The sequence below is a fragment of the Populus nigra genome, chromosome 2 (assembly GCF_951802175.1).
Source record: "Populus nigra chromosome 2, ddPopNigr1.1, whole genome shotgun sequence".
Lineage (NCBI taxonomy): Eukaryota > Viridiplantae > Streptophyta > Magnoliopsida > Malpighiales > Salicaceae > Populus > Populus nigra.
In genome coordinates, this window is record NC_084853.1 from 198,586 (window position 1) to 270,674 (window position 72,089).

Sequence of the window (72,089 nt, forward strand, 5' to 3'; positions counted from 1 at the left end):
CTCACTTACTATCAGATAGGGCACAATCATGGTGGGATACAGTGCGATCTAGGAGGCCTGCGGGGTCTTAGACATGGACTGAATTTAGAGTTTATTTTGAGAACCAGTTTTACTCATCATATCATCGGAAGATGAAGGAGCAGGAGTTTCTAGCTTTGAGGCAGGAGGGTATGACAGTACTTGAGTATGAAAGGAGATTTCATATTCTTTCCATGTTTGCTCCACAGTTTGTTCCCACCGAACAATACATGATTGACAGACTATGGGATGGATTGCGCTAGGATTTAAGACAAGGCTTAATAGCACTTAGACTTGGGACAACCAGAGAACTTATAGAGGCAGCACAAGCTCTCGAGGCATGTATAGTTGAAGGGCAGCAAAGTCAGACAGAGGTGGGTAAAAGGAAGGATATCGACTTTTCCTCAAGTAGAACATGCTCAAGTTAGGGAATTTAATGATACTTTAAGTGTAATATGATGATATAAAACCTTAATGAAAATACACTTTTAAGTACTAATCAGCTGAGAAGGGGCTCCTCACCCAAGTTGCTTGGGTTGGGCAGGGGCGCAAACCCAAATTACTTGGGTCTTGTAGCCCTATCTGACCTATGGCTCTAGGGTCCGTGTCCGGACCCAAGGTTGTTGTGTCCAGTGTCTAGACCCATTGGTAATGTATCCGCCCATATATGGTTTTAAAAGAAATTAAAAATATAAGAACTTGGGCAAACAAGTTAAATATTATTATTATTAATGTTGTAACCCAATTTTGGATCCACCAAGATTTTCTCGAATGTTATTTTATTTCTATTATTATTTATAAAAATCCAAAAAAAATTAAGAAAAAGTTTAAAAATTCAAAAATATACTTTTCTCAAGTCAACCGCATCTTTCCATCAAAACCGAGTCCACCGGGTCAATACGGGTCAAACCATGTCGACCAGGGTAAAAAATGAGTTTCGGACCGTTTCGGGTCAAAACCGTCATTTTTGGTCAAAACCGAGTCCACCGGGTCAATACGGGTCAAACCATGTCGACCAGGGTAAAAAATGAGTTTCGGGCCGTTTCGGGTCAAAACCGTCATTTTTTACCAAAACCGAGTCCACCGGGTCCATACGGGTCAAACCATGTCGACCACGGTAAAAAATGAGTTTCGGGTCGTTTCGGGTCAAAACCGTCATTTTTGACCAAAACCGAGTTCACCGGGTCAATACGGGTCAAACTATGTCGACCGGGGTAAAAAATGAGTTTCGGGTCATTTTGGGTCAAAACTATTATTTTCGGTTATTAAAATTAATTTTTAGCGGTTGAAATGAGGTTTTTCTAATACTGATTTGAGTTTTTAATTTTATCTATATAAATATATATATTATTATATATAATAAAACAAAATTAATAATTCAGAATTGTCATATTAGGCGGGGCAGTTATATTTATTGTAGGCGGAGCAGTTGGATGAAATACAATATTTTTATTTAAAGGAGATGCTTCTTGTCTCCTGTCATTGGCTATAAATAGCCATAGGAGAAGTAGCCACAGGAGAAGGAAAGAAAAGAAAAAAACAAAGAAAAGAAAGAAAGAAAAAAAATCTTTACTATTCACGTTTTTTCACTATTTTTTCATGCGAGTAGGATATTGATTTTCAAAAAAAACAATTTGAAAAATACCAAATATATCCTAACTGTTAGATCTATAGTGTTTAGATCTGAACCGTTGATTTAATAGGGTACAATAGGGCTTACCACACCCAATTAAAACCCAAATCAATCTCAGCCCTTAAAACAATTCTCCCTTAGATCCGGTGGCGCCACGTCACACGGTGTACCGAGCTTTCGGTGCACCGCGCCACACCAGATCAAGGCTCCTCTCATCCGGACCGTCCGATCAACTTGCAGATCCATCCAATCGCAGCCGCAGGATCAGTTCAACGACGATCCAACGGTTCACAGCCTTTAGATGCACCGGTGAACCATGCGCGCGTTCACACCATAGCACAGCTCAGAGTCTCTCTCTCCTCTCGCCGGCGACTCTCTCTCTCTCCCCCGATCTCCCATCTCCGGCCGTCTCCAGCCTCCGCACCACCACAGAAAGGTTTCTCCCCTGATGTAAAGAAAAACCCCGGTGGTTTTCATTGATTTCGCCGCCTCATTTGGCCCGGAAAAGGGCCGCGATTGTCGGCGGCCACCGAAGCTTCAAGTCGTCGATTCTCCTTCGTCAGCCATCAACGGCCGACGATACCACCTCCATCAGAATCCTCGTTCTCAGATCTACCAGGATCGACCGTCGGTTGGACAGAAATCTCGCCGGGAAATCTCGCCGCCGCCCACAGTAACCGCGCGTGTGCCACACGCGCCGCCAGTGGCATTTTCGTAATTTTTCGAGAAATCCGAGGGTATTTCAGTCTTTTACCTATACATTGACACTCAGGTAATTTTTTGGGTTTCAACTGGTATTTTTGATATTTTTTATATATAAATGCTTGTAAATTTTCTTGCATGTTGTAAAAAAAATACAAAAACCAAAGTTGACAAGTCTCCTAATTTTTAGGGACCGATGTCATTTTTAACGCGTCTTCTATTTTTAGGGACCGACGTTAACCATTTTAAAAAAAAACAAGTTACCAATAAACCCAAAATATAATGGATTATATCCATTATTTCTTTTGGTAATCCAGACGTAATTCTCCTTTTTAGGGACAAGCGTCAATATTTTAGACGAGTCTCCTAATTTTTAGGGACTGATGTCATTTTTAATGTGTCTCCTATTTTTAGGGACCGACATTAATCATTAAAAAAATTTACAAATCAGCCCAAAATATAATCGCATTTGAATCAAATAGAAAACACACAAGTAAGGGTAACCTTTCTATTGAAAGGATGTTTTAAGGGTGGTGTCTACCTTCCCTTAATCATAACTAACCCCATACCCGAATTTCTGGGACCAGTGTCTAATTTGGGATTTCTAGTTCCCTCAAATTACTAGATGGCGACTCCAATAAAATCTTTGTTTCCCCCAATCGAGAAAAAAACCCCTTTTTGTTAAATAAACAAAAAAAGCGGGAGCCGTCGCCCGACGTCGTGTATCGACAGAATGGCGACTCCGCTGGGGACTTAGGGTTGAGCCAACTGCTTGTGTTTGCTTTTCATTTACTTTTTTATTGCTATTTATTTTTGGGCATTTATTTTATTTGCATTATTTATTTTATGCAATATCTACTGTGATTCTTGTCCATTTTCCGTATTGCCACATGCATGCATGTTTATTTATTTGTGTCTTCACACACTTCACTGTGAACCCATAAAAGCTCTGGACCTGAGCTCGCCCTTTTTAAGATTAGAAAAGAAAGATTCAGGTGGCAAGTGTGACTTATGTCCACTGATGCTCATTTGGACTTTCGCTTGGATTGTAACTCACCCTATGCAACTAGTATTGTGGAGTTTTTCTCCCCTACTCATGTTGTATAAGGTTAAGAGGCCGATTACTTCACGAGTAATTCGGTCAATCTAAGAACCAAAAAATATCTTTAAGGATAGACTAAACTGAGTCAAACCTTATGAGCTAGATCCTATCAAGTAGGATATACCCATTAGGACACGAACAAATGTCAATGCATGAACATACATGTTCATATACATTTCATATGCTCATTAAATCTCCACCGATCCTTACAGGAAGTGTGAGATGGAAAAACCCATTACTATTGAGGAATTTTTGACCAGATCAGAATTGAGCCAACATGATGAAGGGGATTGTTTGCCATCAGAATTTGAGTCTCAATTACCAGCACATGTTAAATTAGATGACAGACCACTTGGTACAGGACAACTGCTAGACTGCTGGGAAAAGTTATCCTCTCATGATCAAATCACTTTCCAGAAACAATATGGGGATTTGTCACAATTACTGAAAATTAGGGTCCAACATGCTTGTTTTGAGGCCATGATAGGGTTTTGGGATCCAGAATATCGGTGCTTCACATTTGATACTGTGGATATGACTCCTACTATCGAGGAGTATGAATCCCTGCTAAATTGTCCCAAGTCAGAAAAGGTGTACTTTTACACACCTATAGAGCATGCACTTTCTAACTTTACTTGGATTACCCAGACAGACTATCAACTAGCAAAATCACATGCAACTAAACGAGGAAATAGCCAGGGTTGGTTTTGGAATGAACTAGAGGCCATATTCAAGAGGAGATTACATGATGAAAGCAATGAAATCCGATTGAGAATTTTGGCCTTAGGCATATATGGTTTGGTTCTTTTCCCATCTGCCGAAGGAATGATCGATTTTGAGGCTGTTAATGTATTCAAAAATGTGGCGACCCTTAAAATTAACCCGGCTACAGCAATATTGGCAGAAACTTTCTCATCCTTGAATTATTGTAGAAAAGTCGGAAGGGATCGTTTAAGATGTTGCTTGCAGTTGTTGTTTGTCTGGACTGTGAGTCATATGATTGAGGGGAAGATTTCAGGTTTGGTTGGTACCCCATGATATCTTTATTCTAAGCTGGAGAATTTTGCTGAAAAACATTTGCATGAAGTAGGAAGAACCACATGGGAATCAATGTTCCTGAGTCTAAGTAAATCTCAATTTCATTGGAGAAGTCGATACTCTTATTTCAAATCTTATCTGGCATACTGTGGTGAGTACCCATGGGTCCCGTTGATAGGAGCCCGCTGCTGTATTAGTTACTGTCCCAACATGGTCTTACGACAGTTTGGATTTGAGCAGTTTATTCCAAGGACTACCAAACTGGGAACATTTTATGAAGATTTCAAGACCTCGAAGAAATTATTGGAGTCAGTGAAGAAGGCATGGAAACATCCTGGTAGGGTTACTTCTGCCAAGAGAGTAGAAGGAAAAACAACTGAAGGATATCCAATATGGCAAAAGAAGAGAGGGAAAGGGTACAAAGTTCCTCCTTTTGAAGGGCCACCCAGGTCTTTGATTCAGTCTGCTAAAGACATACACGAAGAAGTCCGCGCCCAGCAAGAATCTTATAACCTAAGTTTGAATGCTGAAGTAGAAGAGTTATGGGCTAAAAAAAGAAAGTTAGAATCTAATCTAGCCACTCGAGAGACAACTTTGGCTATCATAAAACAAGAAAAGGATGACTTGTCAGCTCAGCTACAACATCAACAACTTCAGTTCCAGCAATTACAAGGAAAATATGTACTTTTGTCAGAAGATAAGAGGAAGCAAGATGTCAACTTGAAGAGATGGGTTAGAAGAGCATCAAAAGCTGAGAAAATGGTATTAAAATTGGAAGAGAAAAATGAATCACTTCAAGAGCAACATCAAAATCAAGATTTAGTCATTGCCAATTTAGATGAGCATGTCGACCATTTGCTTTCTGTTGAGCAAACCTTATCATTAGAAAAAGAAAATGCAGAAAGAGAAGCAGAACGTTGGGCTTCTGAAGCTATGCGCTATCATGTACAAGCAGATGATGCCAAGAATTATGCTTTAGGATTACGAGGCCTAGCCCAACAAGTAGCAGATGGTGAGCCAATGACCAGAAATGAATTCCATCAGTTTTTTGGGTTGATCAGAGATGGAATTAATGAGATCTCAGCATATGACGGTCCAAGGCTTTGGAAAGATTGACTTATTGTACTTTTAATATTATCAATTAATAAAAGGCAATTTCATCATCTTTTTGTTATGAGAAATGTTTATTTTGATTCTGATTTATGGCATCAAATTTCTCCCCCAAATCAGTTCAAGTTCCTGTAGGTTTGGAGTCCTCAGTGAGAACTTTCTTAAGAGAATCTGATCTGGTCTATTCCTCGTCATAAGGAAACCTTGAAACAAATAACAAGCATGCATAAAACATATGGCATTTTACATTCATTTGTGCATTTCATTCATTTATCAAGCATGCATACGGTTGAAACATACGTTCCCCTACCTGAGGTCTAATGGACTAATAAAGATGGAAAATCAAGACAGGGTTTAGCTAGAGGCTCGTTATCAAAAGGAAGTTGAGAGTAGTAAAGGTGAAGTAGCTCAACTCATAAATCTGTTTGAATAGGGGTTGAGCTTCAAGAATGGAAAGGGAACGTTTGCACAGTCTCTTGCTGGGAACACTACTTGCCCACGTTCCATTGAAGTTGCACCTCTCCTTTTTGTCATGAACAATGACAGCAATGCCTTCAGTCATCAATTAATGACCAAAACCCTTGTTCTCGTTCAACTGCACTGATAGTCGCTCAAAGCCTTCACATATTCCAAGAGCACATAATAGCTGCTAGCTTTCTGTTCCTGGTGCATTGGCCTTCTTTCCAGACATCTCTATTGTAAACACCATTCCGGTCCAGCAGCATCGGATGTTGATCTGAGAAAAACAAGAGCAAACATTGCAACTTTAACAAAGCAGAATTCCTACTATAGGTGTTTGTTTGATGTACTGCCAGTGAGGAATCGAAGAGGAGACAAAATGGTTTCAGATTCATCATTTTCTCTTCTAGTTGAGACAACGCGTGATTCCACACGTCGGTAGTGGTGGTGCTGCATGTTTCTATGCGTTACTAAGATCACTGGCTGTTGGAAAGTTTCTACCAATCCACAAATAACCACAATAACATGGGAAGATTGACATGATGTTGTGAGGATTGTCGAAAGAATTGAACAAGCTATGAAGAGGGGAATGATTGAAGATTCTACCAAGAATTCTAGAACAATAATGAGAGATGAATCAAAGGATAACCCTGACGATGGGAAGCCTTAATTATATGGTTCAACCAGGTCTCACTGTAGCATCAATTGCTCAAATGTCTTTGCCAAGATTGACATACCTCGACCACTCGAGTTTGTCTACCAGTATCTGTTAAACTCTGGACTTATTGCCCTGACTCCACCAATTTACCTCCTTTTGAGTGCGCCTTTGAGCCCTCACCTCTATTTTTGGGTGCGCCTTTGAGCCCTCATCCCTTAGGTAGTGCGTTTTCTAACCCTACCTCCTTTTGAGTGCGCCTTTGAGCCCTCACCTCTATTTTCGAGTGCGCCTTTGAGCCCTCATCCCTTTGGTAGTGCGTTTTCTAACCCTACCTCCTTTTGAGTGCGTCTGTGAGCCCTCAACTCCTTTTGAGTGCGCCTTTGAGCCCTCACCCCTTAGTAAAAGATACATGAATATCATTGGGGGATTTTGTGTCATTCAGTTGAACAGTTGCAAGAATTTAAAGAATTGAGTTGAGTTTGTGAAAAATGACATCATCGGCCATATTGTCACCTCAACATCCTCAGAATGACAAGTGATCGAAATGCTTGGCAAAACACAGATATCGCCAGAAAAGCTTATCCAAGAAGAGTGTTAAACTGTCGATCCTTTTTGTTATGAGTTTTGTCATTCTGCATTTTATTTTGGGATCACATCTCATCTTTTAACGAAACATGTCTTTTCTTTGTCCCTTTGTTGTTCTGAACGCATGAGATGTTTCTTTCAAAAGGTTATTTACAAAATATTTTGATCAAGCTCCAACATGCGTTTAAGATTAGTCAATCCTGAAGATTAAAATTATTTTGCTTGAATGACTCGATGTTTGTTGAATGACATGAGGTGACCAAGAAACTTTTGAGCTCACACATGAATTGAACCATACACCATGTAGCTAAGTTTTAGCAGTATGCATAATGACATATAGTGGATTCAGTAGTTATGGACTCATGAATTATGATTCGTACAAGTCTAAACCATTACATTGGATGAGGTCAAAATTTATCGGTTCTAACCGACCTTGCTTGAAATGAGAAAAGGCCATTTTTGTTTCATCCTTTCACAATTCTTGAAATATATATCCCTTGCAGTCCCATTTTGAGCTGATAGAATATTTCTTTCATAAAAAATCCTGACTAGGATCACACCCCACACTGGGGGCAATGAGAGTCTTTTCCTAGAAAAGACGAAGACAATGTTAGAGTCGATGGATAAAGGGAAGGCTTAGAACAAAAGTCCAATAATTGAGAAAGGGCTAGAAGAAGAAAGCCAAAGATTGATAAAGACACAACAAATACCAAAAGTTAACACGAAAAATCAAGCATTATGTCTTTCGGTGTGTCTATGGTAAAGCCTCTATAATCCTCAAAAGTTTAGATTGGCTATTCATCAAAGAAAAGTTGGATTTGTGTTATGACCTATGTTAAACAAATGTTGATTTTTGAGATTAACAAGGTTATATGTCACTATCTCTACAAAGACAACGTGAGGAAAAGAGATTGATGAGTAATTAATGGTGATCCTAGGTTCTTGAAACCCTCAAACACCTTTTGAGATTGTGAAATTCCTTTCTTTCATAGCCAGGAACCATAGCCTACATTACGTGCTTTAGAAAGTCCTTTTTAATCAAGTAAGCAATCTGAACCGATAAATGGCGATCTCAAAGCTTGAAGAGTTGTTTCATACAGGTCGTGACTTCATGAATCAAGCTACTGATTATTATGCATGCTCATAAAATTGGTGCTAAGAAAAAGAAACAATCTTTCTTGATTAAGCCTCAAGTTTTGACTCGGGTACCTTGTTTTTCTTGAAATTCATAAAAGGTCACCTCATCACAAATAATCAAAAGATATACCCAAAATTAGAGTTTAAAATGGATACAAAGAACCATGGAAAAAGCCATTTTAATCTTACAACGAGTCAATTTCTTTTCTCTAAAAAAATACAAGACAATCAAAGGACTACATTGAATAACGTGTGTTGGATCTTTGACCAACAAAGCTTGATTTCCAAAAGTACTTTCAAAAATTGACATCTCTCTGATTTCATTTCAACAATCAGACTTGAATTGACATGATCTTTGAAATGTGAGATTTGATTCCAAAATAAGAAAGATTTTCAAATAGGAGAAACATCGACCGAGTTCTTAGATTCCTGACAGAAATGACATCAATTCTCCTCGACACTCCTGGGGGCAATACAATGGACCTTCGAGAAGGAAAACAAACAGTATTTAAATTAGCTGGGGGGTAAAGATGATCAAATGATGAATCAATGAACTGAGGACAATATGGTTCAAAGAAAGATAATCAGTGAATGAGCACATTCAGATCAATTACGGGCAATAATGTTCAAGAACAGTTTATGATCCAGTAAACCCCGACAACAATTGAGAACAAGGATGTACCTGAAAGAAATCTTCATATCTTCGTCTTGGTTTATCGTCTCCAATATGGCTATGACTATTGAAAGATATTATCACATGATTGCCTTTGAATGAATGTTGGAAGGATGCACCACACCTGCCTAGACTGATTGTGGGACCATCTGATTTGAAGCTCAAATGCGCATTGCACCATATGAGTATGGGTGATAAAAGCAATATCATTGATGAGGCCGAGACACTTATTTTCACAATCTGGTTAGATCAGTTGAGAAGAACTTATTATGTTTCAACTGGAGGTGAGTTCATAGCTGATTGACAATCTTGATGGGTGTTGGCACGATGCGCACAATCAATCAGAGAACAATTCTTGAAAGAATCCAGGAGATGAACGATTTGTTAAGCTTCTTAATGATAAATCAAGCAACACCACACTTGGGGGCATTGTCAAGCTTGATAAACAGCGAGAGCAGTAATCATCACGGACAACCCAAGATGGGCACTGCATTTACAACTGAGCGGATGGCTAGCACATGAATGAGCCAATGCATCGAAAAACAAATAAGGTTTTGGAATGCAAACAAAGCCACCCTATGACGATGAAGCATCAAAGATGGGGAACCTATATTTCAAAAACAGGTAAGATGCATTGCATATCATCTAACTTCACGAGCATTGCATATTTGTTTTGCAGATATTTCACGAAACAAAATTCCCACTGGGATCCAACGAGACTCACATGAATTTAAGTTCTTGTAAATCACATCAAATATGGCAATTCCACAAAAGCAAAATTCATAAATGAAGACAAGAAAGATGGATTTTTATTCATGGAAAAGGGGTTTACAAGTACAAATGCTAAACAGTGCGAGGACGATCAGGGATATTTTCATCTTGATGGTTAATCATGCCTCGGAATTCCTCAAATTGTTTATGCATACGCTCCATCTCTTCCTCGAACTCAAAGTGTCGTGTGTTAACATAGTCCCGCCAAAAGTCAACACGTGTATTCAGCTCTTGGTTTCTCCTCTCCAAGTTGTTTCTGTGACGTCTCTCATCACGGAGTCTATTCCTTAAATTCTCAATCTGATGATGGAGATCAAGAACCTGAGTATTCAACTCAAGTCTTCTGGCATGAAGACGCTCTGCAACGTTCACCAAAGACGAAGTAGCTCTGATACTGAGAGCAAGTGACTGATTCACTGCTTCAATATCAGTCCTGGCAGCTAGCATTATTTCATCACGAGGAAGGATCATGTCTCTAGCCACGGCTACAGCAATATCTTCATTGTCCATTACAATATCCTCTATTGTAACCGGACGACCATTCATTTCAAAGGTAGTACGCCAAACTGCGGGCTCTACTGCAGGAACAGGGTTTGGGTTAGCATTGGAAGAAGAGGAAGACATGATTAAAGCTTCAAAAGTTAAGAACTTTGAGAGTATTGAAAATGCAAGAAGTTGATAATGTCTTTTGCCAAATACTGCGTGATTTATAAGGAATTTACTCCTACCATCGTTTTGAACGGCAGCTCAAATCTCAACTGTACATACAGTACTTCCTTGAGAAGCTTTCCTCATTTTTAGGATCCACAAATTGAATCTCAACCATACATAGATGACTTCCTTGAGAAGCTTTCCTCATTTTTGGGATCCACTAATCGAATCCCAACCATACATACATGACTTCCTTGAAAAGCTTTCCTTATTTTTGGGATCCATAAATCAAATCTCAACCATACATACATGACTTCCTTGAGAAGCTTTCCTCATTTTTGGGATCCACAAATCGAATCCCAACCGTACATACAAGACTTTCTTGAGAAGCTTTCCTCATCATTGGGATCCAATTACAAATCAAATCCCAACCGTACATACAAGACTTTCTTGAGAAGATTTCATCATCTCTGAGATCGATTTACAAATCAGATTTCAACCATACAGGTATGACTTCTTTTAGAATTTTTCATCAACCCTGAAGCTCATTGCTGAAATCACTTTCATGTATTTCACAAAATTATATTGAAATCACTTTCAAGTATTTTCAATTAGACCACTTGCGAGTTTCCTCGCATTTTCACCATCGGGCAGGTCGTCTGGAACAATTAGACCACTTGCGAGTTTCTTCGCATTTTATCATCGGGCAGGTCGCCTGGAACAATTAGACCACTTGCGAGTTTCTTCGCATTTTATCATTGGGCAGGTCGCCTAGAACAATTAGACCACTTGTGAGTTCCCTTGCATTTTACTATCGGGCAGGTCGCCTAGAACAATTAGACCACTTGCGAGTTCCCTTGCATTTTACTATCGGGCAGGTCGCCTGGAACAATTAGACCACTTGCGAGTTTCCTCGCATTTTACTATCGGGCAGGTCGCCTGGAACAATTAGACCACTTGCGAGTTTCCTCGCATTTTACTATCGGGCAGGTCGCCTGGAACAATTAGACCACTTGCGAGTTTCCTCGCATTTTATCATCAGGGTGGTCACCTGGAAAATAGGACCAATGTTGAAATCACTTTCATGTATTTCACAAAAAAATCAATTTTTGAAATCACTTTCATGTATTTCACAAGACTAAGGTTGAAATCACTTTCATGTATTTCACAAAAAAAAAAATCAATCAATTTTGAAATCACTTTCATGTATTTCACAACATTAATCTGAAATCACTTTCATGTATTTCACAAGATCAATATTGAAAACACTTTCATGTTTTTCACTTGGGCAGGTCGCCCATAAGAATTAGACCAACTGAAAATCTGTGCATTTTTCAACACTTCCATCATTTTTCTTTACAAAACTTACTATGCAAAGTCAAAAGAAAATGAATTTTCCAATGCCTTTGCACCGTAAACATTGTAAAGAGGGGGCAACAGTTGTAACCCAATTTTGGATCCACCAAGATTTTCTCGAATGTTATTTTATTTCTATTATTATTTATAAAAATCCAAAAAAAATTAAGAAAAATTTTAAAAATTCAAAAATATACTTTTCTCAAGTCAACCGCATCTTTCCATCAAAACCGAGTCCACCGGGTCAATACGGGTCAAACCATGTCGACCAGGGTAAAAAATGAGTTTCGGACCGTTTCGGGTCAAAACCGTCATTTTTGGTCAAAACCGAGTCCACCGGGTCAATACGGGTCAAACCATGTAGACCAGGGTAAAAAATGAGTTTCGGACCGTTTCGGGTCAAAACCGTCATTTTTTGTCAAAACCGAGTCCACCGGGTCAATACGGGTCAAACCATGTCGACCAGGGTAAAAAATGAGTTTCGGGCCGTTTCGGGTCAAAACCGTCATTTTTGACCAAAACCGAGTCCACCGAGTTAATACGGGTCAAACCATGTCGACCAGGGTAAAAAATGAGTTTCGGGCCGTTTCGGGTCAAAACCGTCATTTTTGACCAAAACCGAGTCCACCGGGTCCATACGGGTCAAACCATGTCGACCACGGTAAAAAATGAGTTTCGGGTCGTTTCGGGTCAAAACCGTCATTTTTGACCAAAACCGAGTTCACCGGGTCAATACGGGTCAAACTATGTCGACCGGGGTAAAAAATGAGTTTCGGGTCATTTTGGGTCAAAACTATTATTTTCAGTCATTAAAATTAATTTTTAGCGGTTGAAACGAGGTTTTTCTAATACTGATTTGAGTTTTTAATTTTATCTATATAAATATATATATTATTATATATAATAAAACAAAATTAATAATTCAGAATTGTCATATTAGGCGGGGCAGTTATATTTATTGTAGGCGGAGCAGTTGGATGAAATACAATATTTTTATTTAAAGGAGATGTCATTGGCTATAAATAGCCATAGGAGAAGTAGCCATAGGAGAAAAGAAAAAAAAAAGAAAAGAAAGAAAGAAAAAAAATCTTTACTATTCACGTTTTTTCACTATTTCTTCATGCGAGTTAGATATTGATTTTAAAAAAAAACAATTTGAAAAATACCAAATATATCCTAACCGTTAGATCTATAGTGTTTAGATCTGAACCGTTGATTTAATAGGGTACAATAGGGCTTACCACACCCAATTAAAACCCAAATCAATCTCAGCCCTTAAAACAATTCTCCCTTAGATCCGGTGGCGCCACGTCACACGGTGTACCGAGCTTTCGGTGCACCGCGCCACACCAGATCAAGGCTCCTCTCATCCGGACCGTCCGATCAACTTGCAGATCCATCCAATCGCAGCCGCAGGATCAGTTCAACGACGATCCAACGGTTCACAGCCTTTAGATGCACCGGTGAACCATGCGCGCGTTCACACCATAGCACAGCTCAGAGTCTCTCTCTCCTCTCGCCGGCGACTCTCTCTCTCTCCCCCGATCTCCCATCTCCGGCCGTCTCCAGCCTCCGCACCACCACAGAAAGGTTTCTCCCCTGATGTAAAGAAAAACCCCGGTGGTTTTCATTGATTTCGCCGCCTCATTTGGCCCGGAAAAGGGCCGCGATTGTCGGCGGCCACCGAAGCTTCAAGTCGTCGATTCTCCTTCGTCAGCCATCAACGGCCGACGATACCACCTCCATCAGAATCCTCGTTCTCAGATCTACCAGGATCGACCGTCGGTTGGACAGAAATCTCGCCGGGAAATCTCGCCGCCGCCCACAGTAACCGCGCGTGTGCCACACGCGCCGCCAGTGGCATTTTCGTAATTTTTCGAGAAATCCGAGGGTATTTCAGTCTTTTACCTATACATTGACACTCAGGTAATTTTTTGGGTTTCAACTGGTATTTTTGATATTTTTTATATATAAATGCTTGTAAATTTTCTTGCATGTTGTAAAAAAAATACAAAAACCAAAGTTGACAAGTCTCCTAATTTTTAGGGACCGATGTCATTTTTAACGCGTCTCCTATTTTTAGGGACCGACGTTAACCATTTAAAAAAAAAACAAGTTACCAATAAACCCAAAATATAATGGATTATATCCATTATTTCTTTTGGTAATCCAGACGTAATTCTCCTTTTTAGGGACAAGCGTCAATATTTTAGACGAGTCTCCTAATTTTTAGGGACTGATGTCATTTTTAATGTGTCTCCTATTTTTAGGGACCGACATTAATCATTAAAAAAATTTACAAATCAGCCCAAAATATAATCGCATTTGAATCAAATAGAAAACACACAAGTAAGGGTAACCTTTCTATTGAAAGGATGTTTTAAGGGTGGTGTCTACCTTCCCTTAATCATAACTAACCCCGTACCCGAATCTCTGGGACCAGTGTCTAATTTGGGATTTCTAGTTCCCTCAAATTACTAGATGGCGACTCCAATAAAATCTTTGTTTCCCCCAATCGAGAAAAAAACCCCTTTTTGTTAAATAAACAAAAAAAGCGGGAGCCGTCGCCCGACGTCGTGTATCGACAATTAATATTGTAAATATTATTCAATTCATTAATATTATTAAAATTAAAATAAACATTATTAATATTGAAAAAAACATAGATTTGATTTTAAGGGTAAAATCAATTATTATTGTTATTATTATTATTAACTTGGGTCACGCATCTCCTTCCAAACCCAAGAAACTGAGGGCTGGAAAGGGGCACCTAACTCAAGTTGCTTGGATCTGGCAGAGGCATAGACCCAAATCACTTGGGTCTCGCACCCCTTTCTAAACCAAGGCTCTAGGGTCCGTGTTCAGACCCAAGGTTGTTGTGTTCGGCCTCCGGATCCATTGGTAATTTATCCATATTTGGACCTAAGGCTAATAGGTCTCATGTCATAATCCAATTCTCTTTTTTCTAGCGTCAGGACCCAATTATCTTGGGTATGGTGTCAGAACCCAAGGGTAATAAGTCAAGTGTCAGGACCAAATTCTGTTCGGTCTAGTGTTAGGAGCCAAGTGTAATGGGTCCTGTTCTGTTGTCCCTTCAATGCATATTCATTTAGGCTTAGTTAAAGGTCTACTCATCGTAAGGAAATAGGTGAGATTAGTTTTTTAGTCCCTCCACAAAAACATAACCTACACTAAATTTCTTTTTTATTCTTAAGAGATCAATTATCTCTTCATTTCTTTTTTATCTCTTCATAAAAAATCTTGAACTTTTAACAGAGTAGTACAAATGTTCTCTTGGGTCCTTCGTAAGGACCCAAATCTCTTGGGTCGTCCGTTAGGACCTAATTCTCTTGGGTCCGGCGTCAGGTCCTAATACTAATGGGTTTTGCATCAGAATGCAACTCTTTTGGGATCTGCATTAGGACCCAAGTCTCTTCGGTCCGGCTTCAGAACCTTAGGTTAATGGGTATTGCGTCAGGACCCAACTCTCTTGGGGATGACATCAGAACCAAAGGGTAATTGATCCTGCTTCAGGACCCAATTCTCTTGGGACCTGCGTCAAGACCCAATTCTCTCTTGGGTCCGATGTCAGGTCCCAATTATAAATATTGCTATTTTTAATATAATTAAAAATATTAATATTTGTGTTATAAATTTTATTATTTTTATTATAATTAATATTAACGAAGATCAGTCATTTCTTTAGAGATATATGCTCTAGCAAGTTGAATGTTGATCACATTTAGAGGCTTGAAACGAATATCGTAGAGACAATATGCAAACTTGAGATGATATTCCCTCCATCATTTTTTGACTCAATGGAGCATCTACCCATACATTTACCGTTTGAGGTAAAAGTTAGAGGACCGGTCCAGTACAAATGGATGTATCCATTCGATAGGTTAGATATTACAGTTGCTATGTAATTCATAATTAAATGTATTTTTTATTTATAATTTTTGATTAATTCTATATATATATGTGTGCATGTACTTGTTCAATCTAAATAAAAAAGGTTAAGAACAAGGCGCATGTTGAGGCGTCAATATGTGAGGCCTATATTGTTTAGGATATCTCAACATTTATCTCATACTATTTCAAACCTCATTAGAGAACGAGGATCAACCGTGTTCCACGGCATGATGATGGTTGTGAAGTGCCTTCAAGTGGGAACTTGTCAATATTATTTAATCCTGGACGACCCACACCTAAAAATGCTATGAGGGGAAGATATTTGTCTGAAATAGAATTCATACAAGCACACAATTATATCCTATTTAACTGTGATGAGCTGAGACCTTTTATTAAGTAAGTAGATGTTCGACATAAACTTTGTCAAGAGTGTATTATTTATGTTTTGTGATACCATAAACTCATATAATTTGAAACAACCTTGCAGGCAACATCGACGATACTTACTGTCCAATAACTCACAGCTGACCGAATCCCAGATCTTTCAATTACAAGATGAACAATTTGCCACATGGTTTAGAACACATGTAAGTCCTATCACAAACTCATAATCTCTTGCAATGTAATTCACTGTACGTAAATATATATTACATAATATCTATTTATTGATTATTGTTGTATTTATTATACAAGGTTTATCAAATGGGAGTTAGTGCTACTATTTCACTGTCTTTACTAAGCCTGGGCCCTGAAAGAAAAGTCAAGTGCTATAACGGGTATTTTGTCAGTGGATATATCTTTCATACTGAAGAATATAGGCATGGAAGAAAGACATACAACAACGGTGTTTGTATTAAGGGATCAACTTTTAGTGAGTTTGAAGTTGACTACTATGGTAACTTGGAAGAGGTCATGGAATTGCAATATCATAGTGAGCAGAATAGAGTGTTTTTATTCAAATGTTATTGGTATGACACAACTGACAGAGGAATCAGAGTAGATCCTCACTATGGTCTCATTGAAATCAACTCAAAAGCTAGACACCGCAACGTAAACGACGTCTTTGTTTTCGCAAAGTAATGCCAACAAGTTTATTACACATACACCCTTTCCTTTAGAAGGGACCGATCAAGAGTTGATTGGTTATCCGTTTTAAAAACAAAACCCAGGGGTCGTGTCGAGGTTGATCAGGATGAGAACGAAGACACAAGTGTGATAGATGAAGTCTTTCAAGTTAGTGAGTTGGTTGAACCATACCGAGTTGCTCCTTCGATTGACTTAGAAGAAAATTTGAATTTTTGTGTTTTTGATGATAGTCTTGTTGATGTTGATGGAGAGGAGATGAATGTCGTTTTGAGCTCTACTAGTGCAGTACAAAATGTTGATGAAGAAGATGATAACCACATTGAAGAGCGTGATGAAGCGGATGATAACAATTCAATTGAGGATGAAGATGAAAATTCTGACTAAACATGTTGTAAAACCTTATTTTTATAACGTAATATTTTGGAACATGAAATATTTATTCTTTTTTAATTGTCAGCTCCTGTTATTGTGCTGTGTGTGATCTAAGTGTGCAGGAGGATAGAAGAAAATTCATGTAGAAGCCGCATAAATATTTACTATTTTACTGACGGTAACACCGATGGAATAGTGCTGTCGGTATTTCGCAGAGAGTTGGAAAAAAATTACGGGCTTGTGCCATAATTTCCGATGGAATCACCGACGGACCTATTCCGTCGGTATTTCACAGAGAGTTGGAAAAAAATTATGGGCTTGTGCCACATTTACTGACAGAATCATCGACGAAATGGTGACAGAAATCACACGTCCCAAAGTGCATGCTTGTCAGAGGCGCTATTACCAACGGAATGGTAGGCCGTCGGTAATTCCCGATGGAATTACCGACGGATAAAAACAAAAGGCGGCAGTTTACTGACGGATAAAAACAAAAGGCGGCAGTTTTGAAAATTTTGGTGCGCATTTCAATTTATTTCCCATCAGAATTACTGACGGAAATAAATGCCACCGACAACAATTAATGTTCCGTCGGTAATTCCGATGGAAATATTGGCATATAAAAACCCCCCTCCCCCCTATTTGGTTCATTTTTTCTCTTGGCTCTCATCTCTATTTCTTCTCCTCTCAGTTTTTAGTTTAAGTTTTGGAAGAGATTTGATTGTTTTGGTGGTACTTTTCAACATATTAAAAGGTATGTAAATCTCTCTTGTTTTGTTTTTTGACAAGTGCAGTGTAATGAGGTTGATGAACAGATGGGCCTGGATTAGAACAAAGAAGTTTCTTTTGGATTAGCTTGCAAAAAGATGAATGCTCTCAGTTTACTGTAGCAGGCTGAAATTTGAATTTCTCGGTGTACTGTAGTTTCCCCCCTTCTTCCTTGTTGGCCTTCATGGCTAAAAACAAGAAGAAAACTGCATCTTCATGCCGATCTCCTGTGCGGACTAGGCAGTATATTCAGGCCGATCTCCCTGAAAATTCTGCTCTTGCACTAGCAGCTGTACCTGCTTGTCTTAGCTCCCCAGCCCATCCTTCTCCTCTAAAAACACTAGCGGATGGGTCCAGCCCTGACAAGTATCTGATATGTGCTGAGAATGCGTTGGTTGCTACAGAGAAAGCAATCTCCCCCTCCACCGCTGACCATGTTCGGGTTAAGGACTGTTCTGACATCGATGCCTTTGAAGAAGATGAGGTTGACTACTCTATTTCTGAGTATGCATCTGGAAGAAGTTCTAAGTTTTTCTGCTCCCCCTCTCCACTCCCTGCTTTAGGGAAGCTGGACTTGCCCTCTGGCGGTGAGCCGGTGGCCCCTCCTCCGCCATTTGGTGATTCTGGGAAATTGGCTTCCACTGCCGCTCCCCTTGTTCAACACACCTCTTCTCCAGGTAACTCTCCTGCGATTGCCCCTAGTACATGGTGTGATTTATTTGCACCTAATCCTAACCCAGGTGTCTGCCCTAAACTGTTTCATTTTTCTGAGATTAGCACTATCAAAACTTGTACGCTTCTAAATGATGACTTGACTAGTCACTCTGATATTTGGAATTTGTGCATTGTGGGCTATGTTGATGGTAAATCTCCTGGTTATAAAGCTTTGAGCAATGTTATCTCAGATACTTGGCACTGCAAAGCCAAGTTAACTATCCATGAATCTGGTTGTATGGTCGTCCTCTTATTTTGAAACCCATGACAGAATAATTTGATTTTTCTGCTGAACCTATGACCAAAGTGCCTGTATGGGTGAAATTTCCAAACCTTCCACTGAAATGCTGGTCAGTTCAGGGTCTCTCCAAGATAGCTAGTTTCCTTGGAAAGCCATTACAGAGTGACAAGTTTACAGCCACTATGGAGCGGCTATCTTTTGCTAGAGTCTTGATTGAACTTGATTTACTGGATGAACTGCCTAGTTCTATCCCTATTTGTCTTCCTAATGGCACTACTCTACATCAATCTGTTGTATATGAAAGTTTGCCGAGATTTTGCAAACATTGCCGGGTTCTTGGTCACTCTATTGGAGCATGTACTAAATCCTCTACACTTGTTGATCCTGATAAAGAGGGCTCCGAAGATATGGTTGCCCCTCTTTTTGGCCCTCCTCAGGTGCAGCGAGTTACTGCTTTTTAGCGTTTGGGGAAAACTGTGCACACTCATAAGGGGCACGCCAAGGGACAAACAGAGGCTGCACACTCCAACAAGGGGAATGACAAGGGCAAACAGAGGTTGTACACAATAATAAGGAGAATAATAAAGGAAAAACGGTTGTTGAGGATACCTGTTTGGACCCCATGCATGTGGAAGCAGATGAATGGGAGGTTATGAGAGGCAAGCACATCAAAAAACTTCAAACCCCCAAAGGCAACAATGTGCATGTTGTGGAGTTACATGCAGGGATTTCTGCCGAAGCCTCTACTAGAAGTGGAGGACGTAAGCATGCCAATAAAGCCCAAGGAAGTGGTAGGGGTCCACCTGCCACTCCTGCCAAAGGATGATTATCCATTGCTGGAATATTAGAGGGCTCAATAGCCCTCTGAAGCAGCATGAGGTTGTTAGCCTCATGAAAAGAAAGAAGATTGATGTTTGTTGCCTTTTAGAGACCAAGCTATCCTCTTCTAGAGTTGGTCTCATGCATAGATTTAGACTGAAGTCCTGGAAGTGTATCAGTAACAGTGAGGTGGCCTCCACTGCCCGAATTGTTCTTTTTTGAAACCCCAGCTCTGTAAATGTTGTTTTGTTTAACTTTTCTGCTCAAGTACTTCATGTTCTTATTACTTGTTTGGAAAGTCATTACAGTTTCACAGCTTCTTTTGTTTATGGTTTCAACACTATCTCTCTTTGGAGATCCCTATGCGATGACCTGCGGAGGTGGAGTCCTAACTCTCCATGGCTGGTCCTTGGTGATTTTAATTCGGTGCTTTCTCAGGAGGATAAACACAATGGAGCTCCTATTTTCAAATATGAGGTTACAGACTTTAGGGATTGTTGCTCAGACCTGGGGCTTGCAGATTTAAACTCGACTGGCTGCCTATTCACCTGGTCAAATGGACATGTCTGGAGCAGAATTGATAAAGTTATGGTAAGCACTCATTGGTCCACTTTGCAGAAGCAGGCTCACGTGCATTTTGATACCCCTGGGGCCTTCTCGGACCACTCCCCTTCCTATGTTCAGCTGGGTCCACGGCAGCCTTGCAGGAACAGGAACTTCAAATTTTTTAACATGTGGGCTGATCACTCTCAATTCTTGGATTTGACTGCGCAATGCTGGAATACTCCTGTTTATGGTTCATATATGTTCACTTTGTGTCGAAAGCTGAAACTGTTGAAAAGGCCTTTGAAGAATCTCAACAAACTTCATTATAGTCACATCTCTCAACGAGTTACCAGGGCAGAGGAAGAACTAGCTAGCCTTCAATCCCTTTTGCACCAAGATCGTGATAACATCCATCTTCTATCTCAGGACAAGCATCTCAGATCACAACTTTTGCACCTTAAGTCGGCAGAGCAGAGTTACTATGGGCAGAAACTCAAATTTACTTTCTTAAAGGAAGCGGACAAAGGCACTCGTTTCTTCCACGCATTGCTGAGCCAAAAGCATAGGAGAAATCATATTCCACCAATCCAGGTTCCCTCTGGCATGTATACTTCTTCGGTTGATGAGGTGGGGCATGAGTTCTTCCGATACTATAGAAGTCTCCTCGGCTCTACAAAACAAACTATCCCCATCAATGAGGATGTCATCCATTGTGGCCCCTACCTTGATGCTGCTTCTCATGATTTTCTTTTGGGACCAGTAACAGATGACCTCATCCAGCAAACACTTTTCAGCATTGGCAACGAGAAGGCCCCAGGGCCAGATGGATACTTATCCCTGTTCTTCAAGAAAGCATGGAGTATAGTTGGCGGTGAATTCTGTGCTGCAGTCAAGGATTTCTTTACTTCTGGAGAGTTGCTTAAGCAGGTCAACCATTCGATCATTGCCCTTGTTCCAAAATCATCCAATGCCAACTTGGCTGCTGATTTTCGGCCGATCTCTTGTTGCAATGTTATTTATAAGGTTATTTCCAAGATTCTTGCGGGGAGAATGGCACATGTTCTTCAGGATCTCATCAGCCCTGCCCAGAATACTTTTATAGGAGGAAGGAATATGGCTGACAATATCCACCTCATGCAGGAGCTTCTACGTCATTATGGGAGGAAGAGGGCATCCCCTAGATGTATTATCAAGATTGATTTCAGGAAAGCTTTTGACTCTATTCAGTGGTCTTTTCTGCGACAAGTCTTGCTATCCTTGGGTTTCCCTCCTCTATTTGTCCGGCTCATTATGGAATGTGTTGAGACTGCTTCTTTTTCTGTTGCTGTTAATGGGAATTTATATGGTTTCTTCAAAGGGCAATGCGGAGTTCGTCAAGGAGATCCCCTTTCCCCTTATCTTTTTCTTGCTTGTATGGAATACTTTTCTAGAATGCTTAACCAGAGTGCACAGCACACTGATTTCAATTTCCACCCCAAGTGTAGTGCTCTAGGGGTCAGCTGCTTAGCTTTTGCAGATGATGTCCTTTTACTCTATCGGTGTGATATGTAGTCAGTTAGCATTTTAAACCAGCAGCTTCTTGCTTTTGGACGAGTGTCCGGTCTTGATATTAATGCTACGAAGTCCTCTATATACTTTGATGGAGTGGGGGAAAGTGTTAAGCTTGCCATCTTGCGCCTCACTGGTTTTTTAGAAGGGAGTTTTCCTTTCCGTTATCTAGGAGTCCCTCTAAGTCCTCACAGATTATTGGCTACTCAATTCTCCCCTCTCCTTCAGAAATTGGAATCTTCTATTCAGAGCTGGATGGGGAAACTCCTCTCCTATGCTGGTCGCCTTGAGCTCATTAGATCAGTACTGCATGGCATGGTTCAATTCTGGCTCAATATTTTTCCGATTCCAGGTATAGTTATTACCAAGATCAATAGCATTTGTCGTAGCTTTCTCTGGTCTGGGAACTCTTGTTTGCCTCACTCTGCTCTTGTCTCCTGGCAAAAGGCTTGTCTTCCCAAACAGGAAGGAGGCTTGGCTCTCCTAGATATCAGGGCTCGTAACAAAGGTTTTTTGGTCAAACAGCTATGGATCTTTCACCTTAAAACAGACTCTTTGTGGATTCATTGGGTGGCGCATTATTACCTTTCTCATACCACAATCTGGGATGTGGGTGTAAGGAGCGTTTCATCACCTCTATGGAAGTCCATTTGCACTATAAAAAACTAGCTGGTAGAACAATGCGGAGGCGTTCCTGCTACAATCAACACTCTTCAAAGTTAGGATACTGGTTCGGGGACATTTCTTACTAATGCTCATGAGTTCTTTAGGTCTAAATGTGAGAGTGTCCAGTGGACTAGGGTTGTTTGGGAGGAATGGTCTCTGCCTCAGACTAAATTCATTCTTTGGCTCGCAGCCCTCGGTAGACTCCGAGCAAGGGACCGACTCAGCTACCTCTCCAGAGAAACTCTTTGTTCTTTATGCAATAGTGATGACGAGACACATGCCCATCTTTTTTTCATTTGCAGCTGGACTTCTTTACTATGGAATCGTGCTAAGAGCTGGTTAAGAATTAACCAGCCTATGTCTACACTTTCTAGTGCCATAAGCGGTCTCAATGGTAGGAGAAAAGAGCTGACGCAAAGAATGAGACGTGCGTCCCTTGCCCTGCTTGTGTATTTGATTTGGGATGAATGAAACAACCGCATCTTTGCACACAAGTCATCCTCTGTAGATGCCACATTCTGAAGATTCCAAATTCTTTTCTACACAATTTTGCATTTCCATGAAAAAGACCACTCTCTTTACCACGTTGTTGCATGAGCAAGGCCAATCGATTCCCTTCCCCTACGTGACTGCATGAGGAAGTGCGATGCTTGCTCTTGTGGTATGTTCCTCACATCAGGTTCACCTCTCTGGGTCCTCCAGGCTTTGTCTTCGGGTGGCTGTGCGCTCACATATTTTTGGGTGTTGGAATTTTGAAGATAGTACTCTCAGTTATGGTTTTTCCATAGAGAAATGCTGCTTCGTGTATGCATGGTTCATGCAGATTGGCTACACGTGCATTTTTTTGCTGTCGAGTCCACCTGCTTTTGTTCGTGGTCTCTATCCATGGCTTTTGGAATTTTGGATAGATGTAGTTAAGCATTTTTGTCTTGATGGCTTGTGGTTTTCTGTTTCCCTCGGTTATTCTTGGCACCTACATCTTTGGGTTCTTGGCACCTGTAGTAAGGTTACCTTCTCTCTATGTATGAGAAGTTTTGTTTATCTGGGTTTTATATTTTGTTTGCACTTGTTGGGAGCCTGTTTTCACTAGCTTGTTCTGTACATATGTATTTTTGGCATTCTGGTTTTCCAGCTAATATTGCTTTTTGATCTATAAAATTCTAACATTTGATAAAAAAAAAGGTATGTAATGGTTTTTCTTTATCTTTGTATTTTTTTTATTTTAATTATCATTATTTTTTTGTGTTCTTTGTTTTGTGTATTTTTACAGATAAAATCTAAAAATCAACACTATTAAGGTAAGCATTTTTTATTCCAAAATTTATTTTGAATTAATGTATTGTTTTTTTTAGTTTTGTGTATTGTTTGTTTTGTATTTAGGATGTTTTGTTTAGTGTTATTGAAATATAGAATTAAATTTAATTAGTTTATATTAATTTTAGGATATTATTGTTTTTATTTGAATAATTGTTATTTTTTAATTTATGTTATAAATGTGAATTGAAATATAGAATTAAATTTAATTAGTTTATATTAATTTTAGGATATAATTGTTTGTATTGGAATAATTGTTATTGTTGAATTTATGTTATAAATGTGAATTGAAATATAGAATTAAATTTAATTAGTTTATATTAATTTTAGGATATTATTGTTTGTATTGGAATAATTGTTATTGTTGAATTTATGTTATAAATGTGAATTGAAATATAGAATTAAATTTAATTAGTTTATATTAATTTTAGGATATGATTGTTTGTATTGGAATAATTGATATTGTTGAATTTATGTTATAAATGTGAATTGAAATATAGAATTAAATTTAATTAGTTTATATTAATTTTAGGATATGATTGTTTGTATTGGAATAATTGTTATTGTTGAATTTATGTTATAAATGTGAATTGAAATATAGAATTAAATTTAATTAGTTTATATTAATTTTAGGATATTATTGTTTGTATTGGAATAATTGTTATTGTGAATTGGTATAGATATTAGGTTGTATATATGATGTTGATGGAGATTATATGGATTGTGGTTATTGTAAAGATTGCAGGTTTGAAAACTGTGGGTAGTCTCCAATATAGGAGAGGTGTTGCCGAATTTTTATTAATGATTGAATTCCTAATGATATTAGGTTGTATATATGATGTTGATGGAGATTATATGGATTGTGGTTATTGTAAATATTGCAGGTTTGAAAACTGTGGGTAGTCTCTAGTATAAAGGAGGTGCTGCTGAATTTTTTAAAAAATAATTAAAGTTAATTTATATAATAATTCATATACATTTGTGTAGATGCATCAAATGAAATCTATAGTACATCGTCAGCAGAAGGTTGCACATAGTTCTTCTAGCAGCGAGGACATCTCCTTAGGTGCTGATCACGGCGATGCATCTGCACCACCGTGTGATGCTTCCTCTTCTACCGCAGTTTCACAGCGCAGAAGCGGCATGTCTTCATAGCGGGGTCAATTCAACCGCAAGTACCAGACACAATGGAAGGATGACCTCTCAATGTAAGTTTGTTTAGGTTTTAGTTTTTTTAATACTTATAACATAATTTATGAACAAATAATTAATTTTTTATTATTTAATTTGAGGTTCACAAACATTGAGGCTGCCAGGACAATTACATTGGCGATGAAATCGTCGATGGAGATTCCATTGTTTCAATGGAGTCAGGTCTCCAGACATCCGAGTGGAGACCTAATATTAATCAATGCCTGGTTTCGGAGATTTTAGGTAGGTGTTAATTTTTAATTTTTAGTTTATTTTTAATAAATAATTTTTTAAATTTTATATCTTGTACTCTTTTTATTTTCAATGAATTATTTATATATACAGAATAAATTTGAGTGGGATAGCGCGAACAACAATGTTGTTAGGAGAGTATGGGAGAATCACACGGCAATTAGGTAACATCAAAAATAATATTTATTTTTGATTTATAATTTTATGTTCTAAATTCTAATTAGTTACTATGGATGTAGGTTGCGTGATTTTTGGTATGACACTCAAAAAAAGGTGAAAAGATATGCGAGGGACAACGGTCTTGAAGGCTGGAATGAGGTGGCAGTTTGGCGGGAATTTAAACCGCCATTCATCTCGGGAGATATATGGGTGGCATGTATTGAGCACGCGACGTCTAAACAGTTCTCACGGCGCTCACAATCCGGAGACGCCAACCGGAACCGGGAAATTCATGGTTCGGTGACCACGCACACCGGCGGCTCTGTCCCGTTCAGCACACATGCGAAGCGGATGGTAAGATTATTTTAAATGAAATATATCGTTCATTAATTTGTTGTTGCTTATAAATATATTTCACTTGCAATCTTTTTTTTCCTTACAAGCTACATCTCTTGGACGTGAGCCGAGTCTAATGGAGCTATTTGTAGAGACGCATGTGCGGAGTCAAGACCGCCAAAAGGGGGTGCAACAGTACGTGAACAACCGTGCTCAGTATTTTGTGGTATGTTCGATCAATCAAATTATTTTGTAAGTTATTATTTTCTTGAATTGAATATGATGATTTAAAAAAAATAATTCAGGAGACCTATAATAGCCGGTTGAGAGAGAGATATAGGGACGATCCTTTGACCCAACCAAATTTCGATCCTGATTTGTGGATGGAGGTCGGATCGTCTGGTGGACCTGATAAAAATTGGGTCTACGGGCTCTCCAACACGACGGCCGATAAATTACGGTCGGCCCGTAGTGTCTCAACCGTTGGGAGCTCTCCATCAGTATCGAGCACCCAGTCAGAGGAGTTTTTAGCCTTAAAACAATAATATGAACGCCCCTCGACGGATTATGCTCAGCTCCATCAAATGGTCATGGAGATTAGATCAAAGATGGGTGATGATCCATGTGCTACTTCTTTTTGGCCGTACAGTCCCAGCAACAACCAGCCTCCTCCTCCTCCTGCGCTATTTTAATTAGTTTAATTTTGTTTTTTTAAAACATTAAATTTGTAATGAATATTTCGATGAATATTAGTTAACATTAATTTTACATTTTTAATGTGTAATGAAAATTTATTTGGTTATAAGTTTTTTAACTGTTAATAAACAATTTTTTAAAAAATATTTTAAATTTATGCCGATGGATTTACAGAGAGAATATGTTCGTCGGTATTTTAGTATTGTTTACAATATTTACGGCCGTGCCACACTTGCTGATGGACTAACCGACGGAAATCACCGATGGAATAGTTCCGTCGGTATTTCACAGAGAGTTGGAAAAAAATTATGGGTCTGTGCCACAATTACCGACGGAATCACCAACGGAATTACCGTTGAATTTTACAGACAGAATATTTCGTCAGTAACTTGGTGGGGGAATTTATTTTTTTGGCGCGCTTATCCGTCTGTATGTCCGTCGGACTTTCTGTCGGTATTTTTGTTTTTTTATTACCGACATAAATGGCGATGGAATTAGAATTACCGACGCTCATGACTCCGACAAATTTGTTTCGTCGGAGATACTGTCAGAAAAAAAAGTTCTGTTTGTACCTTTGGACTAAATTATTTAAAGTTGTGTAAGCTTGAAATATTCTGGTCAATAGATGGGTTAGGCAAAGGTATTTAATGTCATGGGGGTGGCAAGGCAGATGAGAATTGTTTGATGCTTTTACTTCAATATTCTAGCTAATCCATGTGAAAGCATATTTCATTTCATTTTCATTCAAAATATAATCCAAGATACGGAATAGAATTTGGATATATATATATATATATATATATATATATATATATATATATATATATATATGTGTGTGTGTGTGTGTTTTTTAAAAAATCTAGTTATATGCAATTTTTTTATGTGCTTGATTTTTATCAAATAAATAGAGTGTTGAGATTCGAACTTATAACCACTTGATCATTAAAACTTTAATACCATATTAAAAAACCATCTCAATCAAATATTTTACGCTTTTTGAATATTTATTAATCCCCTGTTTGCAGAACAATCATAAATTACAGGTAACCACGTACGTATAAACAGAAACTTCTTTAACTAATTCTTCCATATCCATTTTCTTTGACATAATCTTCCAATTTAGAAAATTCATTGATCGTCTGGATCTACCAGCTTGGATATTGAAGGCTTTTCTTTTCAGTTTTTCATTTCCGTATGTGTTGTTATGTCCTTTCCTGTTTCCTTGGCTTTAATTTGCCTACGGGTTTGTATTTTCCTTCCCCCTCGTTCTTTTCTCCTTTTGTTAGCTGCTGTGTTCCAATTAAGGCGTGCCTTGTTCTCATTAGGCTTATCAGAAGTAAAAAAGATCACCACAACACACACACACGCTAACAAACAGAGAGAGAGAGAGAGTATGGCAAAGCAGATTGCATTATATAGATAAGAAAACTATATAAGTGACAACAGGAGCCCTAAAGATAGAAATTACAAGGTTCTTTTGGAGGCCATCTTGAGCACATGTACTTTAGCTATACGGGTAAGAGACCGGCCTGGAGATTCAAAGACCATTCGTCTCAGATTTCTATACTTCCATATATGACAAGAAGTACGTTTTGTAACTTACATTATATGAACCCTAATAAGCTGAACGAAATTGTTTCTTCCTACCATGCTCCACTATTACAAAGCCACCATAGTACTTAGCTGCCTCGTCGCTAGTGATAACAGGCTGTTTCTCCAGACCACCATAATTTTGAGCTGCCTCATTCCTGGCAATAACAGGCTCCTTCACCATGGCTCCACGGTATGGGATGGCTATAACAGGCTCCTTCACCATGGTTCCACGGTATGGAGCTACCTCATTACTAGTGATTTCTGGCATCCGCACAGAGGAAATTTGAGCTCCATGGTAAATAAATACTTCCTGATGTCGGTATTGATGATGTTGATGTACCTGAGTTAAGGGGAGTCTTCCAGGCCTTCTAGTAATGTAAGGCCGCCCACCATGGCTATCCTCGATCAGAGCAGAGCTTTGTTTTCCTATCCTTGTGAGGCGATCTTTCTGAGGTGCCATAAGTGCAAATAACACAATATAATTCAAAGAACAATTAACACTGGAATATTGTTTGCCTTGGTACAGAATAAGTCATAGGGGAAGCGTTATATATAAGTGCGGAAAGCAGGCAGCTTGTAGCTAGCTTCCTGCTTTTTGGACCCATCACAATCAACAGAGGCTTTCAAAAGATATGGGGTTCGATCTACACTTTAGCTGATTCCATCTCCACAAGCATACCAGTCAGACACACTGTTGCTAGTTTGAATGTTGATGCAATACAAGCACTGGTATATAGCTAGGCTACTGGCACTACTAGAATAAATTCTGTATTTCAAATATCAAGAACAAGTTCCGTATTTCTAAGTGAATTCAACAAAACAGTATTACTAGTTAACAACCATTAAAGATGTGTCCTACTCATTAATGCAAAATAACCAGCAACTCTTTCTCTAAAGTAAAGCAAATAACGCTCTCGAGAGAAAGCAGCAAGACGCTGAAAACGTTATGCACCCCATTATCCAGCCTCTTTGTTGTTGGATGGGCATTGAGAGAGCTGCTGGTTCACTACTAGAAAACCAGCGAAAACCAACGAAATTACAGACGGAATTTTTTTGTCTGTAATTCTTGCTGATGGAAATAATTCTGTTTGTTTGGATAGTTGCAATGGTATGGTGACGTGAATTTTTTTCAGATGATTTTACCGACGGATTGACCAAGGGATTCATACCGAGATAGTCGTACACTAACGTGGCACTTTCACCGTCGGAATCACTGATGGAATCCCTAATGGAATCGCCGATGGAATGTATCTGTTAGGGATTCCATCGGTAAAAGTCATTATATACCCACTCTGCCGACACTCTCTTCCTCTGTTTCTCTTTCTTCTTCCCCTTCTTCTTTCCCATCCCACCTCTCCCCTCCTAAACTACATCCAACCACCCATCCCAACTCTCCACTCTTCTCAACACAATCACTCAAGTTTCTTATGCTTTTGTACGTGGTCACAATTAATATCCGTTCTTGTGGATTTTATCATTTTTTGTAAGTAAATCTATCTTTTTTAGTTTTAACATTTAAATGTGAATTTTATTGTTTTTTTAGTATATGTATTTTGTTAACGTATGTACTTGTTTGATTGTTATTTGTCAAAGAAACTTGTAGTATGAATGTATAATTTTGTAGTTGTTATAGTTTGTTTTAGATTTTGTCAAATTATATTTATTTGTAAATTGTTGAAATTTTATTTGAATTACACTGAATTAAATGTGTTGTGATGAAATACATAATAGCTTATTTAACGGGTCTGTTTTAATTGTTATCAATTATATTGCGAAGTTGTGATTTCTGTAAATTTATATATGTATAAATTTGTATGTATGAACGTTGATAGTTGATAATTGATAATGAATATTTAACATAAGTGTTTTTTTAGTTTGTTGGATCGATAATGTCGAGGAAAACCAATATTTTTGTTATGTTTTATAGAAGTTTAATAGAAGTCATGGATGATCGTTCATGGATGTATCGGGACTCACTCTAAGGATTGCGGAGGATGGATTATTGTAACGATGTTCAGGGTTTTATTACTTTCGCAACATCTATTCCGAGGAATTTTACTGATAGCGGTATTAGGTGTCCATGCAGGAAGTGTAAAAATTTAAAGTTTCTGCATCAAGATGTTGTAACGATGCATCTTCTAACCAAAGGGTTCATGGAGGATTACCTGTGTTGGTATGCACACGGAGAACTATTTATTCCTGATGAGAGCATGGTAGAACAGGTGATTAGGTCAACTTCTAGTGCTAGCAACATGCATGAAGTTCGAAATGAGAACAGTAATCCTTAAAGGAATATGGTTATAGATGCAATAAGAATGAGTGAAGGTGATGTCAGGGAATGTCCAATCGTAGAAGAAGAACCTAATGCAGATGCAACAAGATTTTTTGTTTTGTTGAAAGATTTTGACAAACCATTATGGGATGGCTGCACGAACCACAGTAAATTATCAACCGTAGCACAGGTGTTCACCATCAAGTCAGATCACGGGTTGAGTGAGGCCGGTTATGACTATCGAATGGGCAAGAAGCATTTTACCTGAAGGGAACAGGCTAAAAGAGAAATTCTATGCTGCCATGTCCATGATGAAACCCTTAGGTTTAAGATACTAGAAAATTGACATATGCCCTAACTTCTGCATGTTATACTACCTTGAAAATGTTGAGCTGACCGAGTGTATGACATGTGGGCATTCCCGTTACAAACCCAGAACTGGTCATACTGACAGTTTATAACTTGCCACCGGGGATGTGTATGAGGCCAAAGTTCATGTTTTTATCTATGATTATTCTAGGTCCGAGCAGTCTGGAGCGGAATATAGATGTTTGTCTTACTTTGTTGATTGATGAGTTGACACAGTTGTGGTCCTCTAGAGCTTTGACTTATGACATATCGAGGAAACATAATTTTGTTATGAGAGCGGCTTTGATGTGGCCTATCAATGATTTCCCAGCTTATGGAATGGTTTCTGGTTGGAGCACGTATGGAAAACTAGCATGTCCATACTGTATGGAGAACAACAAGGCATTCATGCTAACAAATAGGGGTAAAGCTTCTTTTTTTGACTATCACCGTCATTTCTTGCCGCTGAATCACAGGTACAGAAAGAACAAAAATGATTTCTTTGTTGGCAGAGTTGAAAAAGATGTTGCACCCCCGCGTCTTTCCGGTGAAGAATTGTTTGATGTTGTGTCAGAGTACGGTGACATTGTGTTTGGTCTCCAATAAGGTAAGCAAAAATTTCCTGGTTTTGGTTTGACCCATAATTAGGTGAAGCGAAGTATCTTTTGGGAGCTTCCTTATTGGAAGACCAATCTTCTCCGCCATAACCTTGACGTCATGCACATTGAAAAGAACGTGTTTGAGAATATTTTCAATACCGTCATGGATGTGAAGGGAAAGACAAAGGACAACATCAAGGCTAGATTGGATGTAGCAGTGTTCTATAACTGAAAAAATAAGGAGTTGGTTTATGATGGGTCACCGGTGGCAAAACCAAGAGCAAGCTTCGTGTTAGAGAAAAACGCACAACTACTAGTCTACAAATGGCTTAAGAGTCTGCATTTCCTCGATGGACATGCCTCCAACATATCAAGGTTGGTTAATACAGAGGAATGTAGATTATAAAGAATGAAGAGTCATGACTGCCATATATTTATGCAAACACTCATCTCATTAGCTTTTCGTGATTTGTTACGAAAGGGGATATGGGATGCACTAACAGAGGTTATTCATTTCTTTAGAGATATATGCTCCAATAAGTGATTAGTACTTAAAAGTACATTTTTATTAAGGTTTTATATCATCATTTTGCACTTGAAGTATCAATAACTTCTTAACTAGAGCATGTTTTATAATAACAAGTCTGATAATATAAGATACCTTTAATTTATGGTAAATGCTCATTTTAAATGCAGACATATATCACAATTCAAAGGATTGATTGATGTGATTAACTATTAAAAGTCAAAGGACAAAGAAAAGGCTAAGCTTAGAAAGGAGATACCGATTCAATTCAAATTGGAACACTATTCAGTTATTGGATCATATCTGGAGCTGTAGATCTTGGATTTCATTTTGATTTTTATAGATAGAAAGCTAAGAAATAAGCCTACAATGTTCATGATAGTGTAAGATCCAAATCTGCCATTTTCAAGTTCAAAGTTTGGCCACAAAAGAGAAGTCAGAGTCTATCCTGCAATCCAGCCCAAACACTGCTCAGACTTTTACCTATATATGGAGTTCTTGAAAGCAAAATGACGTGCAATTTGGCAGGTGGAAGGAAATGACAATTTCCAACAACTTTCATAAGAAGACCGGCTCAAATTCTGATGGTAACAATTAAATTTTGTCCAGACAAGAGCTTGAAGGCAATCCACCACATCCACCAGCAGCACTACTTAGTAGTTTAGCCATATCTCGAGATCTAGGGGTCCAAATGATCTGCAATTTTATGAGTGGAAAGATAAGATGATTGCCAACAACTGTCATGAAGAACACTTTGCCAAATTATGATTGCATCAATGTCATTTCATCCAGCAAAAATGCTTGAGTGCTGCTGTCCACCAAGTCCACTAAATCAATAATTGGCCACTACATCAATAATCAATTACCAAATGAATGGTTCTGAATTTTAGCCTATAGAAGAAGGCATTTGCCATTCATTTAGGAATCTTGGTTTTTCAGATCTAGATCATGTTCTTGCTCTCTCTCTCTTTATATTTTTGTAATGCTTAAGTTTTGCTTTCATTAATCTCTTCTTTATGGTTTTCATTTCCTTTACTATAATTAGTTAACTTATATCATGTTTGTGTTCTTATATTATTTATTTATGTTTTTCTTCTTCATAATGTCTAGCTAAGTTAATTATGTCAAGGTGAAAAGGTTTCACTAATGGTGTTAAATTATGTATAATATAAACTCAACATGGACTTTAATGTTTATATCCAAGAAAGTTTGCTATTAACATGTCTTATCATTTTTATCTTATTAACTCTTAATACCTTTCTCGTTAAATGGTTAATCTAGATTTATGTTGTATAACACTTGGTACATCAAATACTTGATCCTTCATAGTCTTCGGGCGACATCGTTGTTATGAGAGGAACTTGATTTGTTATCAATATAAGTTAGCATCATGAATATCTAATAAAATCTATAAGTATGGTGTTACGTAAATAAGATGATTAATATGATCATGTTGATAATTTATAAAGAATTTATACTTTACTTATCTCTAATACTATTAGTGGATCCTCTAACCTTGACATTTGTTTTTATCATTGTTTAATCTTCACATAATCTTACATCTCTAAGTCCACTTTAACTCATCATCATCGTTGTTGTTGTTGTTATTTATAATTTATATAGTTCACCTCCCTATGGTTCGACCCTAGTCTTGGCGGGTTATTTATTACTTTGATATTCGTGTCAAGTTTTTGATGCCGTTGCTGGGGAAGTAAATTCTTATATAAATTATAATATTTATGTTTCACTTTTCTTGTATCTAACTTTTGTTTCTTTTGTTTTGTTTCCTTCTTCTTTCTATTTTCTTCTTCATTTTATTCTCTTCTTACACGTGTATGAGAGTTTGGTCACGTACATTAAGTGGTAGACTTTGTAAGGTATCCTCATCATTTTTTAAAAATACAGCCAAAGAAGATAACCAATCACTTCATAATGAGCATAATGAGAATAATCGAGTTAGAGCACTAAGAGACAACATGAATCCAACAAGAACAAGTGCACCATCATGTATATTTTTCCCTCCTGAAGCATCTCACTTTAATTTTAAGCCAGACATTATTCAACTTTTACCTTCTTTTCATGGCTTAGATCTAGAAAATCCATACTTGCATTTGAGAGAATTTGAAGAAGTCTGTAGCACCTATAATGACTTAAATTGTAGAATGAATACCATCAGATTAAAGCTTTTTCCTTTTTTCATTAAAAGATAAAGCTAAAACATGGCTACAAAATCTTAGGTCAGGATCCATTCATGCTTGCGATGAAATGCAACAATAATTTTTAAAGAAGTTTTTTTCGTCTCACAGAACAAACTCTTTCAAAAGACAAATCATCACTTTCACTCAAAAACCAGGAGAAACATTTTACCAATGTTGGGATAGGTATCGAGATTTGCTTAATACTAGCCCTCATCATGGTTTTGAAACATGGAGATTGGTTTCACATTTTTATAAAGGGTTAACACCTAAAGATAGGCAAATGATGCAATTGATGTGCAATGAAACTTTTGAAAATAAAGACCCTGATGAAGTAATAGAGTACCTAGACTTGCTAGCTGAAAATGCTCAAAATTAGAACACTACAGGCACTTATGAGGCACCAGGTAAAACTCAATCTCATACATCTAGTGGAGGTATATAGAACCTTAGGGAAGATCATGACCTCCAAGCCAAATTTGCATCTTTAGCTAGAAAAGTCGAAGCACTTGAATTTAAAAAGAGTGGTCAATTAAAATCTATTCAAGACATTGTGTGTCAAATCTGTGAAACAAATGAACATGCAACCAATGACTGTCCAACTTTGCCTTCTTTCAAGGAATGCCTCCATGAACAAGCCTATACTTTAAATAGTTTCCAAAGGCCCAATCATAACCCATACTCACCAACATACAACCCTGGTTGGAGAAATCACCCAAATTTCAGTTGGAAGAGTAGTAACAATAATGCACAAACTTCACAACCACCGTTTCAAGCACACCATAATTTCCAAAATTCTCATGGATATGCACCTCCTTATGCTCCACCTCCTATAAGAAATATTGAGGAAACATTGCATGCATTCATTGAAAAGCAGGAGACAATCAACACTCAAAATGCCCAAACCATGGCAGATCTAAAAGATGCTCTTGCAAAATTCACATCTACTCTCAGTTTTCAAGAAAAAGGTAAGTTTCCATCTCAACCACAACAAAATCCCAAAGGGCAATACTATGTAAATGCAAATAGTTCTGGAGGCCAACACATGAATCAAGTCAAATCAGTCATCACTCTTCGCAGTGGTAAGGTTATTGAAAAACCCACTCTTGAACCTTGTGAGAAAGATGAGTTAATCTTCGAGGGTAAGGAAGGGGTTGAATCTTAACATATAAAGACCCTGGTTGTCCTATAATTTCTTGCTTTATTGGAGAACATAAAATTGAAAGAGCTTTACTTGATCTTGGAGCTAGTGTGAATTTACTTCTATATTCAATCTTTAAGAGTCTCAATCTAGGTGAGTTAAAACCAACTTTTGTAACTCTTTTACTTGCTGATAGATATGTAAAAGTGCCTAGAGGAATAGTTGAAGATGTGTTAGTACAAGTTGATAAATTCATTTATCCTGTGGATTTTGTTGTCTTAGATACACAACCTGTTGATGCATGTAATTCAATTCCTGTTATTTTAGAACGTTTGTTTCTTGCAACCTCTAATGCATTGATTAATTGCAGGAATGGATTGATGAAGTTATCATTTGGAAACATGACATTGGAGATGAATATTTTCAACATTTACAAGCAACCTAGAGATAATAATGATTTACAGGAAGTGGACTTTATTAAAAAATTAGTTCATGATCAATTTGAAACTATTTCCAGTAAAAATGAGTTTAATGAATCTGAGAATTTGCAAATGGTTTATTTTCAGGAAGAATCGAAGACAAGTAATAGGAGACCGCAAATTGAAGAATTGCCACTATGATCAATTGAGTCTATACCTTCAAGTGTTCAACCACCAAAACCTCATTTGAAGTCGTTACCATTCAATCTCAAATACTCATTTTTGGGAGAAAATGAAACTTTTCTAGTAATAATCTCTTCCAAAATTAATGCACATCAAGAAGGTAAGTTATTACAAACTCTGAAAATGCACAAAAATGCATTAGGATGGACCATAGTTGACATAAAAGGAATTAGTCCTTTGATTTGCACACACAGGATTTATTTGGAGGAAAATGTTAAACCCTCTAGAGAAATGCAACGAAGGCTTAATCCTAATATGAAAGAAGTAGTGAGGAATGAAGTCATCAAGCTTCTAGATAATGGAATCATTTATCCTATTTCTGACAGCAAATGGGTAAGTCCTACCCAAGTTGTACCCAAGAAGTATGGAGTCACTATGATAACAAATGAGAAAAATGAGTTAATTCCAACTAGAACTATTACTAGTTAGTGCATGTACATTGACTATAGGAAACTTAATTCAATGACTAGGAAAGATCATTTTCCTTTACCCTTCATGGATCAAATCCTAGAAAGAGTTGCAGGTCATGAATTTTATTGTTTCCTAGATGGTTATTCAGGTTACAACCAAATTAAAATTAGATTGGAAGATCAAGAGAAAACTACTTTCACATGTCCATTTGAAACTTTTGCATATTGAAGGATGCCTTTTGGATTATATAATGCACCAGCCACATTTCAAAGATGCATGCTTAGCGCCTTTTGGATTATATAATGCACCAACCACATTTCAAAGATGCATGCTTAGCATATTCAATGATATGGTTAAACGTTTTCTCGAAATTTTTATGGATGATTTTTCTAGTTTTGGCGATTCATTTGATGATTGTTTAACTAACTTAGAAAAGGTTTTGAGCAGGTGTGAAGAAAAGAATCTTGTGCTGAATTGGGAAAAATATCATTTTATGGTAACAAACGGCATTGTTCTTGGTCACATTGTTTTGTCGAAAAGAATTGAGGTTGACAAATCTAAAATCGAGTTAATTGCCAACTTGTCAACACCAAAATTTGTTAAAGATGTTAGATCATTCTTAGGACATGGGTTTTTATAGAAGGTTCATCAAAGATTTTAGTGTCATATCTAAGCCATTGTGTAACCTTCTAACAAAAGAGAATGTTTTTGAATGGACTGAACAATATGAAGAAGCCTTTGTTAAACTTTAAAACTTGCTTACTTCTACTCCTATCATTCAACCTCCTGATTGGTCATTACCTTTTGATATAATGTGTGATGCTAGTAATTATGTCGTAGGTGTTATCTTAGGATAAAGAAAAGATAAGAAACTCTATGTGATTTACTATGCAAGTAAAACTTTAAATAGTACTTAAATGAATTACACTACTATTGAAAAGGAATTACTTGCAGTAGTATTTGCATGTGACAAGTTCAGATCTTATCTTGTTGGCTCACCTGCTGTTGTTTTTAGTGATCATCCAGCTTTGAAATATCTTCTTTCAAAAAAGAATTTTAAGGCTAGATTGGTACGATGGATTTTGTTACTTCAAGAATTTGATATCACAATCAAAGACAAGAAAGGCACCGAAAATGTTGTCACGGATCATTTGTCAAGATTGACAATAGATTCCACAACTGACATCACATAAATCAATGATTACTTTCCTGATGAATATTTACTTTCTGTTGCTACAATGCCTTGGTTTGCTAATATTGTTAATTTTCTTGTTTCAGGATATTTGCCAGCTCATTGGAGCACCTAAGACAAAAGAAAGTTCTTGAACGAAGTGAAGAACTTTTATTATGATGACCCTCATTTATTCAAATATTGTCCTGATCAAATATTTCGAAGATGCATTCCTGACAATGAGGTAAGTAGTGTCATTAAATTTTGTCATTCTTAGGCATGTGGGGGTCATTTCTCATCAAGAAAGACAACTGCAAAAATCTTACAAAGTGGATTTTACTAGCCCACCATGTTCGAGGACATGCATGCATTCTGCAAGATTTGTGAAAATTTGCAAAAGTTGGGATCTATTTCGAAACATGACATGATGCCTTTAAATCCTATTCTTGTCATTGAGATCTTTTATTGTTGGGGTATAGATTTCATGGGTCCATTTCCTCCATCATTTGGTTTCTTGTACATATTAGTCATAGTAGATTATGTTTCAAAATGGATAGAGGCAATTCCAAGTCGAAACAATGATCATAAAACAGTGATAAAGTTTTTGAAAGAAAATATCTTGAGTCGATTTGGAATTCCTTGAGCCATGATAAGTGATGGTGGAACACATTTCTACAACAAGTCATTTGAGTCTTTAATGAAGAAATATGAAATCATACATAAAGTTGCCACCCCTTATCACCCTTAAACAAGTGGACAAGTAGAACCTGCTAATAAGGAGATCAAACAGATCTTGAAGAAAACAGTGAACCCTAATAGGAAAAACTGGTCTTTAAGACTTAATGATGCACTTTGGGCTTATTGAACTACTCATAAAACATCATTAGGTATGTCACCTTATAGACTAGTCTATGGAAAACCTTGTCACTTGCCTGTGGAACTTGAACATAAAGCTTATTGGGTTATCAAAGCTTTCAATTCAAACCTTGATGATGCTAGTCAGCTGCGAAAATTACAAATAAATTAGCTTGAGGAAATAAGAAATGATGCATATGAAAATTCAAGCATTCATAAAGCAAGAATCAAAGAGTTTCATAACAAGAAAATACTGAGAAAAACATTCAATGTTGGTCAAAAAATCTTGATTTATAATTCTCAACTCCATTTATTTCCTGGAAAACTAAGATTAAGATGGAGCGGTCCTTTTATTGTGAAACATGTGTATCCATATGGGGTCTGTGATATCGAGAATCTAAAGAATGGTAATGTTTTTAAGGCAAATGGACATCGTTTGAAAGTTTACTTTGATAATTTTTCAGTTGAAAATGACTCCATTGAATTGGGTGATCTTGTATGTAAAGATTGATTCTTTTTCTCACATTGTTTTTGTGTTTCTTTTTGTGTGACCTTTGTTATGCTAGTTTCTCTCACCCTGGTCAAATGGCGGATAACGATACTTCGTGACTCTTAAGTCGGTTCTTTCAGTTTCCCATGATAACTGATATTTGTGTATATATTTGTGCAATTGTTTTCTCTTTCTCCCTTTGCATTTCTTTTCCACTTCTCATCTAAAAAAAAAGGGACAATTGAAAAATTAAAAAAGTATTTTCCCGCTCTGCCATAGAATACAATTACAAAAATTTATCGTGCTAGGTGTGAAAGATTGAGATTGTTAATGAACCATAGAATTCCTGAAGATATTCGCTGGCTAATTGAAGCAAAGGTCTGACTATCAGGTGAGTCCTCCAATTCTTTCATTTCATTCATGCATGGAACAGGTAAAAGCACTTTTGCAAAGAAACATCATGCAAAACGACTGAAAGTCTATCACAGATGTGCTAAATGGACTTGTAATGCAAAATATCATTCTTTAGGAATGGTATCTGTAAACCGTGAAGATAAAATACCGTAAGGGGTCTTTACATAATCTTCTATTGACTCTTGAGACGCACCCTAATGGAGATGTGCATCATGCAATTCATGATTTATAGCCACAATTCCATAACGAACATGCTAGACATAGTCTTGGGAATCTGACTAAAAAAGACCATGTTTACCAGTTTTTAAGAAAACTGGATGGGAAGTTTATCATCGACCCATAGAGGAAGATGTGAGCCATAATCACAGCTGCTTGTACATACACATGTTATCTTTAAATGTGCATGCACATGTTATATTTTAAAAAATAACAAAATAACAAAATAAAAAAGAGAAAAAGTGAGAGAGACTCCACCTTGCCTATATATAGCTGGTATGATTGCATTTTCAATTTCTCATCTATAAAATCTTCTCATCCTTCCCTTCATTTCTACTCAACCCACACATTCAACATATATCGAAGTGTGTAAAAATGACAGGTTCCTCAAGTCATCAAATAAGAAATATTTGTGTTTTCGGTGGATCCAGTCTTGGGAAAGAAAAGAAGTTTTTAGAATTAACAAATCATTTTGGTCAGGTATTAGCTAAGAGAAAGATTTATTTAGTGTATGGCGGAGGCAGCCTCGGTTTAATGGGGGGGTGTCAATAACTGTATTTTTAGGAGGCAGTCAAGTTTTGGGGGTCGTCCCCAAAGCTTTAGCAAAAGAGGACCTCCTTGGAAAAACAATTGGAGAGGAACTATAAGTCTCCACAATATCTGATCGACTGAATACAATGTTTAAACACGCTGATGCCTTTATTGCCTTACCAGGTGGTCTGGGCACATTAGAAGAGATCTTTCATATTTCCTCTTGGACCCAACTACATATTCACCATAAACCTATCGGTTTGTTAAATGTTAATGGTTTTTATGATAAATTGTCGTCTTTTCTTGATCAAGCTGTGGAACAGAAATTTCTAACATTTTCAGCACGACAAATCATAATCTCTGCTGCTCCTGCTGAATAATTGATTGACCAACTACAATCTTTCATCCTTATCATTGATCCCTCCATGAGTCGCATACATTGGTCAACTAAGGAAAGCCATAAAAAGCTTACATTGGATTTAGGCCTTCGTTTGTGAAACCTTGTGTCTTTTGGTTTTATTAATAGCATATTATTTTGTTTTGTTATTTCTTATATTTGTTTAAGTGTGTTTCATGTTTATCAGTGTTCGTTGTTTCAGGTGATGTCTTCTATACTCTATCTTTCTACCTTAGAACATTGAGGACAATGTCTCGTTATGGTTGGGGGAAAAGGGTAGTCGATACTTAAAAAAATTAATTAACTATGTTTTCTATTTGCAAAACCGTTGTTACTAAGATGGTAAAGTCAAGGAGTTCTTTTGTTAAAGTGACTCTTGAGATGCATCTTAGTAAACATTCTTAACACGGTTTACAAACTCTCACATTATTATCAATTGATTCTGCTTATATACTAATTTAACAAGTATTCTTAAACCTTAATTTTCACACACTTTAACATATGATTATGGGTTGCATATTGGATTATTACATTATTTATGTTCTTTTGTTAAAAGTAACAAATAAAAACGTAGATAAGTTTGGTTTCGTAGCCTCTATAATTTAAGCAATTAAGCATGAAGGGGTGTTTTAACACCTAATACCATAAAGTCAACTGACTTGGGAGCTATTGGCCCAACGCTTGTTACATGGGTTGAGGAGAAAAGCTTAAAGGAATCAAACATTGCATTATCTACATATCAGTATCTGCAACCCGAGTTATTAAGCTCGAAGGGGTGTCTTAACACCTAATGCCCTAAGACCAACTAGTGTAGGAGTCATTCGCCGAAAGCTCATTACATGGGTTAAATATGCATTGTGTTTTAAGTTATATATATATATATATATATATATATATATATATATAAAGAAAAAAAAAGAAAAAAAAGATAATAATCCCAACCCGAGGAAGTTAACCTTAAACATTGGAACAAAATATTGTTTTCTTCAAATAAAAGCCCCATCATCTATATTTTCATACATTTGAGCACATAAAAAAAAGGGTTTATTAATATTTTGTTTAAGAGGTATTGAGCATATATATATAAATTTAATAAGAGTTTGTTTACTTTAATATATTAATGGAAGTTAAATGATGAATGCCTTGCTTTGTGGAACTTGCAAATTTTTTTTTGTTTTAATGCTTTGATTAATAGAGACTAGTAATAAGCTGGTTGGGGAGTGTGATTAGTACTTAAAAGTGCATTTTTATTGTCGCACCCTCGCGGCGGAGCGCGGCATCGCGGCGACCATCAGTTGATTTCGGGGTCTTTTGTTTTATTGTGAACACGGGAGTCGCCACCTAGTATTATGGTCACTAGGAAACCTAACTGGTCTTTCAGTGATTCTAAGACAAGGGACTGGTTGCGTAAAGGGAAGGTGTTAGCACCCCTAGACGCCCTACCTAAGGTAAGCTGCTTGATGTTTGGTTTGTCTTATAATTGCTATGGTGTTGGTGTTTTCTAATCCAATCAGTTTTTCTCGATTTAATTCTAACTAAATTTATTAAGATAGAAATCCAAGAAGATTCCATGTGCTTTACAAGCTCATTTTTCCCTTGGTATTTCAAGAGTTTGCGACTCGTAAATCACAAGGAGGAAGGATAAAAATTTAAAAATCTAGGGTGCTTTGAAAAACTTTTTTTTTTGTCTTGGTGTTTTATACTCTCACGGTTCGTAAACCGTGGAGTAAAAATTTGAAATGTCCTCGATTATAATTAAGGCTTCTTTCAATAATGTGTGCGGATTTATTATTCCTAGAAAATTATTTTGGATATTTACCACTCCGGGTTTCTTTATCCAAATATTAACAGTGAATAATAACAAATTATTCCCAATCATATTTTGGATATTCGTCCTTTAAGGATTTCTTTATCCAAACATTAATGGTAAATAATAGATGAATTCCCCCTAAAATAAGATTTTTATATTTTTTGGAATATTGGCCAATACCCTTTGGAGTTTTACAAACATGTTGTAAAATCCAAAAATGCAAGAAAATAATTTTTGTTGTGTTTAAGAAATCCATGCAAAAACACATTTTCAAAACTTTCAATATTCTTTGTATATATATAAAAAAGAGCATTCAAAACATGTTAGGGTATTGGCCGTATACAACACCCAAGAAATTGTTTTTGATATATATATGTATATTTACCGCAGTTGCGTCGAAAAACCGGGTATTCTAAATACGAGAGTGGTATATATTTTTTTTACATAAAGAAAAATTCAGACTTCAAAATAAATATTTCAGAAAATAAATCTCTTTCTCTTTATTTTATCTTTTTTTTCAAAAAAAAAAGGAAGTTCGGCTGGGTTAGTTGCCCAAACAAGTGACCCAGTTGGACACAAAAAAGCGGGCGCATTTTTTAACTTAAGAAGGTTGGCGAATACTGTTCAAGTGAATTAATTCACTTGAACAGTGCAAACTCAAAACAGAAAAATGCATGCTGTGGGGTGAAGAGAAAAAAACAAACCTGAGAACAGAAGCGAAGAAGTTGCAGCGACGTTGTTCGTTTGTTTTAAATATTTTCCTGCAGATCCTTGTGCAGCTAATAATAACCAGAGACTGAAAAAATCACTTGTGCCTCCTTAGCTACTAGTAGATGACGGGAGAAACAAGGATATTGAAGCTGATGTGATGGTGAATTGAACGTTCTTCTTCTCTTGCTTTTAATGGTTTCCCCGTCGCCTGCCTCTCCTTTCTCCTCTCTTTTGTTTCTTTCACAGTGACGAAAGGATGTATGGGAACCAAAGGCTCTATGAATCAAAGAACGAAACCCCTCTGTTCCCCTGTCACCTGCGTTTTTACTAACTCCCTGCCTCTCGTGTTTTTCTTCTTTCTTTTGCTGTGTTCGTTTTTCTTTCTTTTCTCTCTATTTTTTCTCTTATTTTTCTGCTCTCCTTTGTTGTTCTTTTTCCTCTATTCTCTCCTCTCTTTTCTTTCTGCTCTCTTTTTTTCTCTTTTTCTGCTCTCTTTCTGCCGCTTTTTTCCCCCCCGTTTTCTGTCTCCTTTTTATGCTCTCTCTTTTCTGCATTTTCCACCCCTTTTTAAGTCAGCAGCCGAGGCTTCTATATAGCCTATACAGGACTTTACTTAGGAAACAAATATTACATTAACTCTAGGGTGTATTCTCGGGTGAGCAGAAATAGGAAACAAGAATGTTTGATTTTGATTTTGTGATCAGCACTGATTTCTTTCCTAGTTAGAGGATGGTGTGGCTCTTTTCTTTCCTTGCATAGGGCCAGCTGCTCCCTTTGAAATGAGTCAATAAAAACGTGGTCTCAAGCTCTCCAATCAGCAAGACAAACATGGAAACTAGCAGGAAATTTGCAGAGGAAAAAAATGAAAGAAATCAGATGGGTAAGGGTGCATGCAAGGTCTTATTTTTCTTATTCGGTGTGGTAAATATCCTGTCATTTATGATGATCCCACCCCCCTTTCCAACTTTCAATATCATTCTTCAATTCAATCCCTCATTTTAACACTTTTCGATTCAGTCTTTGGTCCAAAAAAAATCCTTCGAATCAGTCCCGCGAACTTGGGCTATATCCTTCCCGCGGTAGAATTTTCTGCCCTCACGTTAGATATTTAAATGGGAATATCTTGAGCTTCTGATATCGAAATCAAGTGATTCAAAAGCTCAAATTCATCTACGCGTCTAGGACTACAACTTTGATGAAGCAGTCAAAGTGAGATAAAATCTTTTTACAAAACAGAGACTGGCAGTAATCTAGTTGGTTAAAAGGTTTTTGATATGACAATACTGAGCATCCAAATCTGACTGAGAATCTGCTCTAAGAAAAATTGTCCCTAGGACCTAATAAAGGTGTACGTCAATTTTTCAACATGTAATGAGTGACAGGATATACCTAGGATGGTCAAATATCGTACGAAACTGAGTCAGAATCAGAGCCTAAGTTGGAACCAAAAAATTGCGACAGCAGCATAACTATTTTTTTAGTGCAAATTCTGAGGGATTTATTCAACCTTAAAGACCAGATAAAAAAGATTGAATTTAGCATTATGAAGACTCCTGATCAACCTAATAAAACCTGATGATTTTGGTAGTAAAGGGGAAGGATAAAAAGAGCAGAAAACAGCTCAAATAAGGTTTCAAAAAACAAAATATTTCTTTCTGTGCTTTTGTCAATCTTCTGGCAAATATGAGTTAAACTCCTACACTCTGTTCAAAAAAGGTATACACCGTCTCCAGCACGTAGGGTCCAAAATTTAGTAACAACATTTATCAAGGTTTTATATCATCATTTTGCACTTGAAGTATCAATAACTCCTTAACTAGAGCATGTTTTATAATAACAAGTATGATAATATAAGATAGCTTTAATTTATGATCAATGCTCCTTTTAAATACAGGAATATCTCACAATTCAAAGGATTGATTGATGTGATTAATTATTGAAAGTGAAAGGACAAAGAAAAGGCTAAACTTAGAAAGGAGATACCGATTCAATTTAAATTGGAACACTGTTTAGTTATTGGGTTATATTTGGAGCTGTAGATCTTGGATTTCATTTTGATTTATATGGATAGAAAGCTAAGAAATAGGCCTACAATGTTCATGAATAGTGTAAGACCCAAATCTGCTGTTTTTAAGTTTCAAGTTTGGCCACAAAAGAGAAGTCGGAATATGTCCTACAATCCAGCCCAAACACTGCTCAGAATTTTACCCATATCTGGAGTTCAAGAAGGCAAAATGATGTGACATTTGGTGGGTGAAAGGAAAGGACAATTTCCAACAACATTCAGGAAGAAGACTAGCTCAAATTCTGATGGTAACAATAACATTTCATCCAGACAAGAGCTTGAGGGCTATCCACCACGTCCACTAGCAACATTACTCAGTAGTTTAGCCATATCTCAAGGTCTAGTGATCCAAATGCTTTGATATTTTATGGGTGGAAAGATAAGATGATTGCCAACAACTGTCATGCAGAACACTTTGCCAAATTCTGATTGCTTCAATGTCAGTTCATCCAGCCAAAATGCTTGAGTGTTGGTGTCCACCAAGTCCACTAAATCAATACTTGGCCACTACATCAATAATCAATTACCAAATGAATAGTTCTGAATTTTGGCCTATAGAAGGAGGCATTTGTCATTCATTTAGGAATCTTGTTTTTTTAGATTAAGATCATGATCTTGCTCTCTCTCTTTATATTTTTGTAATGCTTAAGTTTTGCTTTCATTAATCTCTTCTTTATGCTTTTCATTTCCTTTACTATACTTAGTTAACTTATATCATGTTTATGTTCTTATATTGTTTATTTATGTTTTTCTTCTTCATAATGTCTAGCTAAGTTAATTATGTCAAGGTGAAAAGGTTTCACTAATGGTGTTAAAATATGTATAATATAAACTCAACATGGACTTTAATGTTTATATCCAAGAAAGTTTGCTATTAACATGTCTTATCATTTTTATCTTATTAACTCTTAATACCTTGCTTGTTAAATGGTTAATCTAGATTTGTGTTGTATAACACTTGGTACATCAAATACTTGATCCTTCATAGTCTTCAGGCGACATCGTTGTTATGAGAGGAACTTGATTTGTTATCAATATAAGTTAGCATCATGAATATCTAATAAAATCTATAAGTATGGTGTTACGTAAATAAGATGATTAATATGATCATGTTGATAATTTATAAAGAGTTTATACTTTACTTATCTCTAATACTATTAATGGATCCTCTAACCTTGAGATTTGTTTTTATCATTATTTAATCTTCACATTTATCTTTCATCTCAAAGTCCTCTTTAACTCATAACCATCATCATCGTCGTCGTCGTCGTTGTTATTTATAATTTATATAATTCACCTCCCTGTGGTTCGACCTCGGTTTTGCCGGTTTATTTATTACTTTGACACTCCTACACTTGGGATAAGACATCAACTCTTTGATCGTGTTAGCAAGTTGAATGTTGATCACATTGAAAGGCTTGAAACGAATATCGTTGAGAGAATATGCAAACTTGAGATGATATTTCCTCCATCATTTTTTGACTTAATGGAGCATTTTCCCGTACATTTACCGTTTGAGGTAAAAGTTGGAGGCGTCAATATGTGAGGCCTATATTGTTGAGGAGATCTCAACATTTATCTCATACTATTTCGAACCTCATTTGAGAAAGAGGATAAATCGTGTTCCACGATATGATGATGGTGGTGAAGTGTCTTCAAGTGGGAACTTGTCAATATTTTACAATCCTGGACGACCCACTACTAAAAATGTCGTGAGGGGAAGATATTTGTGTGAAATAGAGTTCAGACAAGCACACAATTATCTCCTATTTAACTGTGATGAGCTGAGACCTTTTATTAAGTAAGTAGATGTTCGACTTAAACTTTGTCAAGACTGTACTATTTATGTTTTGTGATACCATACACTCATATAATTTAGAACAACCTTGCAGGCAACATCGACGATACTTACTGTCCAATAACTCACAGCTCATCGAATCCCAGATCTTTCAATTACAAGATGAACAATTTGCCACATGGTTTAGAACACATATAAGTCCTATCACAAACTCATTATCTCTTTCAATGCAATTAATTGTACGCCAATATTACATAATATCCATTTATTTATTATTGTTGTATTTAATTTACAAGGTTTATCAAATGGGAGGTAGTGCTGCTATTTCACTGTCTTTACTAAGCCTCGGCCCTGAAAGAAAAGTCAAGTGCTATAGCGGATATTTTTTCAATGGATATGTCTTTCATACTGAAGAATACGGGCATAGAAGAAAGACATACAACAACGGTGTTTGTATTAAGGGATCGACTTCTAGTGAGTTTAAAGTTGACTACTATAGTAGATTGGAAGAGGCCATCAAACTGCAATATCATAGCGAGCAAAATAGAGTATTTTTATTCAAATATTATTGTTATGACACAACTGACAGAGGAATCAGAGTTGATCCTCATTATGGTCTCGTTGAAATCAACTCAAAAGCTAGACACTACAACGTAAACGACGTCTTTGTTTTCGCAAAGCAATGCCAACAAGTTTATTGCACATACACCCCTTTATTTAGAAAGGATTGATCAAGAGTTGATTGGTTATCCGTTTTATAAAAAAAACCCAAGGGTCGTGTCGAGGTTATTCAGGATGAGAACGAAGACACAAGTCTGATAAATGATGTCTTTCAAGCTAGTGAGTTGGTTAAACCATACAGAGTTGCTCCTTCGATTGACTTAGAAGAAAATTCCAATTTTCGTATTTCCAACGATAGTCTTGTTGATGTTGATGAGGAGTTGAATGTTGTTTTGAGCTCTAGTAGTGGAAAAGAGAATGTTGTTGAAGAAGATGATAACCAAATTGAAGAGTGCGATGAAGCTGATGATAACAATTCAATTGAGGATGATGATGAAAATTCTGACTAAGTAAACATGTTGTAAAGCCTTATTTTTATAATGTAATATTTTAGAACATGAAATATTTATTCTTCTTTAATTGTCAACTCTTGTTATTGAGTTGTATGTGCTGTAAATTTGCAATTAAGGGGATAGACAAAAAATAAAAAATATTGATGGTTTCACCGACGGACTATAACATGTTGTTATTTCACAGAGAGTTGAAAAATAATTACCGGATTGTGCCACAATCACCGATGGATACACCGACGGACTATAACCCGTCGTTATTTCATAGAGAGTTGAAAAAAATTATTAAAAGCTTGATGTATATTATAAGATGCACAAGATTTAATATCACATATTTAGTTATAAAACAAAGTATATTTATCGATAATCCAGGTTTGGACTATGGACCAAACTATACTGGGTATCCTATGATATTTATACTGGGTATCCTATGATATTTGAGAGATATTAAAAACTCAAAATCCACTATATTTACTAATTAAATGTAGTTCAAAACATTATATTTACTAATTAAATCCGATAATACTTCACTAGGAAGATTCAAACCCGAAAGCTACATATTATGATATAGTGACCTATCAATTTACTATATTTCTTTAATTTTGTAAATCTTCATATACCGGTTAGTCAATTTACATTAATGTGTAAGATTGTTGAAAAAAAGATTATTGAGTACATTTGGAGTCAAATTAAAAATGAAATTCATCTATTTTTTGGGGTTAAAGCTTTGTTGAGAAAGTTCTCCAACTAACATATCTAATTAAAATGTCTAAAACTGATTTAGGATGAATAAAAAATTAATCTAAAAAACCCATTAGTGAAATTGGTAGAAATAAAAAAATAAAATAAAATTTAACCATAAAGCTTTATATGGTATTGATAAGGGTTGTTTATATATTTTCTCTTCCAAGGTCTATATATACAGGCTTTTTTTGGTTTATTTAAAATTATTAAAAAGAAAGTATTATTTCTAAATTATTTTTCTCTATTTGTTGTATTATGTTGTTATTCAAGTTTTCGAGAGTGTGCCAGTTTTTTAAATTTGCTTAGTTTTAGTGTTGAAGTTATAAGTAGTATGATCGTTGAATCATATGAGGTAATTTACATTTATCACTTACATAAATTGACAGGAAAAAATATTATTTTTTCAATTTAATTTGCGACTCAACAAGTGTGATTTAAATTGTTCATATATTTTTTATTAGCATGATAGTTTAGTTTCTCATATTTCTTTATGATATAGTTGAGAGTAATTTTGAACATTTAACGTTGTTTCGTTCTTTCAAGGGAAGATTCTAATATATTTTTATCCTACTTCAACAATATCTATCTGTTGCCAAATTAGCTCGAATATTTAAATTATTTCCTTTTGCATGGAGTGTGAAGGCTAACAGTGACCTTTGGACTAAACCACAAGATGCGCCAAAATGGATCCTCAGGGACCAGGAAAAAAAAAGTTCTGTTTCTACCAATTTTTCGTGTCCTGAAAAAAGTTCTGTTGGTATATTTAAAGTTGTGTAAGCTTGAAATATTCTGGTCAATAGATGGGTTAGACAAAGGTATTTTAATGTCATGGGGGTGGCAAGGCAGATAAGAATTGTTTGATGCTTTTACTTTAAAATTCTAGCTAATCCATGTGAATGAATTTGGATATATATATATATATATATGATTGAGAGATAAGGTAAGGATATATATTGTTAGCTATCATTTTCTTTTCGTGGGCTGGTTTTTTCTTATTTAAAAAATCCAATTATATGCAATTTTTTTATTATTAGAGGCGAGTCTATATAATGTCAAAAAACCATCTCAACCCAATAGTTTAAGCTGCTAAGTAAAGTTCCCCTTAAGTGAAAGCTTGAAACTTGCACATGCTCACATTACCTTGTGCTTGATTTTTATCAAATAAATAGAGGTGGTGAGATTCGAACTTGTAACCACTTGGTTATCAAGACTTTGATACCATATCAAAAAACCATCTCAACCCAATAACTTAAGCTGTTAGGTAAGGTCCCAAGATATGATTTATATTATTCTCTAACATATAAAACCTTTTAGCTAATATGATTTTTTTAATTTATATTTTTTAAAAATTCATTTATAAGTGCTCTATTTTTATTTTATTTCAATGGTGAAATTATAGGATATTTAGATTTACATTGTTATTTTTTAAATCAAGTAAAAAGCATATCAAAATCTCATGTATGAATTCTACCACGCTTTTCCAATATTTATTAATCCCCTGTTTGCAGAACAATCATAAATTACAGGTAACCACGTACGTATAAACAGAAACTTCTTTAACTAATTCTTCCATATCCATTTTCTTTGACATAATCTTCCAATTTAGAAAATTCATTGATCGTCTGGATCTACCAGCTTGGATATTGAAGGCTTTTCTTTTCTGTTTTTCATTTCCGTATGTGTTGTTATGTCCTTTCCTGTTTCCTTGGCTTTAATTTGCCTACGGGTTTGTATTTTCCTTCCCCCTCGTTCTTTTCTCCTTTTGTTAGCTGCTGTGTTCCAATTAAGGCGTGCCTTGTTCTCATTAGGCTTATCAGAAGTAAAAAAGATCACCACAACACACACACACGCTAACAAACAGAGAGAGAGAGAGAGTATGGCAAAGCAGATTGCATTATATAGATAAGAAAACTATATAAGTGACAACAGGAGCCCTAAAGATAGAAATTACAAGGTTCTTTTGGAGGCCATCTTGAGCACATGTACTTTAGCTATACGGGTAAGAGACCGGCCTGGAGATTCAAAGACCATTCGTCTCAGATTTCTATACTTCCATATATGACAAGAAGTACGTTTTGTAACTTACATTATATGAACCCTAATAAGCTGAACGAAATTGTTTCTTCCTACCATGCTCCACTATTACAAAGCCACCATAGTACTTAGCTGCCTCGTCGCTAGTGATAACAGGCTGTTTCTCCAGACCACCATAATTTTGAGCTGCCTCATTCCTGGAAATAACAGGCTCCTTCACCATGGCTCCACGGTATGGGATGGCTATAACAGGCTCCTTCACCATGGTTCCACGGTATGGAGCTACCTCATTACTAGTGATTTCTGGCATCCGCACAGTGGAAATTTGAGCTCCATGGTAAATAAATACTTCCTGATGTCGGTATAGATGATGTTGATGTACCTGAGTTAAGGGGAGTCTTCCAGGCCTTCTAGTAATGTAAGGCCGCCCACCATGGCTATCCTCGATCAGAGCAGAGCTTTGGATTCCTATCCTTGTGAGGCGATCTTCCTGAGGTGCCATAAGTGCAAATAACACAATATAATTCAAAGAACAATTAACACTGGAATATTGTTTGCCTTGGTACAGAATAAGTCATAGGGGAAGCGTTATATATAAGTGCGGAAAGCAGGCAGCTTGTAGCTAGCTTCCTGCTTTTTGGACCCATCACAATCAACAGAGGCTTTCAAAAGATATGGGGTTCGATCTACACTTTAGCTGATTCCATCTCCACAAGCATACCAGTCTATCCAGTCAGATACACTGTTGCTAGTTTGAATGTTGATGCAATACAAGCACTGGTATATAGCTAGGCTACTGGCACTACTAGAATAAATTCTGTATTTCAAATATCAAGAACAAGTTCCGTATTTCTAAGTGAATTCAACAAAACAGTATTACTAGTTAACAACCATTAAAGATGTGTCCTACTCGTTAATGCAAAATAACCAGCAACTCTTTCTCTAAAGGAAAGCAAATAACGCTCTCGAGAGAAAGCAGCAAGACGCTGAACACGTTATGCACCCCATTATCCAGCCTCTTTGTTGTTGGATGGGCATTGAGAGAGCTGCTGGTTCACTACTAGAAAACCAGCGAAAACCAACGGAATTACCGATAAAAAATTTTTTGTCGTAATTCTTGCTGATGGAAATAATTCCGTTTGTTTGGAAAGTTGTAATAGTGTGGTGACGTGAATTTTTTTCAGACGATTTTACTGACAGATTGACCAAGGGATTCATACGGAGATAGTCGTACACTAACGTGGCACTTTCGCTGTCGGAATCACTGATGGAATCACTAATGGAATCGCCGACGGAATATATCTGTCAGTGATTCCATCGGTAAAAGTCATTATATACCCACTCTGCCGACACTCTCTTCCTCTGTTTCTCTTTCTTCTTCCCCTTCTTCTTTCCCATCCCACCTCTCCCCTCCTAAACTACAACCAACCACCCATCCCAACTCTCCACTCTTCTCAACACAATCACTCAAGTTTCTAATGCTTTTGTACGTGGTCACAATTAATATCCGTTCTTGTGGATTTTATCATTTTTGTAAGTAAATATATCATTTTTTGTAAGTAAATCTATCCTTTTTAGTTTTAACATTTAAATGTGAATTTTATTGTTTTTTTAGTATATGTATTTTGTTAACGTATGTACTTGTTTGATTGTTATTTGTCAAAGAAACTTGTAGTATGAATGTATAATTTTGTAGTTGTTATAGTTTGTTTTAGATTTTGTCAAATTATATTTGTTTGTAAATTGTTAAAATTTTATTTGAATTACACTGAATTAAATGTGTTGTGATGAAATAAATAATAGCTTATTTAACGGGTCTGTTTTAATTGTTATCAATTATATTGCGAAGTTGTGATTTCTGTAAATTTATATATGTATAAATTTGTATGTATGAACGTTGATAGTTGATAATTGATAATGAATATTTAACATAAGTGTTTTTTTAGTTTGTTGGATCGATAATGTCGGGGAAAACCAATATTTTTGTTATGTTTTATAGAGGTTTAATAGAAGTCATGGATGATCGTTCATGGATGTATCGGGACTCACTCCAAGGATTGCGGAGGATGGATTATTGTAACAATGTTCAGGGTTTTATTAATTTCACAACATCTATTCCGAGGAATTTTACTGATAGCGGTATTAGGTGTCCATGCAGGAAGTGTAAAAATTTAAAGTTTCTGCATCAAGATATTGTAACGATGCATGTTCTAACCAAAGGGTTCATGGAGGATTACCTGTGTTGGTATGTACACGGAGAACTATTTATTCCTGATGAGAGCATGGAAGAACAGGTGATTGGGTCAACTTCTAGTGCTAGCAACATGCATGAAGTTCGAAATGAGAACAGTAATCCTTAAAGGAATATGGTTATGGATGCAATGAGAATGAGTGAAAGTAATGTCAGGGAATGTCCAATCGTAGAAGAAGAACTTAATGCAGATGCAGCAAGATTTTTTATTTTGTTGAAAGATTCTAACGAACCATTATGGGATGGCTGCACGAACCACAGTAAATTATCAGCCGTAGCACATGTGTTCACCATCAAGTCAAATCACGGGTTGAGTGAGGCCGGTTATGACTATCGAATGGGCAAGAAGCATTTTACCTGAAGGGAACAGGCTAAAAGAGAAATTATATGCTGCCATGTCCATAATGAAACCCCTCGGTTTAGGATACTAGAAAATTGACATATGTCCTAACTTCTGCATGTTATACTACCTTGAAAATGCTGAGCTTACCGAGTGTATGACATGTAGGCATTCCCGTTACAAACCCAGAACTGGTCATACTGACAATTTATAACTTGCCACCGGGGATGTGTATGAGGCCAAAGTTCATGTTTTTATCTATGATTATTCTAGGTCCGAGCAGTCAGGAGCGGAACATAGATGTTTGTCTTACTCTATTGATTGATGAGTTGACACAGTTGTGGTCCTCTAGAGCTTTGACTTATTGCAACTCGAGGAAACAGAATTTTGTTATGAGAGCAACTTTGATGTGGACTATCAATGATTTCCCAGCTTATGGAATGGTTTCTGGTTGGAGCACACATGGAAAGCTAGCATGTCCATACTGTATGGAGAACAACAAGGCATTCATGCTAACAAATAGGGGTAAAGCTTCTTTTTTTGACTATCACCGTCATTTCTTGCAGCTGAATCACAGGTACAGGAAGAACAAAAATGATTTCTTTGTTGGCAGAGTTGAAAAGGATGTTAGACCCCCGCGTCTTTCCGGTGAAGAATTATTTGATGTTGTGTCAGAGTACGGTGACATTGTGTTTGGTCTCCAATAAGGTAAGCAAAAGTTTCCTGGTTTTGGTTTGACCCATAATTTGGTGAGGCGAAATATCTTTTGGGAGCTTCCTTATTGGAAGACCAATCTTCTCTGCCATAACCTTGACGTCATGCACATTGAAAAGAACATGTTTGAGAATATTTTCAATGCCATCATGGATGTGAAGGGAAAGACAAAGGACAACATCAAGGCTAGATTGGATGTAGCGGTGTTCTATAACTTTAAAAATAAGGAGTTGGTTTATGATGGGTCACCGGTGGCAAAACCAAGAGCAAGCTTCGTGTTAGAGAAAAACGCACAACTACTAGTTTACAAATGGCTTAAGAGTCTGTGTTTCCTCGATGGACATGCCTCCAACATATCAAGGTTGGTTAATACAAAGGAATGTAGATTATAAAGAATGAAGAGTCATGACTGCCATATGTTTATGCAAACACTCATCCCATTAGCTTTTCGTGATTTGTTACCAAAGGGGATATGAGATGCACTAACAGAGATTATTCATTTCTTCAGAGATATATGCTCCAGTAAGTGATTAGTACTTAAAAGTACATTTTTATTAAGGTTTTATATCATCATTTTGCACTTGAAGTATCAATAACTTCTTAACTAGAGCATGTTTTATAATAACAAGTCTGATAATATAATATACCTTTAATTTATGGTAAATGCTCATTTTAAATGCGGACATATCTCACAATTCAAAGGATTGATTGATGTGATTAACTATTAAAAGTGAAAGGACAAAGAAAAGGCTAATCTTAGAAAGGAGATACCGATTCAATTCAAATTGGAACACTGTTCAGTTATTGGGTCATATTTGGAGCTGTAGATCTTGGATTTCATTTTGATTTATATAGATAGAAAGCTAAGAAATAGGCCTACAATGTTCATGATATTGTAAGACCCAAATATGCCATTTTCAAGTTCAAAGTTTGGCCACAAAAGAGAAGTCAGAGTCTATCCTGCAATCCAGCCCAAACACTGCTCAAACTTTTACCTATATCTGGAGTTCTAGAAAGCAAAATGACATGAAATTTGGCAGGTGGAAGGAAATGACAATTTCCAATAACTTTCATAAGAAGACCGGCTCAAATTCTGATGGTTTTGTCGGATTATTTATTACTTTGACACTCCTGCACTTGGGATAAGACATGAACTCTTTGATCGTGTCAGCAAGTTGAATGTTGATCACATTGAAAGGCTTGAAACGAATATCATCGAGACAATATGAAAACTTGAGATGATATTCCCTTCATTATTTTTTACTCAATGGAGCATTTACCCATACATTTACCGTTTGAGGTAAAAGTTGGAGGCGTCAATATGTGAGGCCTATATTGTTGAGGAGATCTCAACATTTATCTCATACTATTTCAAACCTCATTTGAGAACGAGGATCAACCGTGTTCCACGACATGATGATGGTGGTGTAGTGCCTTCAAGTGGGAACTTGTCAATATTCTACAATCCTGGATGACCCACAACTAAAAATGTCATGAGGGGAAGATATTTGTTTGAAATGGAGTTCAGACAAGCACACAATTATGTCATATTTAACTGTGATGAGCTGAGACCTTTTATTAAGTAAGTAGATATTCAACTCAAACTTTGTCAAGAGTGTACTATTTATGTTTTGTGTGTAACATCCCTCATTTCTGGGATAAAACCACAATCTCATGTCAATAGAAAAACAGAGTAGTTAAAATATTATATATATATATATATATATATATATATATATATATATATATATACATATTCATGGTCTTCGTATTAACATCTATCGGAATTTCAACGGAGTCCCCCCCATACCGGAAGGTCCCAAGTTACCGACATGTAACATGTTTACACTTCTAACAGTTCGCATCTCATAACTTAATTCCCGACCCAATCATCCTGGGTTTTAATTTCACAATTATACTCACGCCTATCAACCATAATATTTATGATATGCATTATATAACAAAAATATCATTATGGATGGATAATTTAAATAAATATAAATACATAGACATGGAATATGGTTATATAAACTACAACGTTAAATTCATCCAATCAAGTTTAAACATTTATTATACAAATTAAGTTATACAAACATTTTCATGTTTACAAAATACAAGGGTATACTCCTTAGAACCTAGATTTCAAAAAGAAAACATAAACTAGGATCTACTCCTGTTGTGCATGCGATGATCCTGAAACAAAATACATATTTTTGCAAGGTGAATATCACAATAAATATAACAATATGAATATCTAATAATTTCAACAGGGTAACATGCATTCATATTTCATTTACTTCTCCCTTCTAGTTTTTTTTTTTTTTAATAAAATCTCTTCCTTATTCAAACTATTAATAATCGTTCCCTCTGCCACTATCAACCTTCATTCCAGACCTTATAAGATCAACGTGATTACTTTTGCTTAGCACATTAACGATACCAATTTCATTGGTATCGTCATCACCGCCCTATAGGAGTCGATATAAGGCGATCCCTTTACCCGGAATCCTAACATACACTAAATGTATGCTGGCCAATACATGGTGATCCCCTTACCCGAGATCCTAACATATACTGAATGTATGTTAGCCAATACGTGAAGGTCCCCTTACCCAGGATCCTAACATACACTAAATGTATGCTAGTCCGTTCGTGACGATCCCCTTACCCAGGATCCTAATATACACTAAATGTATGCTAGCCAATACAGGGTGATCCCCTTACCCGGGATCCTAACATACACTCAATGTATGCTAGACAATACATGGTGATCCCCTTACTCGGAATCCTAACATACACTCAATGTATGCTAGTTTATGCCTCAAATCACACTTCTCATGTTTCCTTTGTTAGTGATAATTTCATCACTTGACAATTCACATAACAACTTTTCACCTTGAATACACATACATTCAGTAATTCACATTTCACATCAAAAATATTAAATCATGGAATTTAACTAGAAAGCATAGGTGTGAATCACATATTGCTGCTGTTGTTGCACCACGTCTGTGGTCCCTCCTGCAAATCATAGGTTTATCTCATAAATTTTCCTCACTCAAGGATATGTTTTATAATAACCATATCAACAACCAATAAGTCTTTCTTTCAATCATTTCTTAGTACTTTATGTTTTTCTCATTTCACTCATTATTACTGTCGTTCTTTGTCCAATCCTAGTTATCATTCCTTTCTTTATATTTGGACTATCACTGTCCAACTGTTACTGCCTCATTTTTGAACTGTTACTGTCTGACCTCTCCTCACATTTTTAACTATATCTGGAGTTATAGAACTCCGATTCAAGCAACATTTATGGCATTGGAAAGGTAAGACATGAGGCTACAAGTTTTATGTTTTGAAAAAAACCTAGTTCTGCCTCTAGAATAGTCAAAATCACTCATTAACAAACACTTGGATTGTTACTGTCCAACTGTTACTGTCCATTTTTGAATTATTACTGTCTGACCTCTCCTCAAAGTTTTTACTATATCTGAAGTTATAAAACTCCGATTCAAGAAACATTTATGGCATTGAAAAGATAAGACATGAGGCTACAAGTTCTATGTTTTGAGAAGAACCCAGTTCTGCCTCTAGGGTAGTCAAAATCGCTCATTAACAAGCACATGGACTGTTACTATCCAACTGTTACTGTCCATTTTTGAACTGTTACTGTCTGACCTCTCCTCAGATTTTTACTATATCTGGAGTTATAGAACTCTAATTCAAGTGAAATTTATGGCGTTGGAAAGGTAAGACATGAGGCTACAAGTTCTATGTTTTGAGAAGAACCAAGTTCTGCCTCTAATCGCTCATTAACAAACACTTGTAATGTTACTATGCAACTGTTACTGTCCATTTTTAAACTATTACTATTTGACCTCTCCTCAGATTTTTAACTATATCTGGAGTTATAGAACTCTGATTCAAGCAAAATTTATGGTGTTGGAAAGGTAAGACATGAGGCCACAAGTTCTATGTTTTGAGAAGAACCAGTTCTACCTCTAAGACAATCAAAATTGCTCATCAATGAACCAAACCTACTACCCTATAGAGCCTGTCATGACCCAGTCTTGGTTGGTGAGCCATAACTGGAGTTCTATGACTCAAAATTAAGTAAGACCAGTTTCATTAGTTAGTTAACATCCAAAACTACAATTTCTATGAAGGAACTTGATCCTAATTCCTTCATTTTCCTACCCAAAATCTCTTTGAAGGTCAAGAAATGAAACTGTTCAGATTCATCAACCTTTCCATTTACACCCAACACATGAAGTTCTTTACTTTAACAACTCTTAATTTTTCCTCAATTCAAGTCTAAGAACTCAATATATAAATTAACATCCAGACATCAATTCATAATCGACTTGAAACGACTCATAAAACCAGGTTTAGAATATCTTACCTGATGCGAATCAAGGCTTCAATCCCTCCTTTTCTTTCTAATGATAGTTGACCCTCCCCTCTTCTCTTCTTATTCAATTTTTCTTGTTAATCCCTTTCCCACCAGGGTTTATTTTACCTATAACCCTCAATCTGGGATGGGTTTTTGAAATTTTAGTGTTTCTCTCTTGATTTGTAAAAATAGATATAAAAACTCCCTCTTTTCTTTCTTTGCGTAGCTGCAGATCTGTTTTTGGTGAGAATAGGAGTATTTATGCTCTATAATTATTCTTATTTGCATTTAGGCCCCATTTTCTTTAAATGTATTTGTTCTTACCCCTACTTCTTTTTAGTTTAGTTTATTTTCTTTAATTTAATCCAGCCTTGGTTTTTTTTTCTCAAGATTTACATTGTGATACCATACACTCACATAATTTGGAACAATCTTACAAGCAACATCGACGTTACTTACTGTCCAATAACTCACAGCTGACCGAATCCTAGATCTTTCAATTACAAGATGAACAATTTTCCACATGGTTTAGAACACATATAAGACCTATCACAAACTCATTATCTCTTGGAATGTAATTAATTGTACGTCAATATTACATAATATCCATTTATTGATTATTGTTGTATTTAATTTACAAGGTTTATCAAATGGGAGGTAGTGCTACTATTTCACTGTCTTTACTAAGCCTCGACCCTGAAAGAAAAGTCAAGTGCTATAACAGATATTTTTTCAATGGATATGTCTTTCATACTGAAGAATATGAGCATAGAAGAAAGACATACAACAACGGTGTTTGTATTAAGGGATCGACTTCTAGTGAGTTTAAAGTTGACTACTATAGTAGATTGGAAGAGGCCATCGAACTGCAATATAATAGCGAGCAAAATAGAGTTTTATTCAAATATTATTGGTATGACACAACTAACAGAGGAATCAGAGTTGATCCTCATTATGGTCTCGTTGAAATCAACTCAAAAGCTAGACACTGCAACGTAAACGACGTCTTTGTTTTCACAAAGCAATGCCAACAAGTTTATTACACATACACTCCTTTATTTAGAAAGGATTGATCAAGAGTTGATTGGTTATCCGTTTTAAAAACAAAACCCAAGGGTCGTGTCGAGGTTGTTCAGAATGAGAATGAAAACACAAGTATGATAGATGATGTCTTTCAAGCTAGTGAGTTGGTTGAACCATACCGAGTTGCTCCTTCGATTGACTTAGAAGAAAAATCCAATTTTCGTATTTTGAACGATAGTCTTGTTGATGTTAACGAGGAGTTGAATGTTGTTTTGAGCTCTAATAGTGGAAAAGAGAATGTTGTTGAAGAAGATGAAAACCAAATTGAAGAGTGCGATGAAGCTGATGATAACAATTCAATTGAGGATGAAGATAAAAATTTTGACTAACTAAACATGTTGTAAAGCATTATTTTTATAATGTAATATTTTGGAACATGAAATATTTATTCTTCTTTAATTTTGAGCTCTTGTTATTGTGTTGTGTGTGCTGTAAATTTGCAATTAAGGGGATAGACAAAAAATAAAAAATATTGATGGTTTCATCGACGGACTATAACACGTCGTTATTTTACAGAGAGTTGAAAAATAATTACCGGATTGTGCCACAATCACCGATGGACTATAACCCGTCGTTATTTCATAGAGAGTTGAAAAAAATTATTAAAAGCTTGATGTATATTATAAGATGCACAAGATTTAATATCACATATTTAGTTATAAAACAAAGTATATTTATCGATAATCCAGGTTTGGACTATGGACCAAACTATACTGGGTATCCTATGATATTTATACTGGGTATCCTATGATATTTAAGGGATATTAAAGACTCAAAATCCACTATATTTACTATTAAATGTAGTTTAAAACATTATATTTACTAATTAAATCCGATAATACTTCACTAGGAAGATTCAAACCCGAAAGCTACATATTATGATATAGTGACCTATCAATTTACTATATTTCTTTAATTTTGTAAATCTTCATATACCGGTTAGTCAATTTACATTAATATGTAAGATTGTTGAAAAAAAGATTATTGAGTGCATTTGGAGTCAAATTAAAAATGAAATTCATCTATTTTTTGGGGTTGAAGCTTTGTTGAGAAAGTTCTCCAACTAACATATCTAATTAAAATGTCTAAAACCGATTTAGGATAAATAAAAAATTAATCTAAAAAACCCATTAGTGAAATTGGTAGAAATAAAAAATAAAATAAAACTAAACCATAAAGCTTTATATGGTATTGATAAGTGTTGTTTATATATTTTCTCTTCCAAGGTCTATATATAAAGGCTTTTGTTGGTTTATTTAAAATCATTAAAAAGAAAGTATTATTTCTAAATTATTTTTTTCTATTTCTTGTTTTATGTTGTTATTCAAGTTTTCGAGAGTGATCCAATTTTTTAAATTTGCTTAGTTTTAGTGTTGAAGTTATAAGTAGTATGATCGTTGAATCATATGAGGTAATTTACATTTATAACTTACATAAATTGACAGGTAAAAATATTATTTTTTTAATTTAATTTGCGACTCAACAAGTGTGATTTAATTTGTTCGTATATATTTTATTAACATGATAGTTTAGTTTCTCATATTTCTTTATGATATGGTTGAGAGTAATTTTGAACATTTCACGTTGTTTCTTTCTTTAAAGGGAAGATTCTAATATATTTTTTCCCTCCTTCCACAATATCTATCTGTTGCCAAATTAGCTCGAATATTTAAATTATTTCCTTTTGCATGGAGTGTGAAGACTAACAGTGACCTTTGGACTAAACCACAAGATGCTCCAAAATGGATCCTCAGGGACCAGGAAAAAAAAAAAATTCTGTTGCTTTATTTAAAGTTGTGTAAGCTTGAAATATTCTGGTCAATAGATGGGTTAGGCAAAGGTATTTTAATGTCATGGGGGTGGCAAGGCAGAGGAGAATTGTTTGATGCTTTTTCTTCAAAATTCTAGCCAATCCATGTGAAAGCATATTTCATTTCATTTCATTTTCATTCAAAATTTAATCCAAGATACGGAATGAATTTGGATATATATATATATATATATGATTGAGAGATAAGGTAAGGATATATATTGTTAGCTATATATTATTTTCTTTTCGTGGGCTGGTTTTTTCTTGTTTAAAAAATCCAATTATATGCAATTTTTTTATTATTAGAGGCGAGTCCATATAATTTCAAAAAATCATCTCAACCCAATAGTTTTAAGCTGCTAAGTAAAGTTCCTCTTAAGTGAAAGCTTGAAACTTGCACATGCTCACATTATCTTGTGCTTGATTTTTATCAAATAAATGGAGGTGGTGAGATTCAAACTTGTAACCACTTGGTTATCAAGACTTTGATACCATGTCAAAAAACCATCTCAACCCAATAACTTAAGCTATTAGGTAAGGTCCCAAGATATGGTTTATATTATTCTCTAACATATAAAACCTTTTAGCTAGTATGATTTTTTTTAATTTACATTTTTTAAAAATTCATTTATAAGTGCTCTATTTTTATTTTATTTCAATGGTCAAACTATAGGATATTTAGATTTACATTGTTTTTTTTTTAAATCAAGTAAAAAGCATATCAAAATCTCATGTATAAATTCTACCACGCTTTTCGAATATTTATTAATCCCATGTTTGCAGAACAATCATAAATTACAGGTAACCACATACGTATAAACAGAAACTTCTTTAACTAATTCTTCTATATCCATTTTCTTTGACATAATTAATCTTCCAATTTAGAAAATTCATTGATCATTTGGATCTACCAGCTTGGATAGTGTAACACCTCAAATTAGGTTTTCTTCAAGTCAAAATCTCTATAACTAACTTCTCCCACATCCACTGCTGAGTATATGGAGGAGGAAGAATTCTGATTTTTTTTTCCACAACAAACATGAATGGCCTACAATTATCGCCACAACAAACATGAATGGCCTCCTCAGCACAAGGAATGGCCCTTCACCATCCTCAGGGCACAATTCTGTATGCAAAAGAGCAAAACTATATGCAGATCACCAAAGTACGTAATCCTTCATATGCTTTGGCTGTGAAGGACTAGCTGGGTTCGCATGCCTGCATTTATGCTTTCATAGGATGGATATTGAAGGCTTTTCTTTTCTGTTTTTCATTTCCGTATGTGTTGTTATGTCCTTTCCTGTTTCCTTGGCTTTAATTTGCCTACGGGTTTGTATTTTCCTTCCCCTCGTTCTTTTCTCCTTTTGTTAGCTGCTGTGTTCCAATTAAGGCGTGCCTTGTTCTCATTAGGCTTATCAGAAGTACAAAAGATCACCACAACACACACACACGCTAACAAACAGAGAGAGAGAGAGAGTATGGCAAAGCAGATTGCATTATATAGATAAGAAAACTATATAAGTGACGACAGGAGCCCTAAAGATAGAAATTACAAGGTTCTTTTGGAGGCCATCTTGAGCACATGTACTTTAGCTATACGGGTAAGAGACCGGCCTGGAGATTCAAAGACCATTCGTCTCAGATTTCTATACTTCCATATATGACAAGAAGTACGTTTTGTAACTTATATTATATGAACCCTAATAAGCTGAACGAAATTGTTTCTTCCTATCATGCTCCACTATTACAAAGCCACCATAGTACTTAGCTGCCTCGTCGCTAGTGATAACAGGCTGTTTCTCCAGACCACCATAATTTTGAGCTGCCTCATTCCTGGCAATAACAGGCTCCTTCACCATGGCTCCACGGTATGGGATGGCTATAACAGGCTCCTTCACCATGGTTCCACGGTATGGAGCTACCTCATTACTAGTGATTTCTGGCATCCGCACAGTGGAAATTTGAGCTCCATGGTAAATAAATACTTCCTGATGTCGGTATAGATGATGTTGATGTACCTGAGTTAAGGGGAGTCTTCCAGGCCTTCTAGTAATGTAAGGCCGCCCACCGTGGCTATCCTCGATCAGAGCAGAGGTTTGGATTCCTATCCTTGTGAGGCGATCTTCCTGAGGTGCCATAAGTGCAAATAACACAATATAATTCAAAGAACAATTAACACTGGAATATTGTTTGCCTTGGTACAGAATAAGTCATAGGGGAAGCGTTATATATATGTGCAGAAAGCAGGCAGCTTGTAGCTAGCTTCCTGCTTTATGGAGCCATCACAATCAACAGAAGCTTTCAAAAGATATGGGGTTCGATCTACACTTTAGCTGATTCCATCTCCACAAGCATACCAGTCTATCCAGTCAGACACACTGTTGCTAGTTTGAATGTTGATGCAATACAAGCACTGGTATATAGCTAGGCTACTGGCACTACTAGAATAAATTCTGTATTTCAAATATCAAGAACAAGTTCCGTATTTCTAAGTGAATTCAACAAAACAGTATTACTAGTTAACAACCATTAAAGATGTGTCCTACTCATTAATGCAAAATAATCAGTGAGGGCCCTTAATTTAAGGATGTGCTAGATTCTGTAATAATGGACAGTCATTTGATATCTTTCCATTGCAATATTAGTACAAACAATTAGTTGTGGCTTTCCCTTTTGTTAACAATAGGAAAATGGGTTCTGATCCCACCACCGGGGTTCATGTGTTAAAATTAAGATATAATGTATTATATGCCTCGGATTCTCGGAACTTTCCAAGAGAGATCATTTTGTTGGAGGGGTACCTGACAACTCTAGTATTTTCCGTGAAAAGTGATATACAACATAGATGGCTTTAACGCACTAATACATTTTCACTTTTAAAGAATACGACTCTGAAGATATAATATAAACACACACAAAAAAAGAGAAATTATCGATATAAAGGACTTAATTACTCTTAGCAACTTAAGCAAAGTATGACCTTATATATAATAATAATAATAATAATCTATCTAGTGAAATTATTGTTCTCGTGTGCACATAGAGAGAAATCCATTGTAGATCTCAATAGTGGCGTCCTATTATTTGGCTCGCTCGCATAATTTGAAAGCGTCTTCTCGATTCATCTAGAAAACTTCGGTAAGTAAGCTCTTCCATTCCATGGTGTCTGCCGGTCACTGAGCTTGCAAGAAAGAAACAACTCTTTCTCTAAAGTAAAGCAAATAACACTCTCGAGAGAAAGCAGCAAGACGCTGAACACGTTATGCACCCCATTATCCAGCCTCTTTGTTGTTGGATGGGCATTGAGAGAGCTGCTGGTTCACTACTAGAAAACCGGCGAAAACCAACGGAATTACCGACGGAATTTTTTCGTCGGTAATTCTTATTGATGGAAATAATTCTGTCTCCAACTTTGTCAGTATATACCAACGAAATAAGGCCATCAGTGATACGATCGGTATATACCAACAGAATACGTCCGTCGGTATATACCGACCATATCACCAACGACCTATACAGTTCATTTGGAAAGTTGCAACGGTGTGGTGACGTGAATTTTTTTCAGACGATTTTACCGACGGAATGACCGAGGGATTCAAACCGAGATAGCCGTACACTAACGTGGCACTTTCACCGTCGGAATCACCGATGGAATCGCCGACGGAATGTATCTGTCAGTGATTCCATCGGTAAAAGTCATTATATACCCACTCTGCCGACACTCTCTTCCTCTGTTTCTCTTTCTTCTTCCCCTTCTTCTTTCCCATCCCACCTCTCCCATCCTAAACTGCAGCCAACCACCCATCCCAACTCTCCACTCTTCTCAACACAATCACTCAAGTTTCTTATGCTTTTATACGTGGTCACAATTAATATCCGTTCTTGTGGATTTTATCATTTTTTGTAAGTAAATCTATCCTTTTTAGTTTTAACATTTAAATGTGAATTTTATTGTTTTTTTAGTATATGTATTTTGTTAACGTATGTACTTGTTTGATTGTTATTTGTCAAAGAAACTTGTAGTATGAATGTATAATTTTGTAGTTGTTATAGTTTGTTTTAGATTTTGTCAAATTATATTTGTTTGTAAATTGTTGAAATTTTGTTTGAATTACACTGAATTAAATGTGTTGTGATGAAATAAATAATAGCTTGTTTAACGGGTCTGTTTTAATTGTTATCAATTCTATTGCGAAGTTGTGATTTCTGTAAATTTATATATGTATAAATTTGTATGTATGAACGTTGATAGTTGATAATTGATAATGAATATTTAACATAAGTGTTTTTTTAGTTTGTTGGATCGATAATGTCGGGGAAAACCAATATTTTTGTTATGTTTTATAGAGGTTCAATAGAAGTCATAGATGATCGTTCATGGATGTATCGGGACTCACCCCAAGGATTGCGGAGGATGGATTATTGTAACGGTGTCCAGAGTTTTATTAATTTCGCAACATCTATTCCGAGGAATTTTACTGATGGCGGTATTAGGTGTCCATGCAGGAAGTGTAAAAATTTAAAGTTTCTGCATTAAGATGTTGTAACGACGCATCTTCTAACCAAAGGGTTCATGAAGGATTACCTGTGTTGGTATGCACACAGAGAACTATTTATTCCTGATGAGAGTATGGAAGAACAGGTGATTGGGTCAACTTCTAGTGCTAGCAACATGTATGAAGTTTGAAATGAAAACAGTAATCCTTATAGAAATATGGTTATGGATGCAATGAGAATGAATGAAGGTAATGTCAGGGAATGTCCAATTGTAGAAGAAGAACCTAATGCAGATGCAACAAGGTTTTTTGTTTTGTTGAAAGATTCTGATGAACCATCATGGGATGGCTACACGAACCACAGTAAATTATCAGCCACAGCACAGGTGTTCACCATCAAGTCAGATCACGGGTTGAGTGAGGCCAGTTATGACTATCGAATGGGCGAGAAGCATTTTACGTGAAGGGAACAGGCTAAAAGAGAACTTATATGGTGCCATGTCCATGATGAAACCCCTCGGTTTAGGATACTAGAAAATTGACATATGCCCTAACTTCTGCATGTTATACTACCTTGAAAATGCTGAGCGGACAGAGTGTATGACATGTGGGCATTCCCGTTACAAACCCAGAACTGGTCATACTGACAGTTTATAACTTGCCACCAGGGATGTGTATGAGGCCAAAGTTCATGTTTTTATCTATGATTATTCCAGGTCCGAGCAGTCTGGAGCGGAATATAGATGTTTGTCTTCCTCTGTTGATTGATGAGTGGACACAGTTGTGGTTCTCTAGAGCTTTGACTTATGACAATCGAGGAAACAAAATTTTGTTATGAGAGCGCCTTTGATGTGGACTATCAATGATTTCCCAGCTTATGGAATGGTTTCTGGTTGGAACACGCATGGAAAGCTAGCATGTCCATACTGTATAGAGAACAACAAGGCATTCATGCTAACAAACAGGGGTAAAGCTTTTTTTTTTTACTGTCACCGTCATTTCTTGCCGCTGAATCACAAGTACAGAAAGAACAGAAATGATTTCTTTGTTGGCAGAGTTGAAAAGGATGTTGCACCCCCGCGTCTTTCTAGTGAAGAATTGTTTGATGTTGTGTCAGAGTACGGTGACATTGTGTTTGGTGTCCAATCAGGTAAGCAAAAGTTTCCTTGTTTTGGTTTGACCCATAATTAGGTGAAGCGAAGTATGAAGCGAAGTATCTTTTGGGAGCTGTCTTATTGGAAGACCAATCTTCTCCGCCATAACCTTGACGTCATGCACATTGAAAAGAACGTGTTTGAGAACATTTTCAATACCGTCAAAGATGTGAAGGGGAAGACAAAGGACAACATCAAGGCTAGATTGGATGTAGCGATGTTCTATAACTCTAAAAATAAGGAGTTGGTTTGTGATGGGTCACCGGTGGCAAAACCAAGAGCAAGCTTTATGTTAGAGAAAAACGAACAACTACTAGTCTACAAATGGCTTAAGAGTCTGCGTTTCCTCGATGGACATGCCTCAAACATATCAAGGTTGGTTAATACGGAGGAATGTAGATTATAAAGAATGAAGAGTCATGACTGCCATATGTTTATGCAAACACTCATCCCATTAGCTTTTCGTGATTTGTTACCAAAGGGGATATGGGATGCACTAACAGAGATCAGTCATTTCTTCAGAGATATATGCTCCAGTAAGTGATTAGTACTTAAAAGTGCATTTTTATTCAGGTTTTATATCATCATTTTGCACTTGAAGTATCAATAACTCCTTAACTAGAGCATGTTTTATAATAACAAGTCTGATAATATAAGATACCTTTAATTTATGGTAAATGCTCATTTTAAATGTAGACATATCTCACAATTCAAAGGATTGATTGATGTGATTAACTATTAAAAGTGAAAGGACAAAGAAAAGGCCAAGCTTAGAAAGGAGACACTGATTCAATTTAAATTGGAACACTGTTCAGTTATTGGGTCATATCTGGAGCTGTAGATCTTGGATTTCATTTTGATTTATATAGATAGAAAGCTAAGAAATAGGCCTACAATGTTCATGAATAGTGTAAGACCTAAATCTACCGTTTTCAAGTTCAAAGTTTGGCCACAAAAGAGAAGTCAGAGTCTGTCCTACAATCTAGCCCAAACACTGCTCAGACTTTTACCCATATCTGGAGTTCTAGAAGGCAAAATGACGTGACATTTGACAGGTGGAAGGAAACGACAATTTCCGACAAGTTTCATAAGGAAGACCGACTCAAATTTTGATGGTAACAATGATATTTCATCCAGACAAGAGCTTGAGGGCTATCCACCACGTCCACCAGCACCACTACTCAGTAGTTTAGCCATATCTCAAGCTCTAGTGATCCAAATGCTCTGACATTTTATGGGTGGAAATATAAGATTATTTCCAACAACTGTCATGCAGAACACTTTGCCAAATTCTGATTGCATCAATGTCATTTCATCCAGCCAAAATGCTTGAGTGTTGCTGTCCACTAAATCAATAGTTGGCCACTACATCAATAATCAAGTACCAAATGAATAGTTCTGAATTTTGGCCTATAGAAGAAGGCATTTTTCATTCATTTAGGAATCTTGGTTTTTAAGATCAAGATCATGTTCTTGCTCTCTCTCTTTATATTTTTGTAATGCTTAAGTTTTGCTTTCATTAATCTTTTCTTTATGCTTTTCATTTCCTTTACTATACTTAGTTAACTTATATCATGTTTATGTTCTTATATTGTTTATTTATGTTTTTCTTCTTCATAATGTCTAGCTAAGTTAATTATGTCAAGGTAAAAAGGTTTCACTAATGGTGTTAAAATATGTATAATATAAACTCAACATGGACTTTAATGTTTATATCCAAGAAAGTTTGCTATTAACATGTCTTATCATTTTTATCTTATTAACTCTTAATACATTGCTTGTTAAATGGTTAATCTAGATTTGTGTTGTATAACACTTGATACATCAAATACTTAATCCTTCATAGTCTTCGACCGACATCGTTGTTATGAGATGAACTTGATTTGTTGTCAACATAAGTTAGCATCATGAATATCTTATAAAATTTATAAGTATGATGTTACGTAAATAAGATGATTAATATGATCATGTTGATAATTTATAAAGAGTTTATACTTTACTTATCTCTAATCCTATTAGTGGATCCTCTAACCTTGACATTTGTTTTTATCATTGTTTAATCTTCACATAATCTTACATCTCTAAGTCCTCTTTAACTCATCATCACTATCATCATCATCATCATCATCATCATCATCGTTGTTGTTGTTGTTATTTATAATTTATATAGTTCACCTCCCTATGGTTCGAGCCCAGTCTTAGTGGGTTATTTATTACTTTGACATTCCTGCAACTGGGATAAGACATCAACTCTTTGATCGTGTCAAGTTTTTGGCGCCTTTGCTGAGGAAGTAAATTCTTGTATAAATTATAATATTTATTTTTCACTTTTCTTGTATCTAACTTTTGTTTCTTTTGTTTTGTTTCCTTCTTCTTTCTATTTTCTTCTTCCTTTTATTCTCTTCTTACACTTGTATGAGAGTTTGGTCATGTACATTAAGTGGTAGACTTTGTAAGGTATCCTCATCATTTTCAAAAAATACAGCCAAAGAAGATAACCAATCTCTTCATAATGAGAATAATAAGAATAATCGAGTTAAAACACTAAGAGACAACATGAATCCAACAAGAATAAGTGCACCATCATGTATATTTTTCCCTCCTGATGCATCTTACTTTAATTTTAAGCTAGGCATTTTTCAACTTTTACCTTTTTTTCATGGCTTAGATCTAGAAAATCCATACTTGCATTTGAGAGAATTTGAAGAAGTTTATAACACCTATAATGGCTTAAATTGTAGCATGAATACCATTAGATTAAAGCTTTTTCCTTTTTCATTAAAAGATAAAGCTAAAACATGGCTACAAAATCTTAGGTCAGGATCCATTCGTGCTTGGGATGAAATGCAACAATAATTTTTAAAGAAGTTTTTTCCATCTCACAGAACAAACTCTTTCAAAAGACAAATCATTACTTTCACTGAAAAACCAGGAGAAACATTTTACCAATGTTAGGATAGGTATCGAGACTTGCTTAATACTTGCCCTCATCATGGTTTTGAAACATGGAGATTGGTTTCACATTTTTATAAAGGGTTAACACCTAAAGATAGGCAAATGATGCAATTGATGTGCAATGAATCTTTTGAAAATAAAGACCCTGATGAAGTAATAGAGTACCTAGACTTGCTAGCTGAAAATGCTCAAAATTAGAACACTACAGGCACTTATGAGGCACCAGGTAAAACTCAACCTCATATATCTAGTGGAGGTATGTACAACCTTAGGGAAGATCATGACCTCCAAGCTAAATTTACATCTTTAGCTAAAAAAGTCGAGGCACTTGAATTTAAAAAGAGTGGTCAATTAAAATCTATTCAAGACATTGTGTGTGAAATCTGTGAAACATATGAACATGCAACCAATGACTGTCCAACTTTGCCTTCTTTCAAGGAATGCCTCCATGAACAAGCCCATGCTTTAAACAGTTTCCAAAGGCCCAATCATAACCCATACTCACCAACATACAACCCTGGTTGGAGACATCACCCAAATTTCAGTTGGAAGAGTGGTAACAATAATGCACAAACTTCACAGCAACCGTTTCAAGCACACCATAATTTCTAAAATTCTCATGGATATGCACCTCCTTATGCTCCACTTCCTATAAGAAATCTTGAGGAAACATTGCATGCATTCATTGAAAAGCAGGAGACAATCAACACTCAAAATGCCCAAACCATGGCAGATCTAAAAGATGCTCTTGCAAAATTCACATCTACTCTCAGTTTTCAAGAAAATGTAAGTTTCCATCTCAACCACAACAAAATCTCAAGGGGCAATACAATGTAAATGCAAGTAGTTCTGGAAGCCAACACATGGATCAAGTCAAATCAGTCATCACTCTTCGCAGTGGTAAGGTTATTGAAAAACCCACTCTTGAACCTTGTGAGAAAGATGAGTTAATCTTCGAGGGTAAGGAAGGGGTTGAGTCTGAACATTGCAAAGAAAAGACTGATTCCCCACTAGCACTTCCATTTCCTTATGCCATGACCAAACAAAGGAAAGTCAATCACAACTCTGAAATCTTTGAAACTTTCAAATAGGTAAAGATCAATATACATTTGTTAGATGCTATTAAACAGGTACTTTCTTATGCTAAATTTTTAAAAGATCTATGCACTATGAAGAGAAAACTGAATGTGAAAAAAAAGCCTTTTTAGCCGAACAAGTAAGTGCCATTCTTTAGAACAATAATGCTTTGAAATATAAAGACCCTGGTTGTCCTACAATTTCTTGCTTTATTGGAGAACATAAATTTGAAAGAGCTTTACTTGATCTTGGAGCTAGTGTGAATTTACTTTTATATTCAGTCTTTAAGAGTCTCAATCTAGGTGAGTTAAAACCAACTTCTGTCACTCTTTTTCTTGTCGATAGATCTGTAAAAGTGTCTAGAAGAATAGTTGAAGATGTGTTAGTACAAGTTGATAAATTCATTTATCCTATGGATTTTGTTGTCTTGGATACACAACCTGTTGATGCATGTAATTCAATACCTGTTATTTTAGGACGTCCGTTTCTTGCAACTTCTAATGCATTGATTAATTGTAGGAATGGATTGATGAAGTTATCATTTGGAAACATGACATTGGAGATGAATATTTTCAACATTTGCAAGCAACTTGAGATCATAATGATTTACAGGAAGTGGGCTTTATTGAAAAATTAGTTCATGATCAATTTGAAACTATTTCCAGTAAAAATGAGTTTAATGAATCTGAGAATTTGCAAATAGTTTATTTTTAGGAAGAATCAAAGGCAAGTAATTGGAGACCACAAATTAAAGAATTGCCACCACGATCAATTGAGTCTATACCTTTAAGTGTTCAACCACCAAAACCTCATTTGAAGTCGTTACCATTCAATCTCAAATACTCATTTTTGGGAGAAAATGAAACTTTTATGGTAATAATCTCTTCCAAACTTAAAGCACATCAAGAAGGTAAGTTATTACAAACTTTGAAAATGCACAAAAATATATTAGGATGGATCATAGTTGACATAAAAGGAATTAGTCCTTTGATTTGCACACACAGGATTTATTTGGAGGAAAATGTTAAACCCTTTAGAGAAATGCAACGAAGGCTTAATCCTAATATGAAAGAAGTAGTGAGGAATGAAGTCATCAAGCTTCTAGATAATGGAATCATTTATCTTATTTCTGACAGCAAATGGGTAAGTCCTACCCAAGTTGTACCCAAGAAGTATAGAGTCACTATGATAACAAATGAGAAAAATGAGTTAATTCCAACTAGAATTATTACTGGTTAGTGCATGTG